We start from the raw sequence: 60,035 nt of genomic DNA, 5'->3' as shown, positions 1-60,035 counted from the left end.
ACTGCAATTATAATAATATTTCCAATCCTATAAAAAAAGAAAGCAACTTTATAGAAGGAAAATAAGATCAATAAATTTTTTTAAGTTATCTCTAACAAATATGTGGAACCTAACATATTACATATCTCCAATCTTGCTAGAGCATGGAAAATTATAACAAATGTGTCCTCAATATATACCATTGCTGATATTAAGGTCATACTAAATAAAACTTAAAAATGTTTGATGATATGTCGATCTCCTCATTTTTGCAATATGTTTATGACTTGCTCAATGACTTGCAAGACATAGATGAACAACCTTCAAACATAGTGGTAATTGATTAGATCTTCAAAAATCTGCTTATAAAGTTTAAAAAATTTATGAGGATGTTGAGTTGAAAGAGTCACTTCCACCTTAGTTGGTTTATGTAATAGATTGCATAGGAAAGAGATTAAAATAAAGTTGCAATCATACTCCTACAAATAAGCATTGGTTTTCAGAATTAGAAATGCTTTAAGAAACCAACTATGGCCAATTTTTGGATCTAGAAGCTCTAGCTTTGTATCAATATCCTCATCTCAATGACTAGGCTTCTTATAAAAAAATCATTACTTTAGATAGACAAGATTAGAGTTTCAAGAAGAGCAAGTTTGTCATTGCTATGGAAAACTTGGCTACATAGCAATGTACTATTGAGCCATAGAATCATTCTTTTTTGGACATTATCTCTATATATATATACATATACATATAACTACTATTTGGATAATTTATCTAATGAGCAATATTCTACTTCAAATGATATTTAAATTACTTTGCAAATATAATTGGTAGCATCTTTCTATGATAACAATTGAATAATAGATAATAGAGCATTAAAGCATTTTTCAAAATATCAGCAAGTATTCTCATCACTAGAAAGGTAAGTTAATCATATTTCAATAGCCAAGGCATATGAAAAGACATGTATTGTATAAAGTCATGGAGATGTTATTCTACGTGGTTCCACTAAAGGAATAAATAGTCTCCAAAATATTCTATATGTTTTAGGATTAAATCAAAACCTCTTATTTGTAGAACAATATATTAGAAACAAAAATCATATCTTAATTTTTGGGAGAATTAAATGAGTTGAACTAACTAAAATAAATCTATTGCAATTAATCATTGTTGAATATTGAGATCCTTTGTCAAAATTTTACAATTTAATCACAAAAAATAGGTCTAAAAGTCTAAAATATGATATTACTTTTAGTATGGAAAAAGATTCTCAAATCAAAATCTAAAAAGTAGAGCTAAGTTCAATAATAATAGATTATCTTTTCTATTTATGGTATTATTACCTTAGCCATATTGACTTCTTAATACTAGCTATATTAGGCTCAAATAACTTGTCATTGGAATACCAAACTTTGAGGTAAAACAAACAATATGTTGTCATTGCCTTTAAAGTAAACATACAAGAGAGCTAATATCAAAAGATAGAATATCAAGCTCAAATGAGTTGATAGGATTAATCCACTCCAATTTTTGTGGTCCATTGTCAATGACTTTTCTTTCAAGCATTAAATACTTCCAAATATTTTTTGATGATTATATACAAAAGATTTAGATTTATTTTCTTAAAAAAAATAAACAAACACTTAGCAAGTTTGTTAAATTTATAACCATGATAGAAAAACATAGTAGACATCAAATGAATTCTATAAGAATAGATAATAGCGGAGAATTTATTTTAGGAATTTTTAAAAGATTTTTTAAATCTCATAGAATGATGAAGAAATTTATGCATTTATTATAAAGAAGAGTATCCAACTTTTTATGGCCGAAGGCAACAAAGACTGCACTTTATTTACTCAATAGAACTTCAATAAGAATAAATAATCAAAACTAATTTTTAGAAGAAGCTTTTGCTAGAGCCAAGCCAAAAATGAATCATCTTAGGATTTTTGGTTATCAATCTTACATTCATATTAGATTGCATGCAGGAAATAAATTCTAATCTAGACTAATTTGTAGAAGCATGGTAGGATATAATAATTATATCAAGGGTTTTCTCATTTATTCATCCACATCAAAAAAAAGATCACAATTTTTAGAGACATAGTGTTTAGTAATATAAAGTTTTATAACTTAAATACAAGTAAATCTGCTTTAGATTATGCGTCATATAACACACTATACAACAATCTTTTATTATTAATCAATAGTCAGTTGTCAAAATGAGCTTTAGAGCCACAATTCATGCCCTTCCTATTAGATGTCTTGCTTATATCTAAAATTGGTGTTTACTTAATATTAAAACCAATACAACCAATTGAAAAGCAACTACAATATTTGACAGATAATTTGATTTCAAATGCAATACCTGCACAAATTTCTTCACATCATTCTTATAATTATTTATCAAGTAATAACCTTGAAGAATGGCCCACCTCTAATGTAAGAAATAACATGTCAATTACTGTACCAATTACTACAAAATTAAAGTCAACATCACCTTTAATTTTAGATACAATATCATCCTAATAAACCGCAAGTTTTTTATAGATAGTGCCAATGATAATTTGATTAATCTATTGTTTTAATTGGCTTTCAGATTACTTTGTAAGATTGTTGACTCTACTTGAAATCAAGCCAACCATATTTTTAAAGGCTACAGCTTAATTAAGTTAGATTCTAGTAATGATTAAAGAGATTAAATCCATCCAAAAGAATCAAACATGGCTTCTCATATCTCTACCACCAAGTAAGTTTACAATCTCAATAAAATATGTGCATAAGAAAAAATTGAATACATATGGCATGTTACAAAAAAAATAAATGTTTATTTAGTAGAAAGAGATTTTGAATAATAAGAAGAGAAGACTATAAAGAAATATTTGTATAAATACTTAATTGAGCAATTATTAAGGCAATAGTTTCTATTGGTCTTCAAAACCCCTAAAAGTTATGTTATTTGGATGTAAAAATAACTTTCTTACTTAGAAATATAAGAAAAAGAAAATTATATTATTCAATCTTAAGGTTTTGAAGTATTGAAAAAAGAACGTTTAGTGTATAGATTAAAAAAGGCTTTATGTGAATTGAAACAACTACTATATGCATGATACAAAAAAAATAGATTCATATTAAAAGATTATAGGTTTCGAATAAGAAATAGGTGACTATAACTTATACTCAAGAGCCAAAGGAGGTATAGATATTCTGATCACATTTTATATAGATGATTTCTTAATGATTGATAGTTGCACAGCCAATATATGTGTTTTAAAAATTTACTTTATGAAAAATTCAAAATGTCTAAGCTCTTAAAAAGAGTCATCACTTTATATCAAAAATTAGAATGCGTACAAGTTTAGGAGAGAATCTTTATAATCCAAAGGTCGTATATTCAAAGCATCTTAGAAACCTTTGGCATAAAAGATTGTTTCCTAGTAGCAACATCAAACAAGAGAAGAGAAAATTAAAATTAGACATAGAGAAGAAGAGGTTGACTCAACATAATTCAAAAGCATTGTAAAAAAAATCTATACTTTACATGTATGCAATCTAATATACAATTTGCAATTGGAGTAGTTAGTAAATTTATAGTGTGACCAAAAAAGTGACATCTACTTACATTTAAAAAAATACTACAATACATCAAAACTATACAAGATTTTGACAACTTGTAGTACAATGACTATAAACCTCAACTTTTATGATATGTAGACTTAAATTGGATGGGTGACTTAGATCAGATTTATTCCACCACTATGCTTGTATTTAATATTGGAATATCATCTATCTCATGACTCTCAAAAAAATAACCCACAATGGCACTATCATCATCAAAGGCAAAATATAGAGCTCTATTAGATGCATCAAGAAAAACTTTGTCGCTTACTATTCTTCTTCAAGATTTATACGTCAATATCGAACAACCTATCAACATCTATTATGACAATGCCAAAAGCATCAAGATAGCAAAAACCCTAGGTATGAATTGACACACTAGATACTTGTAGAACATTACCATTTTACAAGAAAAAAGATAAAATCTAGAGATATTGATCTTAAATATGTTTTAATTCTAGAACATGTGGCAAATATATTCACTAAGCCACTAAGGTGCTATTGTATTGTAGTTGCTAATAGTATAAAAAAAATAATTAAAACATATATTATAATTATAAGTCTTAATGTAGATTAGAGTCGTAGTAAGTAATTTTAAAGAGATTTGTTATAAGAAAATTTATTTGGAGATTTATCTATTTTGATTATAGTATTTATATTATGTAGGATTTAGATATTTAATATAAAGCTTAAGAAAAGGTTGGAGTCTAAAGATGAAAGTCTAAACTAGTAAGAGGCCTATTGGGAGGGATAAAAGCAAGGTATGGTTAGATGAAGGCAAGGAATAAGAATCTTCATCCCTATTGGTCGACGGCCATGCCCAATGGACTTCAAAGAGGGTGCTTGAGGCCTTATTAGGGATTGGGGTTTCTCTTTTGAGGCCATTTGAACTTTGGATGCTAGGATCAATAAGTTTAGGTTTTTGGATATGGATTAGGTACAAATTTTGTGTGATTTGGAGTTTTTATGAAGGAGTTAAGGTATCAATTTCATACCTATTGTCACTCTTTGGAATATAACATACGCTTACAGAGAGCAATGATGGATCAGCAACTAGAGTTAGAGAGATTATTTTTTTGGCTACACTTTTTATATACTTTTTGATGAATTTGGAGTTTGAATAAAGAAGTTATAAAGAGTTGAAGTCAATGCATCCAAATCAAAGGTAGTAAGTGAGTGATTTTGTTCATAGTAATGGTTGGAGCCATATCTTGAGTTTTTGGACGAATTTTTGGCTCAAATCTCTTGGAGAAGATAGATTATTGTGTTAAAAAGCTATATATTTAAATTTTGTGGCATTTGAGTGCTTAATTTGTAAAATATAAAGAAAATTTTACATAGGTGTATAAAGTCAAGGATTTAAAGCAAATAGTAGGATTTTCAAGACATCTCAAGATCTGCAATGAATTTGCAATTGAAAATTCTTGCAGTAGTTGTTAGAAGTACATCAGTACTTCATGTAAAATTTGAGTGTGTTTGAACGGTCCAATTGAAAGATATGAGTTTTTGAAGTTTGGAAATAATACTCCATAAAGATATATAAAGATTTAGAAATTTTTATTATATTTTGGGTGTTTTTGGAAACTTAAGACTTACATGTTTGGTGTAATTACTCCTAAAAGTGACATATATACAAAAAATTGGTCTTTCTTATCTCAAGGCTTGATTGAACAATTAGTGATAGCCAAGAGCCTAATACTTTTTTAAAGCAAATTCTCTCTACCTTGGCATATTGGTGCTTCCACTGAGAAAGCCTTAAGGTACTAATTATATCAACAAGTTAAAATAGAGGATCAAAATCCTAGGTTTGCATTACCAAGTGGGATGGATGCCCATGATTTGTTTAGGGAATTTGCTCAATTTATAGAAGAAAGGCTAGAGAGAAGGATAGAAATACCACCAAAGCTTTACAAGTAGTGGTGGATAAAATTGGAAGGTTTGATGGGAGGAACATCACTAAATTCTACATGATTTTTACATGTGAAATGGAGGTGCATTAAATTTCAAAAATCAAGATGATTACCACCTTTGATTTGGCAATGGTACCAAAAATCAGAGAGAGGGTGTAAGAGTTACATAGTAAGGCTATATTGTAAATGAAATTTGAAGAACTTTTAAAAGATAAATTTTTTGAAGAAGATTCAAAAAGAATGACAAAACAAACTTTTTTTGGAATGGATTGAGCAAAGGCAAGGGAATCAAATGGCTCTAAATAAATTAATCAAAGAATTTGAGACTAAGTTTGGGCAATTAATATGGTAAGAAAGGGAGCTCTTAGAAACAAGGAAAATTGGATTATTCTTATAACCAGCTGATGAATACTTAGAAGACAAGGTGCTCTTTTATCTAGTAGAAAAGGCATTTGAGAGTGGTTTTACAAATAATTGGAGGCTAATAAAGGAGACGATGGAACTTTTGGCTAAGCAACAGAAGATTAAGACTCGTGGTTCAATATCAAGGTTGGAACCAGGGTCTACATTTCAAAATCTAGTATCACTTCAAAAGGTAATTAAGACTATAAAGGATCATATTCTTGAAGAATTAATCAAAGGCATACAAGATTTGAGGGTAGAAATGATTGAGTTAAAGAAATCCTAGATAGCAAGTTCATCAAAGACAATTAAAGGATCAAAAGGATTTGCAGAGAGATATATGTGGTGTGACAATTCAAACCACAAGCATGAACCATTGAATAGGGTCACAATATGTAAAGATTGCCCTTGTAGAAAAGAAGCGACTATCACATTTCCAAGACTAAGAACCATTGAAGATAAAAGTTGATTGTTAGACAAGGTATTCACCACCAAGACAACAACCTATACTTGCATTAATGCCTGAAACATATGATATTTCAAACATTTTATCAGCCACTAAAGATGCAAGAAATGAGATTCAAAAGGGCACAAATTGCCAACAAGAGAGCTTAAAACTATCACAAAAATATTGCCAATATTTAAAAAAAAAAAAACTACAAGTTATTGTTTTTCTTTAAAACTTGGACTAAAGCAAAGAATTTTATTAGAGAACTATTACAAACTTGTTGCAAGCCATCCATTGCTTTGAAATCACATAAGACTCACACTCGAACTAATAAGAGAATGTTGGTATTTTTTGAGTTGTATTTTCATCATAATAGAGACTAGTGTTTCTTCAGTTATAAGTTTTAAATATATAATGTTTAGTCTTTATAACTTAGAACTATCTATAAAGAACAAAGTCTCAAAGACTGTCACAAAGATGAGATTATTGTAGCCTTAGGAGTGAGAGGGGATAATTAGCAATCAGGAGATGCATCCCTGTGACTGGACATCAATTCGGATATTAACAGTTATATATCTCATACAATGTAATATATATAAACATATATATTTGAATGATTCCTAACAAATGTTGTGAACTTCAAATTTGTTATTTATTGCTTGAAAAAATAATGAATTTTTTGCTGACGCATTTCCCAGGTATGGGATAAAAATAACCATACAAATAAGTTAATTTGAACCCAAAATGTAACACAGTTTGTTTTAAAGAAAATCAGTACATTTTTTATTACTCATAGATCCTTCTAGAGTATATTAAATTCAAAGTTAAAAGACTAAAACTATTGTGTTACCACTTGGAGGGTTATTTTTATCACAACTGTCAATACACAAATAAGACATGTTCATTAAATGAAATTACGAAAAGTTGTTTTGCAATCAATATTGTAGTCCTCATTATAGAAGAAATTAGCGTTAAGGCATTCACGGACATTACAATTTACTTACTGGGAAATGCCTACTTACCTGGTACAGGTATTTTTTAGATTATAATATTCATCAGAAGATCATAGATTATACAAATGACTCAGTGTGAATGGTTTCACAATACTAGTCAAATTAATGGGCAGCATTTATCTTTTTAAAAATTAGGTGGGTAACCTAAAATAAATTATAACAGAAGTCTAAGGCGTATTCTACAATATCAACCTTAGTATTAGCATCAGAAAGTCCAGGACAGGTACTTCAATTTGACAACGTATGAACGGAACTAATCATTCTGCTTTAAACATCGATTGGATAGAGAGCTACGTGTCATTATAATAGTTTTGTCGCATAAAGTGTTTCTTATCATGCAGGTTTTAATCAATGATGGACCTTAAGAGTTTGCTTTCAGTGTGTAAGAAGACATTGGATTTCGAATTCCAAGTTTTTTTCATTGTTACGCAAGTGACGTCAGAAATGCATTTGTACTACATTCACAACAGTATCCGGAATATTTTCTACGTTTCGCCCAGGTGTGCACCAGTGCTGCCCGACATGCATTTGCTCTTTAATGTTAAAGCGTCTCTGATCGTACACAATTTCCAGTTTCAGACCTTAAAAATCTTAAACACTGCATAGACTCTACTGCAATGGATATCATTGTGGCTCGTGCAGGGCCTGGAGTTAGTGAAACCATCACTGCCCAGCTTCAGGTCACTACACAGTAGAGAGCATGGAGAGTGTCCACACACGGTATACAACTGGTATTACAATGGCTAGCTTCACTAAGAGAAACCAAGCAAAAAACCATGATCGTGAACGCATTCATTCGCTTGTGGAGGCACATCTATGAGGAACAATCAATTCATCCTCCACAAATAAACCTCCAAGCCCATTTTAAAACCTCTGTGGTCTAGGACCTTAAGGTAAAATAATCATCTACGTTGGGCCAGAAACCGTCCCTCTATTGTCGTAATTCAGCTCTGACGTAGTCAGCATCCTCAGCTACAGCAATATCAACACTGGGCCTCAATTCTGCGCAGACAGCGATGGCCTGGTGAACCGGGTCTGCCCTGAAGCTCTCTAGAACATCCTTGTTAATGGGAGTTCCGTTATCTACTGCGGTGTAAGCCTGCAAAGATTGATCCAACCAAATTCCTCATTACAGGGCATCCACAGGAAACCAAACGAAAATCCACCGAAAAAGAGAAATATGGATATAATGATCAACTATGATCAATGTCAAACAACCCAAACACGACAACACGGACAATGACTCTAATTCAACATCAAAGAAAATGAAAACAAAGGTGATGCTCCCCAATCCCAAAATTGAGTAACGAAGGAAAAACTACTCTAAAATTATATACCTGCTGAGTCAAAATGTAATCAAATCGTGGCGCCCATTTGCGGGAACCGAGACGAGCAGTTGTTGAGCAGTTGTCCACCATGAAGGCTACACCACGGGCGTGCATGAAAGGGTTGAGAGAGTCAACAGCCTCAATCACACTTTCGTTAACCATCTCCGAGTACGAGTGCCCCTTCCTCCTCAAGACCTCAATCTATAAATAGCAATGACATATTAGAAAACTGATAGGACACAACATACTCAATTGCATTTCAAGATTAACTTCGAAGTTGTATACTCAGAACTTGAGGATCATTCAGCGTTAACAAACCTGGGCCATCATGAGTGCACAGTATACACCGGCAGTGAATGGGTGGAGTGGACCCATGTCACCCTTGGGTCGTGAAGCCCGAACTTTCTCACCAACTTGCCACATGCGGGTTCCATCGATCTTCCCCATAGGAAAAGCTGGCAGACCCTCTTTCTCCTATACACAGAAAAGAACTGATTAGCAGAGCACACATGACCATATACAACCCAGCAGGAAACATTCACCCCGTGATCAGAAAACGTATGGTTGCAGAATAGGTAGTATTAAAACACCTCTGAAGAGGCACAAGATCATATAGGCTTCAGGTGAATAAGAACTCACGGAAAATCTGCGACCAGCCAGTACGACGCTGCGGATCTCATTACCGGAAGCAACATCCTCGTAGCACTCATAGAGGATATCCATAGAGGGGTAGAAAGAAGCGCTGTAGGCTGCCTCAAACTCCTTCTTACCTTCCTCACTTAAAGCCTCGTAAACAGCCAAAATGCCCTACATAGCCACGAGTGGAATTTAATCACGGTATCGGGAACCTATATTTTGTAACCCGAGAGGTACAACAGCCAAGAAGTTCAATACACAATCTCAGAGAAGTGTCCAGTTGGACCGACCTTAGTTGAAATGATTTTGGAGATGACGCCAGTGATGCCCTCCACAGTGTTCTTGTAAGCATCCTCTTCAGACATACCCTGGGCAGTGTACCGCCTGAACAAAGATTCTACTATACCGTGCACAGCTCCCAGGAGAATACCTACATATTACACAAGAGTGTAAATTAGTAAAGGAAGTTCACACTGTCCAAACTGCCCCTAATTTCACATTTGATCAAACCAGTTAGCATTGAGGACAAGATAATGTACCTCTCTCTCCATAAATGTCGCTCTTGTACTCATCCTCGAGTGTAGTAGCGAAGGTGAAGGGCGAGCCCAAAGCGATGGACCAACCGAGAGCAACATCCGTGGCTCTTCCATCAACATCCTGAAACCCCAGGAATATAGCAATCCCAGAACAGTAAGATAAGCACCTGAAAGGATATGTCTAGTTCCGTTCGGTCTATGTTTTACTCGTTAAGGTAATGTACACGTTCATATTCAGTTCCACACTTTTTACTTGGAAAAAAGAAGCGCAAGCGCTCCATAAATTCTCTTAGCTGTCTACGCATACTTAAAACGATATTTTTTGTGACTATCCTTCCTATTTCCGAAAACCAACGGGCGTCATCATACCTGGTGCACAGCGAAACTGGCATTAATACCGGCCCCATTCACTTCTTTTCCCTGCACATACAAACGCCTAACGGAAGGTCCCATTCCCTTGGGACAAACAGCAATCACACTGATGTCATCAGGGAAGCTGTCTCCAACAGAGTTGAGGTGACCCAAGAGAAAGCCATGAGACAGACCCAGGACAGAATTGGGCTTCATGGCTTTGAATATTTCCTTGTAGTTGTCAGCCTGCAACTCGCCCGAGTGCACGATGAGATCACAGCACTCCACTATCACATTAGCACATATTTAGAATTTGACGGCAGATTCTAATGAACGCAATTCCCAATACATCCAAGCACCTGCAAGCTGGGAAATGTGTGAAAACCAAAATACTTCAATGATTGCTAACGCAAGTATTGTCGCAGGGCCATCACCTGTGCAGCGTCAGAAATGAGGAGCAGGACCAAATCACTCTCAGCCACTGTTTCAATAACATCACCCAAAGTTCCGGACTCTTCGGTGAAGCCGACCGACCTCGCATCCTCACAAGACTTGGAGCCCTTCCTCAATCCGATCTGAGACACAAGAAAAATGCACGAACTCAGTGACAAGTGCATTCCATACCTTGAATTCAAATGGCGATTCCAAATTCGCCTTATCATTGAAAAGCTAACCTATCCTTCTACTCGAATCAAAATTCGAATTGAAGCATCTTCAAATAGTCATGCAGGGGATAACCTTTACGACAATATCAGACTTGATTTCAGCCAGCGAGTCGCGAATGTTCATGGCTTGAGCAGGTCCCTGTAGAGCAAAAAACGACGGATTATAAAAAATAAGAGATCTGTAAACCTACAACTGTTCGAAAGCAGGGTTCGAAGAGACGAAAAGTCGAAGAAAGAGAACATCACAGGTATGCGACAGAATTTCCACAAGAAGCGTAATCTTATCGTACCTGCGATCCCCAGCCGATTACGCCAATTTTCTTGATCCCTGTAAGAGCCTTCGGCAGCAAATGGAACAGGTCCCGTCCACCTCGGACAATGTACTGCAAGACAGAAATAGACAGATAGCAGTATGATATCAGAAACTTGACAGAGTAAGAGAACTTTAAAATTTGAGAGATTATAAGAACAAACTAGACCCTGAGTAAAAAATTCGAGGGACTGCAATGCGCGGATTGCGGACCTTCAATCGATTATTGTATATTCGCCACATGCTAAGTTTTCGATATTAGGTAGTGAGGGTTACTTGATATTTAAAGTTAACGCTACCTGGAACTATATCATGAGAGTGGCCTCCCGCAACTACGCACAATATACAGGCCATTCAGTCCCATGACCCCAAACACTTAATTTAACAAGCCACGACTGAAACCACTACAACACGTCTCGACCCACATTCAACTAGGATATACACAAAGGCAGCACAATGTCTTGTCCACAGAACTCCAGCGCACTGAGAGTCGTTTCAGCTTCACGGTCAACCCACTAAAAACTCTGTTTCCATCCTAACTCACCTCATCACGGCCGGCAGGGGTAATCTTTTCCTTCTTAAAGATCTCAGTCTGAAACTCCACATCGACACCACGCACAGCAGGTGTAGCCACCATGTTGATAGACATAGCACCGCCCCGCCGCCAGCAAGGCACGGCGGCCACAGCATTCCTCAAGCTCTTCTCAAGTTTGGGAGCGAACGCCACAGACCTCAACCCTGCGAAGGAGGTCATCTTGGGGCCAGCGCTACCCAGCACCTCGGAGGAGCGGTGTGCCACAGATGAGGAGGGTGCGGCACAGTGGGAGAGAGTAACAGCGGCCATGGTGGAAAGCCCTGGATAACACACACACACACACTCGCGCTCTACAGAAGGAGGACGAGGGACCAGGAATGGGGAGAGGAGGAGAGCAGGGCCTCCACAACAGAGCGGAGGGATGCGAACAAACAGGGGCAGCGAAAAGACCTACGGCGCTGCTGCGGCAGGAATATATACACACGCACACACAGAGAGACACCCCCACACCCCCACTTTCTTTGAGGGTGCCCCTGCTAGGGTCGGGGTTTAAGCTCTGCCCTTCCCTGCCCTGCCGTGCCCGGTCTGCCCTGTGCTGCCCGGCAGGAGGCAGCCTTGTGGGCGGCTTGTCTAGTCACGTTGTGTTCGGGGCAGGATTTTGTTTCCACCTCGGGTATGGGTACCGTGCCCTATTCCCGATTTGGATATGGGGCACAAGCACCATGCCTGCCTGCATGACCCGCCTCTCTTGCAGGCAGGCTCATCTCCTTCACCTCCACCACCTCATTCAGAATAATATTATTAATTCCTTTTAATTTAATTTTATATAGATTGATATTCCCAAATAACACCTACAGTTTAGTTTTTCTTTTCTTTTACTTTCTTTTCTTCTTAACACAATTAAGGTATTGAAAAGACTCATTGATGCAATGAATATATATATATATATATATATATATTCAATTTAAAACATGATTCTTTTACACAAACTATATGTTTTGATTTACAAGGCCCTTTCAATATTTTTAATATTATAAATTCATATTACGTTCGCCTTTGATAAATAATGCAGTGTTATATTTAAGAAAAGTTGTATTTTAAGTGTAAACTAATGGAAGACATATATGAGAAATAATATATTTTTTGTTTTTAATTTATTTAAATAATAAATACTAAATATTTAAATGTCCAGAAACCCACACAAGACCAGTAAGAAAACAAAAAAATGTTCATATAATCGTTAACAATTCTTTTGGAATTTTTTCTTATATATATATATATATATATATATATATACATACATACATACATACATGCATACATACATACATTATCATGCTAATGTAGATTATCCTAGAAAACACAATAAATTATGCAATTTACACCTCAACAGCTCTTTACATTATGGAATATTTCAAATAAATCAACAAGAATTTTATTAATATTTATATGATTTATTATATTTTAAAAGATATTTTTAATTTAACAATATTATCATAGCTAATAAATTACATACTTTTTATAAATTATTTTTTAAAAAAAATTCTATTTCTTCTATCAAAAAATTTAGACTATTGTCATGAACCACCAATTTTAAACATATATTACATACAAAAAAGCATTATTTATTAATACATCTAATTATTATTTTTAAGACTAGAAATATTTCTTAATTCTTTGTAAGATTTGAATTTTCATCATTATTAAATCATTTATTAAGAACTTAATATAAGATTTTGTATATATCTAAGATACAAGAATGGTGCTATCTTATTGTATATCATGATTATTTTAAATCTAAAAATATTATCTTAAACAAATATTTAGATAAACACTATAAAACTATTTTTCAAACAAGAAGATGAATTATCTTATTAAGATTTTTTTTATTAAATTATTATGTATAAATTTTTTTTACAAATAAACAACTAATTTTATAGATGAAAGTAATTGAATCTTCAACTAAGTCATAATAGAATTAGTAAGGTGCCACTTATGTAATCATATCTAAGAATATTTCAAAAAAATTTAATAAAAAAAGTTTTTTTTTTTAAGGAATTTACATATATATATATATATATATATAGATATACACACACACATACATATATACAAGAGAATATTAAAGAAATCCAAACATTTATTAAATCAATCCAAACTGTCAAAACCATTATTATGCTCTCATCTCCCATCTCCGTCCTCTCCATTCTCCCCGTTTCTAATTCTCTTGTCCTTGTTCTCTATCCAAACCTCTTAGACCTTGGTTCTAGCCAACTCATGCAACAACCAAGCATCACCGCCCAAGTTAAGAGTTGAACTTCCAAGCTCCGAGCAATGAACCATATACCCTATTCTTTAGTCCTATACACCTCAACAATAGGAGTCCAACTACTATCTATTGGCGACTCATGCTCAACAAGCTCAAGATAGCCATCTCTACAATTCACTTGGCGATGCTCCAGCTAGGCTATCTATGGCAATAACTGCAAATGAATACTCTAAAACACCTTCAATCACAATTCACAATCCATAACAACCAATTTATCTAGTTATTATTGTCAAAATTGAACAATATGAAAATGATAAATTGATTAAAAATCTTGCAACTTTGATGCCAGCTCTATTGAATATTTACAAAGATTTAGAATATCACATAGTTATTGGAAAATACTTACTCCATCAAAGCTTGAATCTCTACAAATGTCCATTTCCTAAGGTGTGTTCCAAGATCAAGTATTTTATGTATTCTAATATAGAGATGCTTCAGTTCTCTTTGTAGTGTCACGGACACAGAAATACTGACTTGAGATCTAACAAGAAGTTCAAGAAGAACTTGCAAGAACTAGATTAATCAGATGAATACAAGAACAACACCAGAGAGGTGAGCTAAAGCTCCAAGAGATGTATTGTCAAGACTGAAGAACTCTTCAGCCTCGATTCCAATATATACTCCTATTTAGAAAGCTTCTCAAGCAACTTCTACCAACTATGAAGCTTCTAGAAGGTTCTAGAAACTTGTCTCTAGAAGGTTCTAAGGACTATGTCCTTAACATCACCCCCTCCTTTAGCTTCTAGGTCTCTGAGAAGCAATGTTGTTGTCAATCAATACCAACGCAAGAAAATGAAGATCTGTCGCATAATGTCTGCTATGAACTCCAACTATTGTTCACGAGGTAAGTGGTTCATTGGCCCTTGAAGCCAATGGTAGTAGCCCACTCTTTCAACTTCTGACCAAGCATGAACTTCCGTGTCTTCATTGTGAAATCGTCCTGCAAATATGCCTTCTGGTTGACCATCGTAAGAAGGCTCGGACTCAAATACAATCACCAGTGATCAGTTACTTGGTATCCTCCGTCGTCGTCGTGGTACAAGTGGTTCTTCATCTCGGGGTCGCCTTCATGAGCTAGTTGGTTGAGATAATCTGACTGGCATAGTATCTATCTCTTGGCTATCCATATCAGAAGACCAAACTATGGCTACTGAAAAAATTCTATTTTATTTTGGAGAAAATAATTACATCAACTACGAATTTTGGTGGTGCTCTCCCCCTTTCTTATATTCTTGGATGAGCAAGCTTCAGAAAGAAGCTATCGTCGAATAGGCTTAGATTTATGAGGATGTTGTTGATGAAACTCCTGTACCTTTTGCGGTGCATTGGCGAGATTTTCAGCTAGCTCCCACGTTCACTCATTAATGTCGTAGCCGCACCAATGAACAAGATACTCCAACTTGCCCCACCTTCGCCGTGAATCCAGTACCCTTTCAACCTCGTATTCCTCGTGGTTCTCGATCTTAATACTAGGTGGCAGACATTGCATTCTTCCAGGAAAAGACGACTCTCGATAAGGCTCCAACAGAGAAACATGAAAGACTGGATGTACCTTCATAGAAGCCGATAATTCCAGACGATACGCCATTGGATTGATTTGCTTCTGGATGATAAATGGTTCCAATCTTCGATAGTCCAACTTATCACATGGTCGCTTGGTCTTGATATTCCGTCGAAGAAGCCATGCTTTATCTCCAATTTTGAAAGTAGGTGCTTGATTTCGAAATCTATCTGCAGATGCCTTGTAGGATTCTTGAGCAGATTATAATTGAAGCTTCAACGTATTTTGAAGCTCTGATAGTTGTTTCGTAAATCTTTCAGCTGCTGGATTGTTATTTGTTGATGGACTCAATAAATCAAGCTTTGGATGATACCCATAGTTGGAAAAGAATGGTGTGTATTGAGTCGACGCATAGAGGGTGTTGTTATATGCAAACTCGGCTAGCGACAAATATGTGGTCCAATCGTCTTACTAATAGTTGATGCTGCATCGTAAGTATTGTTCCAAGACTTGGTTCACCCGTTCCGTTTGGCTGTCAGTTTGAGGATGAAAAGCCGAAGAAAGCTTGATATCCACCTTCAGTATCTCAAAGAGAGATCTCCAAAACTTTGATACGAACTGGGTTCCTTGATCTGATATGATATCATCTGGTAGTCCATGATAACGATATACATTATCGAGAAAGAGCCTTGCTGTGACTTCATTGGACGATGTCTTCTTGCAAGGGACAAAGTGCGCCATTTTTGTAAGCCGATCTACCACGCCAAAGATGCTGTCAAATAAGTTCGATGATGGCAAGTCCGTGATGAAGTCCATGGAAATTGAAGACCATGGTCGACGTGGAATCGGCAATGGCTGTAGGAGTCCATAAGGGCGATGCCGAGGATTCTTGGATCTTGAACAGATGTCGCAGGAGAGGACAAAATCTTTCACATCCTTCCACATTTGGGGCCACCAAAAATCTCGAGAAATAAGCTCCAAGGTCTTGTTGAATCCAAAATGTCTCGTAGCTGGAAAATCGTGGCGAGATTGAAGAAGTCGGAGTCGTGCTGGTCCTTTTGGAATATATAACTGCTCCTCAAAGTATAAAAGATCTTTCTCTACCTTGAACTTGTCGTAATTGGCACGCTGCTTAATATCAATGGCTACTGAATCTTCAATGGTCACGGCACGTACCTCATTCAGGAAGTCAGCATCAATTGGCAAAATAGTAGCGCAAAGTTGAAATTGCTCTGGCTTCAACAATGTCGTGCATTATTGATCAAACGCTACTTCTCTAGCCTTTGTTACAAGATACGATCTCCTCGATAAGGCATCAGATAGGCCTTGCTGCTTTCCAGATCGATAAGTGATAACAAAATCGAACCTATATAGCAACATACTCCATCGAGCTTGACGTCAATTTAGAACTCGAGCCGACATGAAATACTCCAAATTCTTGTGATCTGTGTATATGGTCACTGGATGTGCAGCTCCTTCAAGAAAGTGACGCCATTCTTGGAAAGAATCCACTATAGCAAGAAGTTCCTTATCGTGGATCTCATAATTGATTTTAGCAGTAGAGAACTTTCGAGAATAGAATGCAACCGGATGGAGCTTCTTGTCTTCTCCCATTTGTGAAAGTACAGCTCCTAAAGCAAAATCCGAAGCATCAGTTTCTAAATAAAAGGCCTTTGTAAAGTCTGGATGTACCAAGTTTGGAGCCGTAGTAAATGCTGTCTTCAGGTCTTGAAACGCCTTCTCTGCTAGAGGTCCCCATTCCAGCTTATCCTTGCATGTCAACCGAGTGAGGGGAGCAGCAACTTGAGAGTAATTTTTGATAAAGATCCGATAGAAATTAGCAAAACCAAGAAAGTATTGTACGTCTCTAACCGTCTTCAAAACCTCCGAGGACACGATTGCTTCCACCTTCTTGGGTTCCATCTTCAAGCCTTCTGTAGTCGCAAGAAACCCCAAAAACTCCATCTCTATTTGGTGAAATAAACACTTCTCCTACTTTGCATATAATCCTCGCTCGCGTAGTTTCTCCAAGACCAAACGAACGTGTTTTTCATGTTCTTCCTCATTTTTGGAGAATATCAAAATATCATCCAAATAGATGACAACAAAATCATCAAGGTGCTCTTGGAAAATGTCATTCATCATATGTTGAAAGACCGCTGAAGCATTGGTAAGACCAAAGGGCATGACATTATACTCAAAATGGCCATATCTTGTACGGAACGTTGTTTTCCACTCATCTCCTTTCTTGATTCGTACGAGGTTGTAAGCTCCCCTTAGATCAATTTTTGTAAAGATCCTTGCACATCCAAGATGTTCTAAGAGACCAGAAATCAAGGGTAACGGATATCGATTCTTCTTTGTTACCTTGTTGAGGCCTCGATAGTCCACGCACATCCGCAATGAGCCATCTTTCTTCTTCACAAATAAGATGGGTGCTCCAGTTGACGATTTTGAATGACGGATGAAGTTCTTGGCTAGATTCTCATCGATGTACTTCCGCAACTCCGCCAACTCCGTCTGCGATAGATTGTAGATTGGGCCAAAAGGCGGTTGTGCTCCTTCCTGCAAGTCTATGGCGCAATCATATGGTCCGTGTTCTAGTAGCATGTCAGCATTTTTCTTTTGAAACACATCTTTAAAATCCTTATATTGCTCTGGTATACTTGTTGTCGAGATCTTCTCCCGAATAGTTGGAGTCGCATAAATGACAAACGATGTGCCTTCCTTGGACGATCTTATAAACGCTCTTGCTCCAATAAATAAGGATTTCTCTATTCGGGATTTTCTACTAGGCTTGCTCTTGGGTGGTTTTGTAGAAAAGGTTGTCTTCTGCAACTTCCAATCTATGGATGGGTTATGCTTTTCCAACCAAGAAAGACCAAGAATAATAGGATTTGATGGAGTTCTAATAATATTGAAAATAATATGACTACTATGGCCCTTAAACGTTACTTCTATAGGTTTTGATTCATGGGTGACACTACTAGACAATAAAGGTCGTCCATCTATGACCTCAACGTGAATAGGTTTGGATTTTTGTACTAAAGGGATCTTATGACGCTTCGCAACTTCTTCGTCTAAGAAACAAGCAGATGCTCCTGAATCTAATAATGCTAAAGTTCTTAGTTTCTGAGGGCCAATAAGCAAAGGGATTGTAAAACAAAGGGTAGATTGAGCGGAAAGAAAGGAACTTGGTTGTTGTTGCGATATTTTACTGTCCAGCCGCACGGTTCTTATTGTGGTTGGGCATCCTCGTTTTCTTGAATAAACGTGCCCCTAATCTTGATAATACGTCGATTTTGCTTCTTGGGGTAGTTTCCAACTTTGTGGCCTTCTTCACCGCAATACAAGCATAGATCTTCCTCCATACGCCGCTTTTTTTCTTCTAGAGTAAGAGATTTGATACGTACCATATCAATTTGCATGTCTTCTACCTCTGAATGTGAATTCATGCTGCTTGCCGACATAGTTGGGGTGTGGCAAACCGTATGTTGTCTTGAACGTTGGTCTTGGCGACGTTGGAATAGGCGGTTATCGCACTTCACAACTTGGCTAATAGCTTTGTTGAGCGTTTGCGGATCAGGAAGAGTTAACAGCAAATTCTTCACATCGTCCCTTAAATCCCAATAGAATTGACTCATCAATGCTTCTTTGTCCCAATTGATGTCGCATGCTAATTGCCTGAAGTCCGATGCATAGATTGATGTAGAATGCATCCCTTGTCGTAGTGACCGGATCTTTGTTGTAGCCCATCGAACCTTGTCGTGTTCATCAAATGCTTTCGCAAACGCCTCCAAAAAGATTTCAAAGTTGTTTAGTATGGACGATCGTTTCTCAAACAAAGGAGCAAACCATGATAGAGCTTATCTTGTAAGTAAGGTTCCAACAAGCCCAACACGTGACTCCTCCGTTGGATAGCGTTCGGGCTGTAAAATTGTTATCAACCTGATTTGGTTGACGAATCCTCGAAACTTGGAACGCGTACCATCGAACTTGTCCGCAAGGCTAACTCGAGGCTCCATATGTTGTAGAACCAGTGGTGCTTGTCAAACCTGAGGCAAAGTTGCTTCTCTAAGTGCAGAAGTTTGAGGCTGGTGCAACCTAGATTGTGCCATCCCAGATGCTCCATCATTATGAAGCCTTGCCACGACTCCTTCAATCTCTGCAGTTCTTTGCGATAACGTAGCGAGGGCATTCATGATAGCATCTAACTTGGACTCTAAACTTTCCGTCATACTAATGTCTTGGCCCCCAACCATTCTAAGAGAAGGACAGAAATGACTCTACAAGAAGACAATATTGGTTTAGAGGAGGGTACTCCGCAACCTCTAAAATGCCTTAGGAGCTTCAAGAAAAGCGGTAATCCACTCTCTCCAAGAAGAATAAGGCTCCAATATTGTAACAAAAGAAGTATCAGTTTAGAGGAGGGTAATCCCCAACCTCTAAAATGCTAGTATACTTCCAAGCAGAGGAGTAATCCATACTCTAACAAAGAAGAAACTAGCTTTGATATCTGAGGTGAATGAAGTCTCGACAAACTGTCACGAACACAGAAATACAGACTTGAGATCTAACAAGAAGTTCAAGAAGAACTGGCAAGAACTAGATTAATCAGATGAATACAAGAACAACACCAGAGAGGTGAGCTAGAGCTCCAAGAGATGTGTTGTCGAGATTGAAGAACTCTTCAGCCTCAATTCCAATATATACTCCTATTTAGGAAGCTTCTCAAGTAACTTCTACCAACTAGGAAGCTTCTAGAAGGTTCCAGAGACTTGCTTCTAGAAGGTTCTAGAAACTTGTCTCTAGAAGGTTCTAAGGACTATGTTCCTAACATGTAGTAAACACTTGCATGCAATCAAAGTCAATTCTCTTGTAGAACTTAAACATCAACTCAATTTGTGAGAATCCAAACCATGAATCATACCAATGCCTTGTGTGTAAGAAGAAAGTTGATAACAAAATATATCTTGTCATTTGATTCTTGAATCCTACCATAAATGTTTTTCTTTTTACTACTTTTTGGATTAGAATAGGCTAATAAGAAAGCATATTAATCACCTTAATTGAGTATAAAAAAGATAGTACATTTACATGATACAAACATCAGAATAATTATAACTACTTGCAATGTACAAATAAAGAATACGTATACAAAATACTTTAAAAGTTGAAAAATTAGAATGTACTCACAAATGACAAACCAACAACCTTTTGCTTTGCTCCATATCAAATTCAAAATCTACAATTGCTCTCGGTTGCTTTAACATTTCTCTCTCTATATATATACATACATACAAATTACAAGTAAGAAGATTATGATTGTAAAATATTAAGCATGTCAAACTTTGGATAAAATATGATATATTCTAAAATAAATCAAAAATAATAAATAAAATCCATTGCTATTATTTGTTACTTCATAGATGTACTAAAGTGGGAAACATAGACACTTGACATATGCATTATACATGAATTTTGCAACAAATAAACTTTTTTGAAAGAATGACAAAATATGGACATAATCTATTCAAAGAATTTTTTAGTAAAAACATGTATAAATTCTAGAGAGAATGATGCATTTCCATTGACTCCATAAACATAAGTTCATCATCATATTGACCATAAGTGTTGGCTTGTTTAGGGCAATGGATCTATATGATTAGATCTTCATTACATCTCAGTAGACACCAAACCGATACAAACATGCATGTGTAGGAACAACATCAAGATGTGAATACAAACCATCCACAAACCATCCACAAGCTGCCTCGAGTCTATGGAGGAACGAGAATTCCATGCCAAAAACAATCCAGAACATCAAAAAAAAGAAGTGCAACAAAAAATTGTCTCGTATGTAAAAAGTTCATGGGTAACCTTATAAGATAACTCAACCCAAGGACCCCAGCTCCAGACCGGAGGTCAATTAATTTTCTTCGAGGATGATACCCACTGGCCATCACCAGGCACATACCATTGTTTACAATTTGCGTAAATAAATAATACTAGAAAATGTGCAAAACAGTATGAAGTAATAAAGGCCTCAAACAGGAATGAGTATCTTGGGGGTGGCTGCACGTAGAAATACAACAGATGAAGAATAGCAGCTCCTGCTAAAGAACAATTTCTCAAAATGGGTGCCCTGAAAATCTTAATTAGTTTGTCTTCAGCGATTTTATATTCGAAATGTCTTGGGCACTTCAGTAAGAGAAAGAAGAGAGCTAGGAGTGCAAAGTAGGGCAATACAAGGTCATCGCGTCGAAGGAGAGGGAGCATGGAAACGACAGCGTAAGGCACTAGCCACTGCAACAACCCAGGTTCTTCTAGTGCTAACAGAGTAGCTGGAAGGAGCGGTAGCAACACGGACTTCTCATGCACTGCAATACAACGACAAGCTCAATAATTAGATCCGCAGCTTTCCAGGCAGAAGAAAAATCATTCACTGTCAAGCACGAACAAGATAAAAAATTTGTTGAATCGAACATCCTCGCAAAGCACAGAGTTCCTAAAGAGGATGTCATTTGTGTGCTGAAGCATTGTGCGCCTAAGTACTATGATAAAATCAATTCACTCCACGTAATAATGATTAGTCACTTGTGTTCAATGTCGCGCCTTACCATCTCCGTAGATAATCTTTACATCGAATCGCAACAGAAATGGCCTAGAATATTGCAACAATATTCTTATAATCATGAAAAGGTTAGGTTCCCTACCTCTAGCTACATTAATTTGGAACGGATTCAATTTTCACTTATGATGTTATTCTCGTCATTTAGAATTAGAACTAAAGAATATGAAACTAACTAAGCACATTAGCAATGTGCTTCATCCATATGCGAAAAGTGATGTTAAGGAAGTACCTTGAAAAGAAAAGAAGTAGAACGCAAAAGAACTATTGAGCATAGCCAAAAGAAAGCCTCGAGCACTTGGGGCACGAATCTGCTGCACCATAGATGGCAAAGCTGCAGTGATAGTGGCGCCCAAAGCCAACCGTGCAAGCACTGGAACAGAGAACAACTGCTTCCACTTGATTAGCATAGAAGTCCCACACCAAAAGTTCGCAACGTAGTCCTCGTAGAGCCCACGTTCAAAGGGAGCCAGCCGGTTGAGAACCTGTAGAGAATTAAGGGAATGGACTTCTTCACGTTAATACAGGAGATGAAGTTTCACTTGAGATGGTAAAATTTCAAGAATTGAACGACGATTCAGGCATGAGCCTTATTCTGAATCATGCTGGATCATAGCATAAGCACGAACTCGGCACAGCAGAATCACAAGTTCTTCCATTCCTACGGCATCATCAGTCCTCTAACCAGGTGTAGATACAAAAACTTTCAGCGATTAGTTAATGCAACAGTAAAGATCACTTGGAAAAAAAATAAAAAAAATAAAAAAATAAAAAATAGTTATGCACGTCAGAATTATGTACAATGATGCTACACATGCTGAATCGAGTTTAGCTGGAAAATGTAATGCGAAGGAATCAAATACAAAATACTACCTGCAAAGCAGAATGTCTGGATGACAGAAAAGGCCACCAGCATATCGTAAATGTAGTCAAGACCATAATTCCTAGTTTCACGACACCAAAAACTGGAGATCGGCGTTGGATGCAACGTCCGAGAAGATGAGCGAAGAATGCCGGTGCATAATATGCACTCATCTGCATTCCATCACCAGCAGAAACAAACGCATCGAGGTGAGAACAAGAACTTGCCTTCGCGTGTTCAATGAAAGAACTTCTCTATATGAATTTTGGGATACGCAAGTGGAAAACAAAATAGAAGTAGAAAGTGTGTCGAGTGGCAAGTTCTACAGAATTTCGATTTCATTCACTGCAGATTCCTTGCGTGATATTCACTTCCTGCACATTGTTTGAAACCTCTTCTTAGGTTCAAACGAGAAAGTTAGCTCTGCAAAGCCCCAAATGTCACATGTAATGTATATTGATCAATGTTCGAGTTTCATACTTGCCAGAAAACCAGGAAAGTAAAGCGCACCTGTTTGTGATTAAGCGATAAGGAGTACAGCACACATGCTACAAGCTCGTGTCTTGAGACAACAGCAGCGGCGGCTCCAGCTGCTAAGCCCAAGCTGATGCAGTTGAACTGAAACACACAATAAGTAGCTTCTTATCAGTATAAAGCTTAATAAGAGTCTCCAAAGCAGGCGATAAAGTTAAGTCCTTTTTCGCAATTGCTGTCCGTTTATACCTATATTACAAATCGTGTCGAACTGAAGGGAGGAACTGAGACTGACAAATTCGAAAAAAGATTCAGAAGAGAAAGTAAGGGCAATTTCGAACTTGAAAATGTCCATGATCAATTAGAATCAGGGCTGGTTGAAGAAGTATCATGCTCAATGCCCAGGCCTGTTCTTCAAATATCGCAAGCTTATAATAGAGAGAAACGAACGCCAAGGCTGCAGGAAAGAACACAAGGATGTCTGATGACAAAACCGTCCATCGCATCAAGAATTTGCTGCACCCCTCCAGCCAATATTCCCAATTTCATCCACTTTTAAAAACCTGTTCCACTCCTACTTTCCTGCTATTATTGGGTTGAACTGAATATATTGTGTCTCTTTCCATTCTTAAAATTGTTTTAAGATAATCATTTACTCCATGCTAAAGGAATGAACAATAGACAAAGTTTACGCCCCTAACAAAGCTAATATAACGCAAAAATCTGCTATTTGCAAAGGGATAATTCATATCACACTGAAGGGGCAATTTTTGTGATAGAGCGAGCACTCTTCTTAGCCTGAAGACAAACACTTCTCTACAAAAACATTCTTACGATAGACATTTGGATGTAGTTTTTCGATATTGAGATAACATCCACTAAAATGAAAACCAAAAACCAAGAAGTTAACATGAACTCAAAGGAAATACCTTCTGGCATCTTCATGTCCTCTAGAGGTGTTGAGAGCCACTGCTGCGGGTTCGAGAGCGTGTATGATACGTCCGTGTATCCAACTTTGGTACGCCGTCAAGGGCGGATAATCAAGTCCCCAGTAACGGAGATCATTGTTTGTTGTGTTCACGTACCACTCCTTCACAGGAGTATGGACAGTGATCTCCATCCAATGCCGTTGCGCTTCATAGTCGCCATATTTTGGAGCTACCCCAGCACCTGCAACGTTATTAACTAATAATCAAACTTGGTGCAGAACGATCAAACTCTACAGTACACGCTATGCAAAGTTAGATGCAAATTGCCATTGATCAATTCGACTCTAAAAATGAAATAGCTCTTGGAAGTCCTTGCAATGAACTGTGTTCCTAGCGGCAATCGAAGAAAATAGTTTCAAACGTCATTCGTATCTGCAATATTATAAGATCTTTGACATATCCACCGATCAAACTTATTTCCCATCCATACACGAGCACGCACTTTCACAAGGTAATAGTCATAATAGTCAACCAACAATGAAGCTTTTATCTCAATACTTGCTGTTAGACGACACAGTCCTCTAAACCCTAAAATCCATAAGACTAACAACTTAACTTACACACGGACCATAATAGCCACTAGAAGAACCTCACGAAAATCAAATTACATGCCTGAATAAGGCTGCAGCGACAGCATCATTCTCAGGAGCAAGGCAAATCCACATATCGCTCCAAACGAGAACTTCCTCTGCATTGATGTGGTCGCAGGCCAGCTCCAGGAAGGAGATTCCTTGTATGCATGCCTCACGGTCGTTTCATCCTCCTCCGCCATTCTCCAAATCCTTGCTTCCTGAAGAATCCCTTCAAAAATGAAATAAAACTGAAAACATTCTACACAATTCCCAACTTGGAGGGGACGATATCAAGCATGTTGAATTGCTTCATGCTTAGTGGGAGTATATAGCCGCTACAAACACAGGCCCAATCAGCGAAAAACCCAAACTGTGGCTACTGCAAAAATCCCACACGTATTTCCTGTCAATGTCAAAAACCTAAAACCTTCTGCACCATATCACAATTGTTTCATTTATTCTCTTCCTGAAAGTTACACCGCGCTGATGAGATTCAATTGCGCAATCGTGCTTAACAAAAACTCTTCCTTGTGGATTGACTCTACCTTGGCGAATTCGAGCATCCACCACTGCTAAATAATAACGAAATCTGTCTGTCCGGAAAATCACAGATGTCATCCCTTGCATCCAAGCCAATTTAGAACTCCCCTCTCCGAAAATTTCCACCATGACAACCTCCAAATAATATTTCAAACCCACCGACCCTCAGTCTCCACAAACATTCTACACCAAATGTGACACTAGCGATCCACTCGATCGACTTCCAGCACAACAGTACTTCCTAACGACAAACAAACCATGAATCCCAAGTGAAAAGCACATCAATGACAAATGCTACAGAGATTCATTCACGAACTACCATCACGACATACCAGTCGCGGCGAACAGTACCGAGGAAGGAAGAGAGGACTGGGGGGGCGGTGGTAGCTCGCACAGGCAACTTCATGAAGAAGAAGAATAAGAAGGGAAGCAAGCAAGCAAGGAAGGAAGGCGCCGCACAGAGTCAGGCAGGCAGGCAGGGCTCCTTCCTCCTTGATTTGGCGATGGCGGTGACGCATGTAGTAAGTAAGTCAGTCAGTAAGGAAGTAGCTCTCTCCTCTGTTGCTGTTGCTGTTGCTGCTTCGCCTTCATCAGTCTATATTGTTCTACTTGAGTGGTGGTAGTAATGTTGTTGGAAATTAAGTCATTCCTATTTCTCTCTCAATGTTATCTATAAGATTGTTCTTAGCATAATTTCTTCATATGGTCAAGTGTCGCTTATATCTCCTGTGTAGATTTTATCAAAAGAAACAATGTTTCCAACTCAATTTGTTCCTTCAATGGTCTTGTGTTATTAAACAGAAACCATTATTTAAAATAAAATAAAATAAAATGTAAAGTGATATTTCTATCAGCACAGGCCTACTGGGTGCACATACAGAGATGTCATAAGTATATAAGAACTAAAAAAACATGTAGTGATGAATAAATTAAGAATTCATGAGGACTGCATAAGCATTAGGACCAAAAGAAAAATAATAAATAAATAAAAACCTAAAATTAAATTATTTTAAAAAAATCAATTAATGTGACGCTTAGAAATGACTGTTGTGGTATTACTACCCACTATATAGAAGAAAAAGAAAAGAAAAAGTATAAAAAGTATACAAATCTCAATATCATCATATTAATTATTAATCATGAAAAAATAAGTAAATAAATGAAACTGTTATAACTTCCATCAAGTAGAAAGTCAATCAGGTTTCATGTGGCAACAAAACACTCACATTTTCCAAGGAAAATTCCAAATTATGTTTTACTCTTTGCTTAGTATTTTATAAAAATTTATTTACATTCTTGGAAATCGTAATGTTTAAAACAAGTTATTTAATGATCAGAATTTTCAACATGGTGATGTACAGAGTGCCACATTTATGGAACAATACAGCCAACAATATTGCAAAGATTATTCTCGATGATTTGTAGGAAAAAAACTAAAATTATACAAAACAATTGATGCTCCCAAGTGCACTTCTGAAGTAGTGGTTTAGCATTCAACATTTTTATCATCTTTACACCTATATGAAAATCAAATATGTTAATGGGGAATTGAAATAATGCTAGAAATGACTGTGTTCAATAAAATAGCAATAGAATATGTTATGTTATTTAGCAAAGTTTATGTACTTCAGGTCTACACATTAAATAACCTCGAAATTGCATGTAATGATGGAATACGGTTTAGAGCTGCTCTAATTGGTTGCAGAAGATTTAGTTTCATTGTCAAATTCATCTAAGGTAGTGCAAATTTTACTGACATAAACATACTTGATTGTTGAAAAATAACTAATTTTCAATCTCAGGAACGTACAAAATAAATGGTACCTGCAATCAAAATCAATGTTGTGTAATATGATGTCGAGATGAATTTGGCTTTAGACCATTGGTTAGAAATGGTTACATTATTAGAATAATTAAAAATTCTAAAAGTACAAAAACCTGATGTGCACAACAAATATATAAATCAAATAAAATAAAGAAAATGAGAGTAACATCCTCTCCATTTACAATATTTGTCTAATGACTAAAAAAGGTGTGTTCGTAGGCTGACGGACGTTAAGGATTTGCCAAAGAAATTCCCATGAACTTTTAAGTTAGTTATATACATAGACCCAAAAAACAAAAAACAAATCATTATTACTATTGTTATTAGCTACACAATTAAATGACGAGTAAAATTAGTTAAAAACATACTTCCATACTTCATTAAAGACATAAAATCACACAAATTATTCTTTTGCCCTTTCCAACCAGCAATAATTTCAGGATAATGTAGGACAAGGGAGGGTATTCATGATGTATTATACATAAACGGTTAGTCATTACACAGAATGACGGGGCACAGTATATTCACTATGTATTGATAAACCCACACGTGGCAGACGTGACCCATCACAAAATCACGAATACTACCTCATAGACGATTTAAGTCTACAGTCGTCCCTACCACACATACTTCAGAGAAGCTTGACAGGAAAATGGCAGTGGATGAACATCACAGTGCTAGAGATGTGGATCAACAACACGTTTAGGTCAGGAGGGATTTCATGACAGACTTGATGTTGAGCTTCTTCAAGTCGGTGTAATTCTGACCACAGCCTACAAACATAACAGGCGCACCTGAGGTGTAAACCATGGACAGCGCTGCTCCAACCTTGTCATCAATTGTATCAAATTTGGTGAGTAAAATCCCGTCAATGCTCTGCGTCTGGGAGGAAGTAGATGAAAGATCGGCTAGTTTCTGATTGAATTGGGTGAGCTGGTGAACACCGTCATTGCCAACCAGAGCTTCTCCAACAAACAGCACCAAGTCAGGGTCATTCATGTTGATAAGCTTTGATAGAGCCCTCATAAGAGGTTCGTTATCCTGCATACGTCCAGCAGTGTCGACAAGGACAACATCCTGCTTTGTGCGTTTCGCTTCATATATGGCATCCCTAGCGACTACAGCAGGATCTTTCTCATAACCCCTCTCAAATATAGGAATCTGAAGTCTGCGAGCATGGGTGCGAAGCTGCTCGACAGCACCCGAACGAAAAGTATCACAAGCAGCCATCATCACCTTGATGTCATGTTGTTGCAGCCAGTATGCCACCTTGGCCAGATTGGTGGACTTGCCTACTCCATTGACACCCACAAAGACAATGGTGTAGGGTCGACCAACCTCCTTAGCCTGGTGGACATCACGCAGGATATCGACAGAACGCTTTGGTGTTAGAATTCTGACCAGAGATTCCTCCATAGCTGCTTGAACGGTGGTAGTAATACGCGTAAAAGAGCCCTGTTTCTTCCCAACAAGACTTGCAGCAACCGAATCGCACAGTTTCTCAGCAATATCTGCAGCCACATTCTTTGTCATCAACCGTTCTTTGAAAATTTTGAGAGCCGGCTCCAGATCCGCATACTCAAGAGCTGGTTTCCCTGCGACACTTTGAACCAGAGAAGTTAACCAACCCTTTTTAGAAGCTGCTTTCTTGCCTCCGTTCTCTTTCTCAACCTCCACCATCATGTCTTCAACTCGAAAACTCTCGTCGTCATCGTCTTTGTCCATCAAACTCAATCCTTTCTCCACAACAGCAATATCAACGCCATCATCGCCCTGATCAACAGATACGGGATCCGTAAAATCTAGCTTCGACGGAGGGGGAGCATCACCCCAAACCCTATTCTTCTTCTGCGGCTTCTTAGACACGGCATCATCCTTAGAAGTACCCTTCGGACCTTCCATGCCAGATGTGGCTTTCTTTGACTTGTTGTTCCTAAGCTTAGCTAACTTACTTACGTCAAACGCATTCTCGCTAGATGTCTTGTGCGCGACACTATCCTCATCACTACTGCTTCCACTTGCACTGCTCCTACCACTCTTTGTACTACCAAGTCCGTTGGCTTTGTTCCCATTGGCATGCCCATTGCCTGTACCATTGCTGTAACCCACAGGGCCAAACTTGCTACCATCCGCTTCACCGTCTTCGTCGGCCCCATCGTCATTTGACCCTGAACTCTTCCCAGCTGACTTATCACTTTTCCTCCCAGTCTGCGCATTTCGTGCTTGCGACTCAGAACCTTTCCTTGGATTATCTATGTGCCGGTGTTGCCCAACACGCTTGAAGTGAGAATTTGCTTCAGCTGCTTTCAATAGCTGCCGATAAGTGTCATCGAAATCATGATAAACTGTGCGAGTTGGAACAAACAATATAGAAAACTCTCGCATGACTTTTTCCAGAAGCTCATCCACGTATAGAAGATGTAACATTCTTTGGTACACAGCCACGAAGACCAAACCAAGTTCATTGTGGAATCGCCATTTTAACGTATATCCGGCCCCCGCCGCGTCATATTGAAATGAAGAGTCACCCGCTCTTTCTTCCAAAAGACATGTCTTGATGAGGGCATCAACTGGTGAACCTTTCAGAGCCTTCCCGACTTCCAGGCAAGACCACAGCACCAAACCGCCCCGAGTAAAAATGAGAAATTGCTCCAACATTGTTTTGTCCTGAACAGAATGATATTTCCCACACTTTAGATTGATTATTACCGGACTTGACCAGAAGTTTCTGGAGACAATTCGACAAGCGATTGTCGGTGCTAAGTCTGAATTGTAAAGCAAGAGTTACACTTGAAACCCTTGGAAATGCGATCTGCTTATGGTTTTTCCTAATGCAATGCATTCATGGATTAAAAGTATATAATACACTTTTCCTCATCTCCTAACTACATAATTCAGATGCAATATGGCAGGAGAGATTATATGTTTCTTCTGTCTGCTACGACAAGGTATCCAAAGTTCCATATTTTGATATTCACAATAAGATCCAAAGAACCTAGGTAAAAAATGAAGGCGGAAGTATTTGTGAATGAAACTTCTTACGTGATGGCTGACAATCCTCCAAATTAGGGTTCTGGGAAGTCGAAAGAGCAGCAAGGTAAAAGGGATCGTATTTTATAAGAGCGGAATATAGCTGGTTTTGATACGTCGAAGAAGACAACGTTGCGTAACTCCGCAAAAGATGTGCTGCGAACAACAAAAGAAATCATCAGCACCGCGTCCATAACATAAATCCACAAGAACAACACTAACGAGGCAGTCTCACTAGTGCCACAACTGATTGAACAGATTAAGAACAAGAAGACAACGGCAAGCCAAGCGACACGATGCGCTTTCTAGAACCCCCACCACGAAGAAGCTAGACGGCTTAGATCCCTGGATAGAAACGTTTGAAGCGGAAAACACGTATAACTCAGACGCCGAAACACATTACAAGTCCGCAATCTCACAATCAAAAGCTGATACTACAGGGCTTTAACCAGGTACCCTTGAAACAGACATGGAGTGGCTGAACACGTAAGAAGACGCATACACGACGCGTGCAAGGAAAGAAAAAAGAGCTCATAGGGTATGATAGACCAGTGCTACTAATAAACACCCAAACCCCACAAGGATACCCAAAACAAAACAAAACAAAACAAGTAAAAAAAAAAGAGAGGGTTGAGGAGGGGAGGGAGGAAATCACAGCGGGGAGGCGATACGAGGAAGGGAAGAGACCTGGAGGGAGACCTGGAGGGTGACAGAGGGGAGGAGAGGAGAGGAAGAGAACACGGAGGGAAGGGACAGACAGACCGAGTGAGCGAGCGAACCAGCAGCAGCAACACGCAGAATGACGCCAGGACGAGGGGAGAGCGCAGGGGTATACCCGGGCACCCCCCAACCCCCGCTCCCCTCCCCACTCGCCTGGTCTTCGTCTTCGTCTTCTTCATGCATCATCATCATCATGATGTAGGGTTCACGCGGGTTCCGCCTGGTCCAGTCTTCACACCTCCAGCCACGTTGCTTTTGGCACGCTCCTTCCACGTCAGCTTCATTGCTGCACGTGACTGCATTTCGGATTCGTGCCACGTGGTTTCTGACGGTCTCCTCTTCAAATAAGTAGTTATTTAAGTTAATTTTGACTTCAACCTCAAGTTGAAATCAGGTGAGAGGCAGTCTTTCTCCATTGAAACCCACTTAGAAAGGTCATGGCACAAAAAATAATTATAATTTCATGTTAATTTTCTTATTACAAAAATAGGGAATGTTAGAGACACTTTACACTTAAGGACAAGATGAAAGGTTGCAACTTTTAAATCATTAGATTAGTTGAAATTAAGAAGCTTTCTTGAAGTAACTTTATACTTAAAAAAATGAGGTAGAATGCACTCTTTTCTACACAACATGTATAACATTATCTTTAAAAATTATATATTTACTAAAGATGTGATTTAAAATAAAAATAATATCAATATATGCTTAAATTATCTATGAAAAAATAAGATATTATATTTTATATATTATAATGATTAGAATGAAGATATAAATCAATATATTTAGAATTATGATAAAATAATAATTTGGTCTATTTAATATTTTTTTCTCACTTTATTCTATATCCAAAGGCCAAAGGTTTTGAAAGAAGGCTTTTCTTTTCTAAGTAAAGAACCTTAGTAAGAATTTTAAACTATAGCCTTTTAAAGTAGGCTTATAAGTAGAAAATACCTCTTAGATTAAAATTACACAAACATTAGATATAACTAAAAAATCTATTACATTATTATTATTAATAACAATATATATATATATATATATATATATATATATATAAATACAAGATAAAAATAAATTATAGTCAGTATTATAAAATATAAAGAAGTTGAGGGTTTTGAATTAAGAATAAAACACAAAAAATTTGCTAACACAACAAAGAATTATCTCAATAATGCTTCTATATATATATTAACTAATTAAAAACTCATAAAAGTATTTTTTGAAGGATTAAAAGACTTACAAGCCAAATGTCAATATTATATGTTGCTTTAATAGCAATTTCTTTAAGATAATACACTTCTAAAAGAAACTTCTATAAACAAGTCACAAATCTATAAATTTTTAATAAATCTAATATTTAATTAAGAAGCTCTATTTTTATATTTTTAAAGAGAATATTATCTATCTAATATATTTTTATTTACTTATATTTTATTAATATTAATTTAAAAAAGAATATAGGCATATATTATAAAATATGTGATTAGATGATCTTTTCATAAGATTAGATCTTAATGTGTCAGGGACATGAATCTCGAAGAAAGAGAATCCTCAATACACTCTTGTGTCACTAAAGAGAACTAAAAAGTCACTCAAAAGATAATTTAATATTAATTAGAATAGCTATTGCCAAAAATAAGAACACTAGAAAGACTTGAAACAAGACTAAGGACTAAACGACATTGACAAGAATGAAGAAGGCTTCACTCTTGCCTCTCTATATATTCTTAATTAGAAGCTACGTAGCGATGTCCTATAAGACCTCCAAAATGTGTTGACTTTGCTAGCCACATGTCTTAATTTACAAGACAAGTTATCTATGTGTGCGCCACATAGTTAGCTTGTTCCACAAGCTACTAAATGGAGTTAACTTGTCCTATAAGGTAACAACACGTGATTAACTTGTCACACAAGCTATCAACACGTGGTTAACTTGTAGGTCAAGTTTCTATCCTATAAATACGTCTAAAGTAAAAATCTTGTTTATGAACCTTCTAGAAAGCTTTCCTAAAAGACTTTATAAAATTAATCTATATTTACCTACTTCTACTTAATTATATAAATAATTATTGGAGTAAATATATATGTTCATGATATTATCTCTTCTTCTAGGAACGAATTTTATGAGGAGAAGTTTTCATATATTGAGGAAGTCCAAGATGCGGCAAATTATATTTGCTACATATTTTGATCTTTTCTCTCTTCAAAGATGGTTGATAGGCCCTCTCAACCATCGATAGTGTTTTATACAAGGCAAAGAAGACAATCCTATTATTTGATCATTGTTGAGGCATTCGCAACTTCCTTCATATAAACATTTGAAACACCATTAGGAATTTTTTTTGCCTCTAATAAAATCACCAAACATTGGGAGTCTCTTCCAAGGTCGTGATATCAAACATGTTGTATTTTTCCATCTATTTGAGGAAAGACATGTTGTTCTTGAGGATCTTCATTTCAATTTTGTCATCTTGAAGGTTGTGACAATTGCAATGTTTCATCTGGTACGTCCGCAAATCAAAGCTCTTGAGTTGAATCTATTGGTTCTTGGTTCTCCATCTCTTTAGGATTACAAATATACATAAGCTACAAGAAAGTAGATAGAATGTTATCTTTGTTTGATCTTGTTTCTTTTATAGCAAAGATTTGCTATTTTTTATCTTGGTTTTGATGGATTTTGTTGGTGAAAAGATTCAACTCTCTTTGTTGCATTTGCAAGATTTTTTGATGGCTTCTATGTGCATTCCCTATTATCATATTCATGCCAATGAACAAGATATTTCAACCTATTTTGATACTGCCTTGAATCTAAGACTTCTTCCACTTTGAATTTTTGATTATTATCCACTTCTATAGGAGGAGGTGGCATTTGTCTTCTTTCCAAAATATTCAATGTCTTATATGGCTCAAGAAGGGATATGTGAAATACATGATAGATCTTCATAGACTCTAGTAGATGTAATCAATAAGCAACAAGATTGATTTGTTTACAAATAGAAAAAGATCCCAGCTTATGATAGTCTAACCTATCACAATGATGAATAGTCTTGATATTATGACGAAATAACTATATCTTATCACCTATGTTGAATTGTGGTTGCTTCTTGCAATAGGCATCGACGTTGATCTTTTGCTGACTTTGAACTTCTTTTAATTGTATCTTCATTATTTCATGTAGCTGTAACAAATGATTCGCCAAATCTTTTGCCACAAGATTATCAACTTTTGAAAAGTCAAAAGTATCAAGTTGTGGATGGTACCTATAATTAAAAAAAAGTATTTGTTGAATAGAAGAATGTACCAAATTATTGTATGCAAACTTTGCTAATGGCAAAAGAGCTGTTTAATCATCTTGATGATAGTTGATGGTACACCTCAAATATCGCTTCAAAATTTGATTTACTTGTTTTGTTTGTCCATCAATTTGAGGATGAAAAGTCAAAAAAAGCTTTATATCCACCTTTAGAATCTTGAATAGGATTCTCTAAAATCTTGATACAAATTGAGTCCCTTCATCAAATATAATATCCTTTGGCTATCCAAGATAGCGATAGATATTGTCAATAAAAAGATTAGTTATTTCTTTACTTGAAATAGATTTTGTACATAGTATAAAATGTGCCATTTTGATGAAGTAATCTATAATTATAAATATGGAGTCATATGAATATGAGATTAGAAGTTCTGTGATAAAATTTATAGAAATAGAAGACTATTATTGTTCTGGAATAGATAATGGTTGAAGAAGTTCATAAGGTTGATGGCAAGGAGTTTTGGATCTTGAACAAGTATTGCATGATTGTACAGAGTCTTTGATTGTCTTTTAAATTTTAGGCCACTAAAAATCTTTTGATATTAGGTCCAAATTCTTATTGTATGCAAAATATTCGGATGCTAAAAAATCATCACAAGCTTGAAGGACACGTAATCAAGCCTTGCCTTTTGAAATATATAGGCAAACTTCAAAATATAATAGGTTGTTCTTGAACTCAAAATTTGAAGTGTCATAGGATTTAGAGGAAGTATTCTTGATATCATGAATAAGAAGATCAGAGGACAAATTTGATTGAATTTGCTTGACAAATGTTGAATCAATAGTCAATTTTGATTTAATTACTTGAAGATGAAAATGCTTGTGCTCCAAGAAGGTCATTTTTTGTTGATCAAAAGATGCATCTCCTTCTTTTGGTGCAAGATAAGAATGTCTAGAAAGGATGTTTGATAGACATTATTGTTTTCTAGATCAATAAGTCATCTTGAAATTAAATCTAGATAAAGACATGGTCTAATGAATTTGATAATGATTCAAAATACGTGTTGACATGAAATACTCAAGGTTCTTATGATCCATATATATGGTGACTGGACTTGAGGCATCTTCTAGATAATGACATCATTCTTGAAATGAATCCATGATTGTAAGGAGCTCTTTGTCATGGATCTCATAATAAATCTTGGATGCTAAAATTTTCCTAGAATAGAAAGCTACTGAGTGGAGTTTGTCATCTTATCTCATTTGTGATAACATGACACCCATAGCAAAGTCTGATGCATTTATTTTCACAAAAAATGTCTTAGAAAAGTTGATACAATGTAAGATTGATATAAAAGTAAACTCTTTTTTTAAAACATCAAATGATGCTTTTGCTTCTTTATTCCATTGAAGTTTATTTGTACAAGTCAAACGTGTAAGTAGAGCTGTAACTTGAGAAAAATACTTGATGAAGATTTGATAATAATTAGCAAAACTTAAAAAGCATTGCTTATCTTGTACTGATCTTAGAATCTTCCAATTTATGATAGTTTAGACTTTCTTGGGATCCATCATAAGGTCTTTGTTGGAAATGATGTATCTTAAAGAGTGAACTTGAATAATATAGAATACATACTTTTTCAACTTAGTATATAATCTTGCATTTCTAAGTTTCTGTGACATATGACAAATATAAAGTTCATGTTCTTCTGTATTTTTAGAGTAGATTAGAATGTTGTCTAAATACTAAACAATAAAATCATCTAAAAACTCACAAAAAACATCATTCATAAAATATTGAAAAGTGGTCTGTGCATTTGTAAGTCCAAAAGGCATGACATTATATTCAAAATGTCTATATCTAGTTCAAAAAGTAGTCTTCCATTCATCTCTTTCTTTGATATAAACTAATTTGTATGCTCTTTGTAGTTCTATTTTGGTATAGATCTTTGTTTGATTGAGTTGGTCAAGAAGTCTTGAAATCCAAGGCAAAAGATACCTATTTTTGATGATGATCTTGTTAAGTCCTTAATAATCTACATACATCTGCAAAGATTTGTCTTTTTTCTTCATAAATAAGATAGGAGCCTCAATTGGAGATTTGAAATAATATATGAAGTTCTTTGCGAAGTTCTCATCAATGTATTCTTTTAATGCAACTAACTCATTCTAGGATAAGCTATAAATTGGTCCAAATGGTGGTTGATCTCCTTCTTGCAGATCAATTGAACAATCATAAGATTGATACTCTAGAAGAATATGTCCATTCTTTTCATCAAAAATATCTTAGAATTCTTGATATTGGCTAAGAATACCACTTGACATTTTTCCATCATTAAAAATAAGCATAGCACATATAGTAAAATATGATTCTTCTTTTGTAACATGGATGAAAGTTCTCGCACCTATCAGTAAAGATTTGGATATATTAGACTTATGTACTTCTACTTCACTAATCTAATCTTGGATTATACTACCAAAAAAGTTAAGGTTATGAGAAATCCAATCTATTTGAGAATTATAACTTTTTAGCCATGATAATCCTAAAATAATAGGATTGGATGGAGATCTTATTATATTAAATACTACTATGCTATTATAATCTTTAATTGTTACATCTAAAGGAACAGTCTCATGGATAATATTTCCAAAAGATAATAAATGACTATCTATGACTTCTATATGTATGGTTAAGTTTTCTTGGCTAAAGATATTTTTTGATTTTTGACAAAATCTTCATCTATAAAATAGGCTGAGGCTCTTGAATCTAATAAAGCAAAGGCTTTGTGATTTTTAGGTCTTAAATATATATATCTATTGTAAAACAAAGTGAAAGGTGTGAGGAGAAAGTAGGACCTTTACTAGATATTATACATGATTCTAGTTGTATGATTCCTATTGTAACTAATGAAACTCATTTTTTGACACATTATCTTCTTTGGTAATTGAAATTTTTATTTTGTAATTGTATTACTGCTTTGGATAATGTTGAGCATTGTGTTTAGCTTCTCTACAATATAAATATAAACCATCTCGGCAATGTTAAATCTTTTTCTGCTTCGTGAGAGGTTTAAAATATATTGTATCAATTTGCATTAATTCTGGCTTTGATGAATATGTTTCAAAAAACTTGGAAGCTATGGCTATGTCAAGGACAAAGACTCAATGAGGGAAAATATACACCAAAAGGCTATCTCGATATAATAAGTCAAAATATAAACAAGTAGGTATATTAAAAGGAAACTGGAATGGCTATTGCCACAAGACGAAAAACTAAAGACTCTTGAACCTGGACTAGAAGCAAAAAAAGAGTTGACAAGAGTGAAGAAGCCTTCACTCTTGTCTCTATATATACTATCTAACTAGGGGCTATGTGGCGACGTTCTATAGGACCTCCAATATGTGTTGACTTTGTAGGACATATGCCTTGACTTACAAGGCAAGTTTTTCTACGTGAAGGCCACATAGTTAGCTTGATCTTCAAGCTAACAACATGTGTGGCACATGGCCAACTTGTTGACCATGTTTCTAATCCAAAAAGTCAATTAAAGACACCTATGAAGTCAAAGTAGCATCTAGGAAGTTTCTAGGAAGCTTCTATATTAAATATTATAGAATTAACTTACTTTTATCTATTTTTACTTACTTCTACTTATTTCTATATGTAATTATTAGCTTACATGATTATGGCCGTGACATTACCCCCCTTTCTAGAGACGAGTTCCACGAGGAGCGGTCATCATATGTTGAGGAAATCTATGATGCGACGAATTGTATTCGCCACATACTCTGATCTCTGTTCTCTTCGAAGATGATTGATAGGGCCTTTCAACCATCGGTAGTGTCCCATACCAAGGCGGGAAGACCACCCAGTTATTTGATCATTGTTGAGGCCTTTGTAACTTCCTTCGAATAGAATATTCGGAACACCATCAAGAGTTGTTCCTACCTCTAGCAAAATCACCAAACATCGAGAGTCCCTTCCCAAATCGTGATACCAAACGCGTTGTATCTCACCATCTGTTCGAGGAAGAACATGTCGTTCTTGAAGATCTTCATCTCGATTGCGTCGTCTTGAAGGTTGTGACAATCGTAATGTCTCGTCCGGCAGGTGAGCAAACGAAGGTTCTTGAGTTGAATCCGCTGGTTGTTGGCTCTCCATCTAATTAGCGTCACAAATGCAAAGAAGTTACAAACAAGGATAGGAAATTGAATGTTATCTTGCCTCAATCTTGTCTCTTTTATAAGAGAGATTTTCATCTTGGTTTTGATGGATGTCGTTGATGAAAAACTTTGATTTTAGCTGATGCATTTGCTAGATTCCTGGATGGCTCCCATGTGCGTTCACTAATATCATATCCGCGCCAATGAACAAGATATTCCAGCTTATTTCGGCGCCGCCTTGAGTCTAATATCTCTTCCACCTCAAATTCTTCATTATTATCTACTTCTATAGGAGGCGGTGGCACTTGTCTTCTTCCTTGTATATCCACTGTCTTATATGATTCAAGAAGAGATACGTGGAATACAGGATGGATCTTCATTGACTCCGGTAGATGTAACCGATATGCAACTGGGTTGATCTGTTCAGAAACAGAAAAGGAGCCAAGCCTACGATAGTCCAACTTGTCACAAGGTCGAGTAGTCTTGATATTGCGACGAAGTAGCCATACCTTATCACCCACGTTGATTTGTGGTTGCTCCTTACGATATAGATCTGCGTTTATCTTTTGTCGTTCTTGAGCTTCCTTCAATTGCGTCTTCATTATTGCATGTAACTCTGACAACCGATTTGCCATATCTTCTGCTGTAGGATTATCAACTTTTGAAAAATCAAAAGTATCAAGTCGTAGATGATAGCCATAATTAGCAAAGAAAGGTGTTTGTTGCGTGGAAGAATGTACCGTATTATTATAAGCAAACTCTGCCAATGGCAGAAGGGTTGTCCAATCATCTTGTTGGTAGTTGATAGTACACCTTAAATATTGCTCAAAGACTTGGTTTACGCGCTCTGTTTGTCCATCAGTTTGAGGATGGAAAGCCGAAGATAGCTTTATATCCACTTTTAAAATCTTGAAAAGGGTCCTCCAAAATCTTGACACAAATTGAGTTCCCCTATCCGATATGATATCATTAGGTAATCCATGATAGCGATAGATATTATCAATGAAAAGCTTAGCTGTTTCTTCACCTGTGATAGATTTTGTACATGGCACAAAATGTGCCATCTTGGTGAAACGATCTACTATCACAAATATAGAATCATAAGATCTTGAGCTTAGAAGATCTGTGATGAAATCCATAGAAACAGAAGACCATGGTTGTTCTGGTATAGGTAATGGCTGAAGAAGTTCGTAAGGTCGATGACGAGGAATTTTTGATCTTGAACAAATATCACATGATTGTACAAAGTCTTTGACTGACTTCCACATTTGTGGCCACCAAAAATCTCTTGATATGAGTTCCAAAGTCTTATTATATCCAAAGTGCCCTGCTGTTGGAAAGTCATGACGTGCTTGAAGAACACGTAAACATGCTTCTCCTTCTGGAACATATAGGCGTCCTTCAAAATTTAATAGATTATTCTTGAACTCGAACTTAGAAGGATCATGAGACTTGGAAGAATTATTCTCGATATCATGAACCAGAGGGTCTGAGGACATATTGGACTGGATTTGCTTGAGAAAAGTTGAATCAACAGTCAATGTTGATTTCATTGCTCGGAGATGAAATTGCTCCGGTTTCAAGAGGACCGTTCTTTGTTGCTCAAAAGCTGCATCTCCTTCTTTTGGTGCAAAATAAGAACGTCTAGATAGGGCATCAGACAAACCTTGTTGCTTTCCTGACCGATAAGTGATAATGAACTCAAATCTTGACAAAGACATACTCGAACAAGCTTGATGACGATTCAACACGCGTGCTGACATGAAATACTCGAGGTTCTTGTGATCTGTATATATAGTGACTGGACTAGAAGCACCTTCTAGATAATGACGCCATTCTTGAAAGGAATCCACGATCGCAAGAAGTTCTTTATCATGGATCTCATAATTGATCTCGGCTGCTGAGAATTTTCTTGAATGAAAAGCTATCGGATGAAGTTTGTCATCTGTTCCCATTTGTGATAAAACTGCACCCAAGTCAAAATCTGATGCATCTGTTTCGATAAAAAATGCCTTGGAAAAATCAACACGATATAAGACTGGTGCAGAGACAAACGATGTCTTCAAGGCTTCAAATGCTGCTTTCGCTTCTTGATTCTATTGGAATTTATCTTTACTAGTCAAGCGTGTAAGTGGAGCTGCAACTCGTGAGAAATCTTTGATGAAGATCCGATAGTAATTGGCAAATCCCAAGAAACATTGGACATCTCTTACTGTCCTTGGAATCTTCCAATCCATGATTGTTTGAACTTTCTTAGAATCCATCATGAGACCATCATTTGAAATGATGTATCCTAAAAAGTCAACTTGAATAGTGTGAAATACACACTTTTTCATCTTGGCGTACAATCCTGCATCTCTAAGTTTTTGTAATACTTGACGAATATGTATTTCATGTTCTTCGACGTTCTTAGAATAGATCAAGATATCGTCTAAATAGCAGACGAGAAAATTGTCTAAGAATTCACGAAATACATCATTCATGAGATGTTGAAAAGCAGCTAGTGCATTCGTGAGTCCAAAGGACATGACATTATATTCGAAATGTCCATACCTGGTTCGAAACGCAGTCTTCCATTCATCTCCTTCTTTGATCCGTACTAGATTATATGCTCCTCTTAGATCTATTTTTGTATAGATCTTAGCTTGATTCAACTGGTTAAGGAGTCCTGATATCAAAGGTAATGGATACCTATTCTTGATTGTGATCTTATTGAGTCCTCGATAATCAACACACATTCGTAAAGATCCATCTTTTTTCTTTACGAATAGAATTGGAGCTCCTGCTGGAGATTTTGAATGGCATATGAAATTCTTCGCTAAATTCTTGTCAATATATGTCTTGAGTTCAGCCATCTCATCTTGCGATAAACTGTAAATTGGTCCAAATGGTGGCTGAGTTCCTTCCTTGAGGTCGATTGAACAATCATATGGGCGATGCTCAGGAAGAATATCTGCATTCTTTTTCTCAAAAACGTCTTGATACTCCTGATATTGACTTGGAATGCCACTTGAAGTCTTTATGTTTTCAGAAATAGGTGCAGCATAAATAGCAAAAGTTGATCCTTCTTTTGCTGCGTGTATAAATGCTTTTGCACCTATCAGTACGGGTTTTACTATACTAGACTTATAATTTTTTACTTGGTTGGTAGAACTATTAATAACGCTTTGGAAAAAGTCAAGTTTACGCGAATTCCAATCTATTCGAGGGTTATATTTTTTTAGCCAGGATAAACCTGAAATAACTAGATTGAACGGGGATTTAATTATGTTAAAAGCTATGTAGCTATCATGACCGTCTATTGTTACTTTTATAGGATGAGTTTCATGAGTGACATCTCCAGAAGACAAGGAACGACCATCTATGACTTCTACATGTACTGGTTTAGGTTTCTGTACAAAGAGTATTTTACGACTTTTAACAAATTGTTCATCTAAAAAACATGCTGAGGCTCCCGAATCTAATAAAGTAGAGGCTTTGTAATTCTTAGGTCCTAAATATAAGTCTATTATAAAACAAGGAGAGGGTTCTGAGGAGAGGATAGGACCTTCATTAGGAATTGTACAAGGTTCCAGCTGCACGGTCCCTATTGTAGCTGGACGAATCCGTTTTCCGACATGTTGTCTTCTTTGACCGTCGTACCCCTCATTTTATAGTTGCGTTGTTTCTTTGGACAATGTTGAGCAGTGTGCTTAGGTTCTCTGCAATATAAACATAATCTTTCTTGACGACGACGAATCTTTTCTTGCTCAGTTAGGGGTTTAAAACATACCGCGTTAATTTGCATGTCTTCTACTTCTGAATGTACGTTTGGCAAAGATGTTGATGTTGCCATTGAGTAATAACGTTGAGGTTCCCATGAATGATTCTCGGATCAAAATTCGAAAAGTCGATTATCATATTTTACCGCAAAATCGATTGCTTGACTCAAAGTTTGAGGATCAGGTAAGTTGAGCATCAATTTCTTTACTTCGTATTGCAATCCATAAAGAAATTGAGTGATGAGTGCAGCATCATCCCACTTGATGTCAATTGCAAGTTGTCGAAATTGTGAAGCATATACTGTTACTGAGCGATTTTCTTGTCGCAGAATTTGGATCTTATTTGTTACAACACGAGTTGCATCGTGTTCACCATACATAGATTGAAACTCCGCCAAAAAAGCTTCCAAATTATCCAATATTGGATTTCGTTGTTCTAGAAAAGACGAAAACCACGATAATGCAGAACCAGAAAGTAGAATGCCAATAAACCTGACTTGTGATCCTGGAGTTGGATAGCTTTGCCGTTGAAGTTCAATTGCCAATTGTACTTGATTGATGAACCCTCGAAACTTTGATCTCGTACCATCAAATTTCTCAGGTAAGGCAATTCTTGGTTCTCTAGTACTTATAGGGTGTTGTACAATTGGAGAAGGAACGTGATTTGTTATAGATGTTGAAGCAGCTCCGATCATCTCTATATCTCCACTTTCTGCTATTCTTGTTCTTTCCTGTGTTGGTGAATTGAGTTGATGCATCGCAAGCATTAACTTCCTCATTTGCTCTTGCATTTGTGCCATTGCACTCTTCATTTCAACAAGCTCTGCCATAATGACACTAAGAAGAAAAATTTGTTTGATATTGCTCAAGAGAAAAGAAAAAAAAGACTTGATAACAAAGAAGATACTAAGAACAATATCAGTTTAGAAGTGGGTAATCCACAAACTTCTAATATGCTTATGTCTTGTCAAGAGAAAGGGGTAACCCACTCTTACTTAAGAAAAAACAAAGCTCTGATATTGTAAGTGTACTCTTGTCAATCTGTCAAGGACAAAGACTCGATGAGGGAAAATATACACCAAAAGGCTATCTCGATATAATAAGTCAAAATATAAACAAGTAGGTATATTAAAAAGAAACTGGAATGGCTATTGCCACAAGACAAGAAACTAAAGACTCTTGAACCTGGACTAGAAGCAAGAAAGGAGTTGACAAGAGTGAAGAAGCCTTCACTCTTGTCTCTATATATACTATCTAACTAGGGGCTACGTGGCGACGTTCTATAGGACCTCCAATATGTGTTGACTTTGTAGGACACATGCCTTGACTTACAAGGCAAGTTTTTCTACGTGTGGGCCACATAGTTAGCTTGATCTTCAAGCTAACAACATGTGTGGCACATGGCCAACTTGTTGAACACGTTTCTAATCCAAAAAGTCAATTAAAGACACCTATGAAGTCAAAGCAGCGTCTAAGAAGTTTCTAGGAAGCTTCTATATTAAATATTATAGAATTAACTTACTTTTATCTACTTTTACTTACTTCTACCTATTTCTATATGTAATTATTAGCTTACATGATTATGGCCGTGACAGGCTTTGACTTGACTTGTTCTTTTTTAGCCAAGTTTTTATTCTTAATACCTTTCAAATAATCAATTGTCACATGTAATGGCTTGAATAATAAATTGTTCTAAAGATTTTGCTTTCGATATTGTTAATAATAAATCTTTGGCACTATTCTTCAACCCATATCAAAACTGATTGATAAGTGGGTTGTGATTGTAGTCCACATCACAAGCAAGATTTTAGAATTCAACAGCATATGTAGTGATTGATTGTGAGACTTGTCGTAAAAATAAGAGTTTAATTTTTGCTACTCATTTTTATCACTTTTTTCAAATATAGCTATAAAAACTTCTAAGAATGAATTTAAATCATAAAGAAGTTATGAATCCTTTTCAATTAAAGGTGCAAACCAAAAAAGATCCTTTCTAGATAGAAATGCACTTATGAAGCCGACTTGATTTAATCCATCTACATATGGAAAAGGATATAATCTTAAGTAGAGCTTAACTTGTTGCAAAAACCCTCAAAATTTTCATCTTGTTCTATCAAACATCTTAGGCATACTAAATCTTGCCTCTCTTGAGCTTATAGATATAAGATCCTCTGAATTTGGTTGTGAGGTTGATCAACTTATTTCCTTCAATTGTACAACTTCTTGACGTAGACTCCGGACTTCTTCTATAGGTATAGAAATAGTGCTCCCATAGTTAACATTAGTGATACATGAAATTTTTATCCTAAGAGTGTTGAGAAGCTTGTGAAGATCCACAATAGTGACAAAACTATTTTCATTTCTGTTAGATGTACTATCTATAATCTTTCTTTCTATAAACAACTCAAACAAATAGAAAATATTAAATTAGAAGAAGGTAATTCACAACATCTAATAAAAATTTCCTCAAAGAGGTACAATCCATTCTTTTTGAGGAAAAGATCAATGTTAGAAAAATAAAGTTTTTTGTTTAAAAGTGAGTAGTCTGCTATCTTCAAAATACAAAAATAGAAGTGGGATAATCCACTCACTTCTAAAATAAGACAAAAATATTATGTTAGCACTCTTGACAAATTATATAGGACATGAATCTCGAAGAAAGAAAATCCTTGATACATTTTTGTATCACTGAAGAGAACTAAAAAGTCACTCAAAAGATAATATAATATTAACTAGAATGGCTATTGCTAAAAACAAGAAGACTAGAAAGTCTTGAAACAAGACTAAAGAATAGAATGATGTTGACAAGAATGAAGAAAGCTTCATTCTTGCCTCCATATATACTCTTAACTAGGAGCTATGTGGCGATGTCCTATAGGACCTCTAAAACGTGTTGGCTTTGCTAGCCACATGTCTTAACTTGTAAGGCAAGTTATCTATGTATGTGCCATATAATTAGCTTACTCTACAAGCTACTATGCAAAGTTATCTTGTTCCACAAGCTACTAATACGTAGTTAACTTGTTGGCCAAGTTTCTATCCTATAAATACATCTTAAGTCAAAACTTTGTTTGTGAAGCTTCTAAAAAGCTTCTCTAGAAGACTTCATGAAATTGATCTATATTTACTTACTTCTACCTAATTATATAAGTAAGTATTGGAATAAATTTATATTTCCGTGATATAATGTAATCAAAAGTATAAAATCAAATTAATTTATTATAAAGTATAAAATTTTATATAATAAATTTATCATGTTATTTATAAATTTATGTATTATGATAATGATATTAAATCTTTGAAAGAATCATACAATAGAAATATTAGTTGTAAAAAATTATATCAAAGAATAAATCTATATATACACATATATAAGAAAATATTAAAACGAATTAGGTTTTTGTTAAATCATCTTATTTGTTTAAACTATCATTACACTTCTTATTCTTATAATTCATTTTCTTCTTTTCCAACTCTATTTCTATTCTTTTTGTTTTTTACCTCATTACCCTAAAGATAGGAGCTTGGTCTGTGCTACTCTTTTTCAATCACTTTTTTTGAATATGGCTATAAAGACTTCTAAGAATAAATTCATCTATGAAAGGTGCAAACTATAGAAGTGCATCTATAAGTCCTACTTGAGTAAATCCATCCAGATATTAGAAAAGATACAATCTTAGATAGAACTTGACTTATTGCAAAAATCTTCAAAATTTTAAACTTATTCTATTAAACTTCTTAGATGTACTAATCCTTGTCTCTATTATATTTATAGAAACAAATCTCTTTGAATTTGGTTGCAAGTTTAATCTACTTGCTTCCTTCAACTGTACAACTTTTTGTCGTAAACTTTAAACTTCTTCCATAGATTTAGGCATAGTACTCTATAGAATAGACATTAATTCATTTTTTAAAGATATTGATAAAATATACTAATTTTCCATAGAATAAGCAATTCAAGAAGATGGATGATTGATTTAGTTATTAAATGCGGTTAATTACAGAATCACGGTTGAAATTTAAAAAATCAAGAGAAAGTATATAGGAGTTGTAAAAGCTAATTTAAGGGCTAGACTGTGATAGTCATGAGCCGGGATAAGCTTGGTGCTACTTCTTTCTTTGTTTATTTCTTGGATATTTTTTTCTTTGTAAAAAAAGAATTATGATAGTTTCTTTAAAATATGAAGTAATGTTTTGGAATAAAAAAAAATTTGATATTATCAAAGGAAGAATTTAATTTATTAAATGTAGAGTTATATAGTGATAAATTGAAAGAGAATAATTGGAAATATTTTTAAAGAATGGATATGAATGGAAGGATTATAATATATTGAGTTTTGGAAATTGAGAGTGATTCATCAGAAGGAGTCTATGGAGTCTAGAATTTTGTGAAGAAGTGTGTTGAGAAGAATAATTAGTGGTGAAGGATTCTAGTGTTTGGATTATGGAATGATTATGAACTATCTTTTAGAATAGTGCGAGGTTACACATTGTTGTTATCAGTGATGGCGGAATACTATTAGGAAGTGAAAAATATTGTGATGTTCTTTGGTGTTTTCATTGGTTCGGAATATAGTTAATTGTGTGACATTAACAAGTAGAACTCATGTGCATAGTCTTTCCTTACATTCAAATCTCTTTCTACAGGTTTATTCTGAAAGAAATTTGTAGAATAAGTAAAATGATAATTATATTTTGGGGCCACTGCCGGGAATTGACAATAGCATTGAGTGTTAAGAATTAACTACCAGATGAGTAGATGGAAAATAGGATGCAGATTCAATAGAATATAATGAAAGGATATGGTTATTATAAATAAAAACTTAATAATAAAAAAAATATGGCAGTCAAAAGAAAGAATTGCAAGCAAGAAATTTATTGCATAACGAGCAAGAACAAAAGTTAAAAAAGAATCATCAACAAAGTTGAATTAAGCCATAATTGCATGCTTGTTGGCATATTCGAGTATACCTAGAAGCTCATCAATATCTAATATTTTAGAAGTATATACTATCAGAGAAATTACTAAGAGAATTTGCAAAAAATTTGATCAATAGTCTAGTATTTTTCTTAAGGCCATTAATTGCGAGAAGGAAAATCATAAAAAAATTAGATATATTTTCAATAACAAAAGCTGTGATTCCATCAAAACTGATTCCATAGAGGCATAAATTATTGGTCAATAAGGGCCGATTCAATGTATTTCAAAATCCATCATTTTCACCTCCAATTTGATCAAATAACTTATTTGAAGATAATAATAGCAAATTGAAGAAACTTGAAAGTTCAGAGTAAACAATTGGGAAAGGCATCAATTATTTTAACAAAAGATTAAGTAGTATATTGTTCTCTTCAATGGCGATGAGTGGTCCCACAGTTCTAATAGCAGTACAAAGGAGTGACATAAGAGATCGCACAACAAACGTGGCTCCTATACCTACTTTTAAGGGCTTACTAGATGCAGATCTCAATCAACATTTTTCTCAATTTTTGACAGCATATATAGCCAATAATGGAAGAACTAAAGATATTTGGTTATGATGGTTGTCAACAATCTTAAAAGACATGGTATTTGAATGGTACAATTGCTTATCGATGGATTAATTTTTGAATTGAGAAGCATTGAAGAATACATTTTTAATCTATTTTCGGCCAATTGGTTTTAAAGACCGCCTTTGAGAGAGGTTAATAAATAGCAAAATGATCCTAGAGGAGGCGGTGGAATTGTTCTATGGCCAAGTGGTTGATATACTCAGTAAGTGGCTAAATCACTAAATGCCAGGGACATTTATCTTATCCATATTAATCAATAATTTGCACCCACCAGAGCTAAAAATGTTTGTAAAGGAATCTCAACTTGTTATGGTGTTTGCATCCTTTAATAGAGCCAAAGTTTGGGAGGAATGCCATTATGATCAATTTTTAACTGCTGGACTTATAATGATTCCAATTCAAGGTAAATATCAAAATTCGACTTGGAATGGATTAATGGGTAGTTATCTACGGATGTTAAAAACAGGGGCCAATTCTAGTGCCAATATTCAGAGACTAGTTAATGTCACCCTATTGCAAGCTATACCACCGAACATGATAATAGCATATATTCTATATTTTTCATATCAACAACAAGCATTAACTATAGTAGAGATACGAATAATACCAGTTCTAAAAGATTCAAATGAAACCTTGTTATTGAACGTGACAAAGAAAATGGAGGAAATGGCTGTCAATATGACCAAGGATAAGGGAAAGAGACAAAAGCCTATTAATACTAGGACCAATGTATGGTACAATAATTGTAAGGGCCATGTTCATTTGATAACAGAATGCCCTTCACCGTTACAAATGATGGATCAATGTACATTTTGTGGAGGAAAACACTTAACAGCTAATTGTTGGAATTGGGAAAAGCAACAACAATTCAGTAATCAAACCATGATTCTACCAACTCAGTGGGATGCCAATCAAGTTCAAATAAAAAATATGTTTAGATGGAATGGAAATCGATCTAATTGATAAAATCGAGCATTCAATAACTTTCAAAGTTCCAATTTTAATCAGGGATTTGCATCAAACCTTCAAAACTATGGTAAAGAGCAACAGAGGTATCAGCAATATGCTCCATCAATGCCATCAAACTAAGTTCTTTCTTTACCAATGGGACATCCAGGATCATTTTCAAATCCTACATGGAACAAGTTTAGTAGGTATATACTAGTAGAGATACTTAATATGCTTGATAGAGGTACAAAAAGATGACTTTGTTGTTTTCGTTGCAGACAGATTGAACATTATGCCAGTGAATGTTCCAACCCCAGAGTCAATGACGATTATCCTTCAGTTTATGGGAATTACAAGTAGTCAAGGCATATGTATGAACAATGTAATGCTCCATTCAATTTCAATAATCGAGATTAGCAGATCCAAAGCCAATAAAAAATTGAAGAGATAAATTAAGGTCCTCAAGATTCTCTAGTAAATCTAGGGAAATGTATCCAAGCTGTTCTTACCACGAGTCAACAAAGGGAGAAAAGACCAATTCAACATTTGAATGACCCTAAAGCAAAAGGGCAATTTGACCTAATTATGGATCCATGTAATCCAGGTCTTGTTACGGGCTTCTTACTCAGTATGAGACCTAGATCGGTTGCGCAACCCAATGAGGTCTCAATTACGGAGGCTTCAATTTTGTTCCAAATAATTTTGTTTTCTATGCAATTTTGAAAAACGTCCTATCTGTTGAAAGATCCTCTTGGGAGTGGGAATTCCAAAGAAACTCTGGTTGTTGTTCTAATTCCGAGTCCAGGGTGAAAGAATATCTTACCTCACGGAGTTAAATTCAAACCAATAAAAAAAAGAAGGCATTGGAAATCACCCTAAATATAGAATCCTATAATATTTTTATGGATCAAGATACTATTTGGTCTTCTATTTCTATAAAGCAACGTCTAGCGTTCTACATTGAATTCATTGTTAATATGGCATAGGCAATGTTGTCGTATAGCATGATTTGCTATCTAGGAATATACTGAGTATCTAGCTATAAAGAATGTAGCTTAAACCTTTATATGAGTCTTGGCTTAGCCTTCCAAAACTCCTTTATTTTGCATAAAACTCAAAATATAAAAAAATCCCTTCAGAACATATTTTTCTCGCAAAAGGTTTTGTTGTCTCAAATTTTAGAAATTCATAACTCTTGATCTAACTGATCAGTTTATTTCAAATTTATAGGATAAGTAGAATTTATCCTTAACTTTTATTACAAAAAAAACCAAATACAAATTCACTCCCAAAATTTTGGCATATAAGAAATCCTACTAGACACTCTAAATCCTAGTTTATAAGCACACGAGCACTATTTTTTTAATATCTCAAGAATCCAATACTCAAATGTCATAAAACTTAAGTTCAAAGTTTATTAACATAAAATTACACATTTTCTAAATTTTTGAACCAAAACCTTATCAAATTGCTCAAGATATAGCTCAAGACACAACTACTAATAAATTGGGTCACTTACTACCCTCAGATTCCATGCATTGACTTCAAAATCCAATAACTCCTTCATTTCAACTTAGAATCCAATAAAAAATATATAAAAAGTGTAGCCGTAAAAGTACTCTTTCTAGTTGCAGTTGCCAATCCTCAATTTCTATCTATACACGTGTGTTATTTTAAAAAGAGTGACAATAGCTCCCAAATTAATACCTTAATTTTGAGTGCCTATATCTCCTATATATAAACTCCAAACTATACAAAATGTATACCAAAATCATAGCCAAAAACCTAAACTTGCTGACCTTAGGCTTCAAAGCTCGAATGGCTCCAAAAATCTAATCCTAATCTCTAATATGGCCTCGGGTAGCCTCCCTCTGATTGCTCGTTTTACTTAGTCTGGAAGAAACCTCCCAACATAAACCCGTATAGGGAGATTCGAATATGGAGAATGACTAGTTGCTTAAGTGTTCATGTTAGGGTCACACAATCAATTATCTCCTGAATGTATCATCTCTATTTCTAATATTTGAACACGCAAAGAAACTATAAGCTCCTCCTTCACCTTATCGGTCTCTTCCTTACAGCAATTCAGTCATACCAATAACTGGTATTTCCACCAATATATTCACCCTCATAATCTCCAACTATAATATTGTGCCCTCACAGCTTTCAACACACAATTATCCTCGTTCCAATCACTAGAATTCTTCACACAAAACTGCCATTCACATTACAGTATTTCACACAAACACAGATTCATTCTCTCTGTTGAACTACAATCAGATTTTAGCATTCAATCTTTCTTCTTCTCAAATAATACCAATCATATTTCCATTCCATAATTCACTTCACAATATTCAGAAACTTTCAATCCTCTTATTCAAAGAAAATAACAAACAAAAGAAAAGAGGTAGCACCAAGCTTACCTTGGCTCACAACTCTCACAGTTCGGCATTTTCTTCCCCTCTCTCATCCTCCTTATACTACCCCAAGATATCAACTCCTATACTAAAGTTGATAACTACTTTTTTTGACTATTCATCCATTCTACCTACTGAACAATCTTTTTAGCAATTATCTATCCCTGTTTACACTATACATTAGGTATCTACATTCTGAAAATAGCTACTTATTCTACATAGCCCCACTCCTAATTGTGCGACATCCTCGCAAATACTCAATTGATACCTATCTAAAAATTATCTAACAAAACTCTAGAAAAATTGCGATCCCTCTGGCCTATCTAATTAATCAATTGCCGTAGTATCTGTTATTGGTTCCATTGATTCTGGTTCCAACTATAAATCTTCATCCTCCTCTAATCCTTCCATTGGCTCCTTCTTCAACCGAGCTAAAAGGTCTTCATTGTACTTACCTAGTTCATGAACTTGAGCTTCCAATTTTAGGATCTGGGCACCTCTCAATTCCAACTGGCACTGAAAGTGACTCCTTTCTTCTTGAACTTTGGGAACTGGCAACGTCGATACTTGTGCTTGACCAATATTGACTAAATCCTTTGCCAATCTTGTCACCTCGGCATTCAAGGCCTCAATTTCAGCCCTTAACCGCTCCGTTCCATATCTGTACTGGTCACTCAATACCAATTTTTCTTGCGCCAATAACTCAATCTTTTCTTGTTCTATTTTCAACTGACCCTTCACTTTTTCAGTTCCAAAATTGAATGACTGCAAGCCTGGAATAGTTCTTGCTTGTGGATCTCCACCATGCACTCTCTTTCTTGTGAATAGCTCCTCACTGTTAACTTTTAATTGAAACTACTATTCTCGAAAACACAAGAAATACCAGAAAATGGCACTCCAGCCATCCCAAAACAACACCATACAATGACTTTAACTGGTGCCCCACTCCTATTCTACTACCTATTTTACTACTTGGTGATAATACCAATATGTTACCCATACTGTCCGTGAAAGGTAATGAAAAGTAATCTTTCTTGGTGGCCGCATTTAACTTTCAAAAATCTTGACATGTCTTGATTTTCTCATTCTTCTTCCCTACCATCATAATTAGTGACACCCACTCACTATTTGGTACTGGGTAAATAAAATCAACCACAAGAATCTTGTCCAATTCCTCCTTCACCATGAGAGAATATTTAGGATTAAGGCAATATTGCCTCTGACGTACTGATTTAGCATTCTCCTCTAAAATGATACGATGCTCACAAACTTCAGTGGAAATACCTTTTAAATCATCATAAGTCCAAGCAAAATCGGATTTATGATGCAAGAAAAATTCGGTCCAGCAGGTCCACTCTTGTTCCTTAATACCTTCGTAGACCTTAATTGTCTGAGGTTCTGCTGTGGTCGCCAAGTTGATAGTTTGACATAAAGGTACAACGGCGATGTTTTGTTTCAACCCCCGCACTGGTTTAAAGTTAGTCGGTAAGTTTGACATGTATGAAGTACTGAATCCTGTGTCCAGGGCACTAATATGGTACACATCATACTTGATCATCCAATCAGTACTAACATAATCCGAGTTTTTCGAGTCTGTCGCGTATATCAAGTACTTTTGCGGACCTCCACATTGGTACACCACTCTAAGGTGTAGTACTGCTTCCATGGGTGCCTCCGTAATTAGTGCTATTGTGTTGTCATCGGAGCTAAGCTCATCGTCCTACGTTAATTCAGATGCTGACAATAGAGACTCCCCGTGATAGTATACTGGGTACATTTGTAACACCATTTTGTCTCTAACCTTGCCAATTGTCAAAGTATCTTGACTCTAATCATTCTTGGCCTTTGTTTGATAGAGCCAGGGTCGTCTTAATATAATTGGATACGATAACGTAGAACTTTGTAATCAAAATATAATATAATTGATTTTGTATGTCAATCCCGTGATTACAGTGGCAATATTGCGTAAGATTCCCATTGGCTTTACCCGACTGTGATCTGCCATTCGCAAGACCAATGTCGTAGGTAGCAATTGCTTAAGATCCAAGTCCTCCATTGTATCCACGTTCATTAAATTCACACTGGAGCCACCATCGACTTGTACCCCTAGATTTAAAATGCCATTGATTGATACATCGATTGTTGGTGCTCTCGGATCTAGATTTAAGTTAACTTCATGAATTTCTTTAGTACGGGATCTTCGTCGTATTAATGCTGAATTCAATGTAAATCGACATTCCGGTGCTACAGCCAAAAGTTGCTTCATTGTAATTGAAGGCTGAATAACATCCAAATCCCTCAAAATGTCATAGGATTCCATATTGAGAGTAATTCTCAATGCTCTTTTGCGTTTCATTGGTTTTGATTTTACTCCATTCGGCAGCAATTCCTTCCTGGCGATTGGGATTGCCATTGGTAACTTCACCAACTTGTCTACCACTAAAGGTTCTTTTAATGCGTAAGATCTTTTATTGGACTATAGAGATATTGGTACTTGGTCAGTTGGGATCGATCTTGATGGTCCCGGTAAATTGGCACGTGGGACTGAATTGGGTTCCTCAGTCTGTTGAGGTCTCAATATTGAGATACGTCCCAATACTGATATTGGTGTGTTTAGCCCCGTGGATGGCGCTACTTACTCTCCTGCGATTGGTTCATCTAAGTCTTGAATTGAATTCTTATCTTTTTGTTGGCCTCTAGTAAGTATTGCGTTCACGACCTCGACACGATGTATTGGTGAGTCTCGTTAAACAGGGCCTTTGTCCTTCGTCGGTTGGCTTGTTTGCATTTATTGGTCCCAGTTATTATAATTAAAGGGCGCATTGCACTACTGATAAGTGTGACCAGACTGCTTACAATTTCTACATATTGGAGCATAGTCATCATTGGCCCTTGGATTAGAACATTCACTCGCATAATGTGTGATTTGTGTGCAATGATAGCAATGAAGTGGTCTCCTGCCAACTCCTTTAGGGATAATGGGTGTCTCTACTGGTATATAATGGCTAGGTCTGTTCCATGTCAGATGAGTAAAGGATCCTGATTGACCCATTGTTATTATAAACTCTGGCATTGACCTCGTCAAGGATAGATATTGATGGTATCCTAGTTGGTTCATCACCAATCCATGAGTATTGGATACACTTTCTTGGTAAAATTTAGAGTTTAGAAAACTGGAATAATTCCCGTGGATGGCGCTACTTACTCTCCTGCAATTAGTTCATCCATGTCTTGAATTAGATTCTTGTCTTTTTGTTGGCCTCTAATAAGCACTGTGTTTACCACCTTGACACAATGTATTGGTGAATCTCGTTGAACAGGGCCTTTGTTCTTCGCCGGTTGGCTTGTTTGCATTTAGTGGTCACGGTTATAATAATTAAAGGGCGCATTGCACTGCTGATAAGTGTGACCAGACTGCTTACAATTTCTACATATTGGAGCATAGTCATCACTGGCCCTTGGATTAGGACATTCACTTACATAATGTCCGATTTGTCTACAAAGATAGCAACGAAGTGGTCTCTTGCCAACTCCTTCAAGGATAATGGGTGTCTCTACTAGTATATAACGGCTAGGTCTGTTCCATGTCGGATGAGTAAAGGATCCTGGTTGACCCATTGTTACTGTAGAGTCTGGCATTGGCTTCGTCATGGGTGGATATTGATAGTATCCTAGTTGGTTCATCGCCAATTCGTGAGTATTGGATATACTTCTTGGTGAAATTCAGAGTTGAGGAAATTAGAATAATTCCTGTTTTGCTTATTCGCTCGATTTCCATTCTAGCCAAACCTATTATTTGTTTGTACTTGATTGGCATCCCACGAAGTTGGTTGAGTCATTATCTGGTTATTGAGTTGTTGTTGCTTCTGTAAATTCCAACAGTTGGTGGTAATATGCTTGCCCCTGCAAAAGGTACATTGTACAGTCATTTGGGGTGGTGAAGGACATTCTGTTACTAATTGACCTTGCTCATTATAATTATTGCACCAGACATTGGGATGCATATTGGTTGATTTATGCCTTTTTTTTTTATCCTTGGTCAAATTCACAGCCAATTCATGTATTTTTTTCGTCAATGTTAAGAGCAATGACTCATTGGGATCCCTTGATATGAATGCATTTGGTAATTCTTTTGTAGGTATTGGTTTTTGATACACGGAATAAGGCCATACGAGTGTGATGATGATGGTGGTACAGCTTGAAATGGAACAACATCCACTATTCTCTATAGAATTATACCATAATCATTCCTTCTCAGATAACTTCCCGACGCGTCATTCCAATTTGTCATTTGATAACCTCCTTGAGATGGAATCATCGTGGCTCCAACTGTTAAGTTCTGGTCATAGTGACATTCCTCCCATACTTTTTCTCACTCAAAAGATGATGCAATGGTGGCTGATTGGGCATCTTTTACAAACAATTTCAATTCTGGTGGGTGTAGTCTATTAATCAATATGGACAATACAAATGATTTCGACATTTGGTTATTTGGCCATTTTCAAAGTATATCTGCTACACGACCATAATATGATTGTACCGCTTCCCTTGGTACCATTCTGCTGTTCATTAATTTTTCTCTAAGACGTTCTTCAAAACCAATTGGTCGAAAATGGGCTAAAAATATATTTTTCAATGCCTCCCAATTAATAAATTGTCCCACAGGTTGGCAGTTATACTATTCAAATGCTATGTTTTTCAATGTCGCTAGCAGCGATCTCAGCCAAATGTCTTCTGTTCTTCCATTATTGGCTATATGCATCGTCAAGAATTGAGACAAATTTTGATCTGGATCCGCAATTGGCAAATCCCGAAAAGTAGGTAATGGTGCAACGCTAGTTGTTCGATTGCCCACTGCACCCATTTGAACTACAATCGAAACTGCTGGTCCTCCGGTCGTCATTAAAGATGTTGGTGTTTCGCTCAATTTCTTATTAAAATAAAAATTGTCTCCCACAAAAGTCTTTTTCAGACTTCCAGGCCTTCCCGATTGACTATTATTATCTCCAAATAATTTTACTGGTTGAATTTGAAGTGAAAACGATAGATTTTGATATCCTTAGAATTAGTCTTTATTGACAAGTGATTTATGTCGATCTTCAGAACCAGTCTTATTAAGATCGGACGTATTTCCAATTGAGAAGATACCTAGTGAGGTACCTAATTTCTCTGTGCCTTCTTCATTTTTTGTTAACGGCTTCGAGAGGTTTGCTGGACTATTAGCAGCGCTCCCCCTAAGTGCTCTTGGTAATTTTTTTAACAATATGTACTTCTGAAATATTAGAGGTCGATCGTCTTCTGGGTACGATCGAATATGTCGACAGGCATGCAATCACGGCTTAATCCAACTTTGTCGATGCTTCTTTTTCAATTTGTGATCTTGTTCATTACATTATAAATTTCTTACTTGCGATCTCTCTATTCTTTCCTTTGATTACCTTATTTTCTTTGATGTTAAATTCTCATTCTTAATAACCATACTCTTTCTTCAAATACTACTAAAATCGTCTTCCATTGCTAATTTTCTCACACGTTTGGTAATTAATTCCTAACACTCAAAGCTATTATCACTCCTCGACAGTGGCGCCAAAATATGATTGCTCGTTTTACTTATTCCGGAAGAAACCTCCCAACATAAATTTGTATAGGAGGATTCGAACATGGGAAATGATTAGTTGCTTAAGCGTTCATGTTAAGGTCACACAATCAATGACCTCCTGAATGTATTGTCTCTATTTCTAATATTTGAACACGCAAGGAAACTATAAGCTCCTCCTTCACCTTATCGGTCTCTTCCTTACAGCAATTCAGTCATACCAATAACTGGTATTTCCACCAATATATTCACCCTCATAATCTCCAACTATAATATTGTGCCCTCACAGCTTTCAACACACAATTATCCTCGTTCCAATCACTAGAATTCTTCACACAAAACTGCCATTAACATTACAGTGTTTCACACAAACACAAATTCATTCTCTCTGTTGAACTACAATCAGATTTTAGCATTCAATCTTTCTTCTTCGCAAATAATATCAATCATATTTCCATTCCATAATTCACTTCATAATATTCAAAAACTTTCAATCCTCTTATTCAAAGAAAATAACAAACAAAAGAAAAGAGGTAGCACCAAGCTTACCTCGGCTCACAACTCTCACAGTTCGGCATTTTCTTCCCCTCTCCCATCCTCCTTATACTACTCCAAGATATCAACTCCTATACTACAGATGATAACTACTTTTTCTGACTATTCATCCATTCTACCTACTGAACCATCTTTTCAGCAGTTATCTATCCCTGTTTATACTATACACTAGGTATCTACATTCTGAAAATAACTACTTATTCTACACTCCTCAAAGCCTATTGGTCATAATTTTTGACCAATAGGAATGGAGATTTTCATCATCCATCTCCATTCATCTATATTGGTGCCCTAATTACTCTTTTTGCTACCAAAACCCTTCTTCAATCCTTTTTCTTATAAGATTTACATAATTTATGCTCTAAACACCAAATAAAAGAACCAAAATAAGTTTCGAAAGGTCACCACTATCTAACAAAGGTGACTCTAAATATTTAGAAGTTACCATCAACTAAAACCAATCTTAAAAGCCACTATTAAAAGTAAATTAAAGTTATACAAATTCTATAGTAATCTTTTGAATAACTTCTTTTCAAGGTAATAATCAAATTATATTCTACAACCAACTAAAATCTACTAACATGGCTCTCACCATGTTATTTAATAAATTATATATTAAGTACATAATTACATTATTTTCATATAGTAGCCGAACCACAACACGACAACGTAATAAAGAAGTTTGTGAAGTCAATTTGAAGCCTGACTAAAGTGCACCAACCATCAATGTTTTCATTGATGATGTTATGATCTTGGGTGTTTAGGTGGATGGTGGTTGAAGCATCAATTTAATGAATACTGATACAATGGATGCTTTAAATTTGGAACACTTAGTACCTACAACATTGATATTACGGATGACAAACCATAACTGGATTAAACCAATGGATATTTTATAGAGTGTTTAAACTATAATTGTCGGTATTATATATGTAATTGACTATACCGTCTTTTGGTTACAACATCCGACTTTTTCGTATTTAATTTTATTGAGATGTTCCTAGCTTTATCAAGCAAAGGCCAAAAACAATTGAGGTCATAGTACTTTGACAATTGCCAAGGGCGGAGACAAAATGGTGTTACAAATGTACTTTGTACACTATCATGGAGAGTTTCAATTATCAGCATCTGAATTGACATTGGACGATGAGCTTAGCTTCGATGATGACATAGTAGTACTAATTATGGAGGCACCCATAGAGGCAATACAACACCCTGGAGTAGTGTACCAATGTGGAGGTTTGAAAGAATATTTGATATATACGATAAATTTGAAAAACTTTGTTTATGTTGATATTGATTGGATGACCAAGTATGATGTGCACCATGTTAGTGCCTTGGATAGAGGATTCAATACTTCACACATGTCAAACTTATTGACTGATTTTAAACTAGTGTGGGAGTTGGAATAAAACATGGCCATTGCATCTTTATGTCAAACTATCAACTTGGCGACCATAGCACAATCTTGGACAATTAAGGTCTACAAAGATATTAAAGAGCAGGAGTTGACTTGCTAGATAAAATTTTTCTTGCGTCATAAATTTGCTTTTGCTTAAACTTATGATGATTTACAAAGTATCTCCACTGAAGTCTGTAAACATCATATTATTTTAAAAGAGAATGTTAAATCGATACGGTAGAGGCAACATCACCTTAATCTTAAATATTCTGTCATGGTAAACAAGGAATTGGACAAGCTTCTTGTGATTGGTTTTATTTACCCAGTATCAAATAGTGAGTGGATTTCTTCAATCGTGATGGTACAAAAAAAAAATAGAAAAATCCAAATTTATCAAGATTTTCAGAAACTTAATACGGCCATTAAGAAACATTACTTCTCATTACTTTTCATGGATAATATATTGGACATTATAGTAGATCACAAATATTATTTGTTCTTAGATAGATTTTTTAGATATAATTAAGTTCAAATTGTAATAGAAGACTAGCTCAAGATGACTTTTACTATGGATTGGGGCACATTTGCTTATCGCATGATGCCTTTTGGTTTATGTAATGTCCTAGCCACGTTTTAGAGAGTGATGACTCAAGCCTTTCAAGACTATCTCTGAATGTTTATAAAGATCTTTTTAAATGACTTCTGTGCATTCAATACAAAACAAGATCATCTTAATTGTCTAGGCAAATCTTTGACTCAGTGCGCTAAGTTAGGGATATCGTTGAACTTGGATAAGTATGAATTTGGTATTCTGACAAGAAAATTATTGGGACATATCGTCTCTAGTTGTGGTATTGCTACGGATCTTAACAAAGTGAAGCATATAATGAACTTGCCTAGACTAAAGACGGTCTCTAATGTTCGAGGGTTTGTTGGCCATATCAGTTATTATTGTCAATTTATTTGTTCGTTTGCAGTTATTTGTCAACCTTTAACGAATTTATTGAAGTAACCTCTATCAAATGGGACTTATTTTATCTGGACCATGGAGTATAATTTGGCCTTTGAAGCATTGAAGTCAAAATTAGTCTCTGTACCAATATTGGTGGCCCGTTATTGGATGGACCCTTTTTATGTGTACGTTGATGCATTCAATGTGACTATTAGATTAGTGCT

General features: G+C 35.8%; 3 protein-coding genes across 12 annotated transcripts; all 3 read right to left on the bottom strand.

Annotated features, from left to right (window-relative positions):
* Positions 1-7,887: 7,887 nt before the first annotated feature.
* LOC112296085 (ketol-acid reductoisomerase, chloroplastic) lies at positions 7,888-12,171 on the bottom strand. Its single transcript, XM_024548231.3, has 11 exons — positions 11,744-12,171; positions 11,180-11,272; positions 10,963-11,028; positions 10,659-10,799; positions 10,243-10,470; positions 9,877-9,994; positions 9,628-9,767; positions 9,341-9,508; positions 9,020-9,175; positions 8,711-8,902; positions 7,888-8,472 (listed from the first exon to the last, which is right to left on the bottom strand). The coding sequence occupies exons 1-11, from the start codon at positions 12,041-12,043 to the stop codon at positions 8,305-8,307; spliced, it is 1,770 nt and encodes a 589-aa protein (XP_024403999.1). The 5' UTR covers positions 12,044-12,171; the 3' UTR covers positions 7,888-8,304.
* Positions 12,172-21,423: 9,252 nt separating this feature from the next.
* Positions 21,424-26,301, bottom strand: LOC112295718 (putative dolichyl pyrophosphate Man9GlcNAc2 alpha-1,3-glucosyltransferase). Of its 6 annotated transcripts, none has more exons than XM_024547596.3 (8): positions 25,984-26,301; positions 25,133-25,310; positions 24,461-24,701; positions 23,873-24,047; positions 23,568-23,675; positions 23,069-23,230; positions 22,428-22,680; positions 21,424-21,944 (listed from the first exon to the last, which is right to left on the bottom strand). In XM_024547596.3, exons 2-8 carry the CDS (start codon positions 25,290-25,292, stop codon positions 21,490-21,492), a joined length of 1,554 nt encoding a protein of 517 aa, XP_024403364.1. In that variant the 5' UTR covers positions 25,293-25,310; positions 25,984-26,301; the 3' UTR covers positions 21,424-21,489. The 6 variants fall into 6 exon arrangements, with proteins under 6 accessions (XP_024403364.1, XP_024403358.1, XP_024403362.1 ...); XM_024547590.3 differs by having other exon boundaries at positions 25,965-26,244; XM_024547594.3 differs by having other exon boundaries at positions 25,133-25,471; positions 25,984-26,117.
* Positions 26,302-27,904: 1,603 nt separating this feature from the next.
* On the bottom strand, positions 27,905-31,279 carry LOC112296054 (uncharacterized). Of its 5 annotated transcripts, none has more exons than XM_024548160.3 (3): positions 30,806-31,279; positions 30,500-30,643; positions 27,905-30,124 (listed from the first exon to the last, which is right to left on the bottom strand). In XM_024548160.3, exon 3 carries the CDS (start codon positions 30,113-30,115, stop codon positions 28,160-28,162), a length of 1,956 nt encoding a protein of 651 aa, XP_024403928.1. In that variant the 5' UTR covers positions 30,116-30,124; positions 30,500-30,643; positions 30,806-31,279; the 3' UTR covers positions 27,905-28,159. The 5 variants fall into 5 exon arrangements, with proteins under 5 accessions (XP_024403928.1, XP_090101017.1, XP_090101016.1 ...); XM_090244891.1 differs by having other exon boundaries at positions 31,143-31,279; XM_090244890.1 differs by having other exon boundaries at positions 31,175-31,279.
* Positions 31,280-60,035: the final 28,756 nt, after the last annotated feature.

Source organism: Physcomitrium patens, chromosome 19, assembly GCF_059467195.1.
Source record: "Physcomitrium patens ecotype Gransden chromosome 19, ASM5946719v1, whole genome shotgun sequence".
Lineage (NCBI taxonomy): Eukaryota > Viridiplantae > Streptophyta > Bryopsida > Funariales > Funariaceae > Physcomitrium > Physcomitrium patens.
Note: the sequence above shows the minus strand (reverse complement) of the source record. Positions and strands in the feature narration are given on the sequence as shown.

Excerpts from the sequence above, each read along its gene's own strand:
- LOC112296085 (XM_024548231.3), bottom strand. The coding sequence starts at position 12,043 with ATGGCCGCTGTTACTCTCTCCCACTGTGCCGCACCCTCCTCATCTGTG. Across the intron at positions 11,273-11,743 it reads CCCCTGCCGGCCGTGATGAG|TACATTGTCCGAGGTGGACG; the intron begins GTGAGTTAGGAT and ends TCTGTCTTGCAG. Across the intron at positions 10,471-10,658 it reads TCATTTCTGACGCTGCACAG|GCTGACAACTACAAGGAAAT; the intron begins GTGATGGCCCTG and ends GGCGAGTTGCAG.
- LOC112295718 (XM_024547590.3), bottom strand. The coding sequence starts at position 26,150 with ATGCGTCACCGCCATCGCCAAATCAAGGAGGAAGGAGCCCTGCCTGCC. Across the intron at positions 24,048-24,460 it reads GGACATGAAGATGCCAGAAG|CAAATTCTTGATGCGATGGA; the intron begins GTATTTCCTTTG and ends GGAGGGGTGCAG. Across the intron at positions 23,676-23,872 it reads TTGATCATGGACATTTTCAA|TTCAACTGCATCAGCTTGGG; the intron begins GTTCGAAATTGC and ends TGTGTGTTTCAG.
- LOC112296054 (XM_024548160.3), bottom strand. The coding sequence starts at position 30,115 with ATGTTGGAGCAATTTCTCATTTTTACTCGGGGCGGTTTGGTGCTGTGG.